The sequence below is a fragment of the Scyliorhinus torazame genome, chromosome 20 (genome assembly GCF_047496885.1).
Source record: "Scyliorhinus torazame isolate Kashiwa2021f chromosome 20, sScyTor2.1, whole genome shotgun sequence".
NCBI classification, from domain to species: Eukaryota; Metazoa; Chordata; class Chondrichthyes; order Carcharhiniformes; family Scyliorhinidae; genus Scyliorhinus; species Scyliorhinus torazame.
In genome coordinates this window covers 54307035-54379123 of record NC_092726.1, presented here as the reverse complement: position 1 = coordinate 54379123, position 72089 = coordinate 54307035, and positions in this window count along the sequence as shown.

Genomic DNA, 72089 nt, shown 5'->3' with positions numbered 1-72089 from the left:
CCTATCCATTCAAATAACTGCAAATCACATTGGTTATTTTACCATTTTATTGGAAGAGGAAATATAGAGAGAGAAGTAGCTGGAGAGAGAGAGAGGGGCTTGTGGTGGTGGGGTGGGGTAGGGGGGAGGTGCCGTGGGGAAGAAAGAGACAGGGAATTTCTCCCTTATCCCCTCTCTTTTTCTCTCAGGGCTTCTTTCCCTCAGGAGACATTTTCAAATCGACTGTCTCAGGATTGGAATTTGTGTAAAATCGCACTTTCTAAAACAAAATTTAACTGGGCCGTGCTTGACTGCACACAGCAGAACCCCTCCCACAGACCCTTTCTTTTTCTCTCACCTCTCTCTTTTTCTCTCGCTCTTCCTCCACCCTCTCTCTCCCTCTCTCTTTGTTTCTCTCGCTCTCCCTCCACCCTCTCTCTGTTTCCCCTCTCCCTCTCTCTTATCTAGAAAGAAATATAGAAAGAAGTGGCTGGAAAGAGGGAGAGATAGGAAAGAGACAGAGATAGAAAGCTAGAGGGACAGAGACAGGGATATTTCACCACAAAATCCCCTCAGAAATCCTTCCAATCCCATCGCCCGTCTAAAAGACAAACACCACTCTGGGCTTGAGGACAAACCTTTACCCTGGCTCCGGCCTATTCATTTCAGTCTCACTCCCTCTTCGCCTCCCGACTGCTTTGCACTCAGTCAACTAGTTTAATTTTAAATTTTTGTGGTCTCTAAGTTGAAGTTCAGGAAATGCAGCAGGTCATTGATGCACAGCAGGATCCCACAACCAGCAATGTGATCCTGTCAGGGACAGGCAGGAGAGCAGGGAGGGACATATTACTTCCATTGCCTGCTATATTTGTTCTTCCATCATCCCCTGCCCCCTCCCCCCCTATACTCCCACCCCTGAACACCATGGGTATTCCGAGTCTGGAGACACATGCACTGTCCCCAGAAAGAGTTAAACTCCCCTATTTAAATTGGAAACCCACTGCCCGGTCCGTTAGGAGATTTTTTAAAATCTCCCTCCCAGCATTTATTTCTATTCTTTTCCCAAATCAGGGTATCCCCAGAAAGTTGTGGTGAGATTCCCCATTTCAGTTTGTGGGGTGGTTTTCATAGATTAAAGGTTTAAAGAGACACTAAAATATTGGAGAGAGATGGACAGATATCGGCAGAACGCTGGGGAGGCAGAGAGAGAGAGAGAGACAAGAATGGAAAGAAGGTAGAGAGGGAGAGAAAGCTTCGCTTTTTCACAGCCTCTCTCTCCCTTCATCCTCTCTCTGTCTTTCTCCTCTCCCTCTCTCTAATCTCCCTCCCCCCCTCTCCCCGCCCCCCGCGTTCTTTCTGTACTTCGCTCTCTCTCTCTCTCTCTCACCCAGTACCCCAGTAGTTGGGAAGGAGAGAGAGAGAGAGGGTCAGACACAGGAATCCAACTATCACAACCACAGTAACCTGAATTCAAATGGCCCTCTGCGAATTGAATTTCACCTTCATATTTATGTCTCGGCCTAAAATACAGGCTTCATTCCAGAATTATATCCGCTTCAAGTTAAGGTACTTTTATTCCGGGCCATCGAGATTACTTTACAGTAGATGGACTTGTTTTGAAAGTGTCCCCACTAATTTTTTTATTTTTATTATTCTTTTTATAAATTTAAAATACCCAATTCATTTTTTCCAATTAAGGGCAATTTAGGGTGGCCAATTCACCAACCCTGCACATCTCTGGGTTGTGGGGGTGAAACCCACGCAAACACGGGGAGAATGGGCAAACTCCACACAAGAAGTGACCCACAAGGATCGACCTGGGACCTCGGCGCCGTGAGGCTGCAGTGCTAACCCACTGCGCCACCCTGCTGCCCTAAAGCTAACCCTATTGTTACTTTTGTGAATTCCGCTGGCAATCTGTGCACAGGGAGATCCCCAAAATGATACCACTTTCAAAATTGAGTTCAGAGTTTCTGATCTGGGATGTCTCTCTCTCTCTTTCTCTCTGTTTCTACACCATTGTTGCATTGTACACACTGACGGCAGTATTGATTACACAGTAAGATCCCACACGCAGCAGTGTGACCCTGGCTGAATCAGTCCCCTGTGAAAACGGTTCATCAACTCACTCACTCCCAAGACTTTGAAATGTGAGACCTTCGAACCCACTTTGCAGTCCGTGTGCTATTTTAATTTAAGAATTGTGATCACAATTGCTTTGCGGGCAAAAGCCACAGTCCTGTGTGTGAACAGCAAGATCCCACAGCAGCAGCACTGTGAACCTAACCAGGCGGGATGCTGTCTTTCCTCTCCCCCACCCTCTCACTCCTGCTACGAGCCCATTTCCCCTGGATCTAAACCCCTTCCTCCCCCATCATCCTGTGTGTGTGGATTGGACCAAGTCGAAAGATCTCCCTTCAATTCTCTGAAAGAGTTAAACTGCCTCTTAAAACTAAGAAAAACGTTTTAAATCAAAATCCATTGGTACACAGAAAGATCCCAGAAGGTGCAGTCAGCAGTGTTGAGTGTTGTTTAAAATAGTTAACAGGTTATACGCAGAGTGAACGGGGCTCAGACAATGAACTCACCCCTCCCCTCCCTTTCGAGACACCCAGATTTCAAAGAACCCTGTTATTTTGGATTCATAAACAAAATTTAGACAGCTTCATATTACAGATTTTTAATTTACTCTTTGTCACCCGCCAAAGGTTTAATGTGTTTGTGTCTAAGTGCAAGATCGGGGCGGCAATAAAGAGACAACCGAAGCGAGTGCGGCCTGTGGAGTGGGCCTCAGTCTATCCACTTGTTCTCTGGAGAAAATACCTTGTCCAAAGATTCCTGTTCACATTGCAGTCTTCAAAATTCAAATTCCTGGGGAAAAGGGGGAGAAAATTAACTAATACGCAGGAAAATGTTTAAACTAGAAACACAGCAAGAGGCCAAGATTCTCCTTCTCAGTTACACAAACTCGCAGCACCTTTTATAAGGTGTCATTTCTATAAATTATAAATTTAAGGCCAAAGAAGGCAAAAACAAATAATGTGTTTTATCCCCCTCCTGTGAGGTGAAGCCCGGCCACATTTATCTACATGTAGCAGGGGACGAGTGTGCTGCATGATGCCTATTGTAGCGACTGAGTAAAAGAACACAAAGTAACTGAGGGAGAAAGAAAAGGGGGTGGACTCCAAAACGACGGGCGGAGCACAACCCAAAAAGAACAAAAAGGAGAAACAAAAACTTAACAAAACGCCGTCAAAAGAAAGTGTGAGAATCCGGGTCAGTCCGGCAGCCCAACCCCCGCGGGGCCCACCGAGCCCGGAAAGCTTCGAGTGCGCCCGTGGACAGCGCATGCTCCCGCTCCAGGGACACCCGGCCGCCAACCAGGCCGCGGAAGAGGGGCAGACAGCCGGGCCGGACGGCCCCCTCAGTCGCCCGCTGCCTGGACCTAGAAATGGGAAGTTCGGCCCGGCCCAGGAGCAGGTTCACGGGGAGACCCTCCGCCTTCCCCGCCCCCCTCCGCACCGGATGTCCGTAGATCAGGAGCGTGGGGCTGAAGTGCAAAGAAAACCTCAACAACAACGTTGTCAAGAAATCAAAGCGGGAGAGCAGCCGAGGACAGACAACATGGACAAGCTCCACGGTCCCACCAGGCCGCAAAAGAGGCAGGTCTGTGGGGAGGCCGAGAAGTGATAGACTCTGTGATCGGGCGGCACTGCCGTGTGCAGCCCCCTCCACCCCAGGTCCCCAAGTTTTATGGGGAAAACACCTCCGTAGAGGCCCCCCAGCAGGGACCTCCGCTGCCAGACGCCAAGGCGTGTCGGGACGGCGGCGAGGTAAAGGAGGTGGAAGGTGTGCAGCAGCAGGCCGGACAGGAAACCCCTCCGCGCAGTGCGGAGAGGCACGGAGGGGATTTCCATGAGGCGGCTGCGGCTGTGGGGCGCCGGCGCCCGGCGGGTGCACCGGGGCCTGGGACCAATGTTGAACTCCGTCCGAGCAGGGGTTCGCTCAGACGGGATGCCAACCTCACAACCACGCCGCCTCGAGCTCCAGTGTGCCCGCGGGGCCGAGCACGGCCGTTTTGAGGCTTGGATGGCACTGGCGGGGCGCCGGACAGACACCGCCCCGCGCTCAGCGAGCTCGTGGGGTGTCAGCCAGCCCGGCCCTCCGCAACCCAGCCCTTCCCACGGCATCCACAGTCCGGCCCTCCGCCACCCAGCCCTGCCCACGGCACCCACAGCCCGCCCCTCCGCCACCCAGCCCTTCCCACGGCATCCACAGCCCTCCGCCACCCAGCCCTTCCCACGGCATCCACAGCACGGCCCTCCGCCACCAAGCCCTTCCCACGGCACCCACAGCCCTCCGCCACCCAGCCCTTCCCACGGCATCCACAGCCCTCCGCTCCGCCACCCAGCCCTTCCCACGGCACCCACAGCCCGGCCCTCCGCCACCCAGCCCTTCCCACGGCATCCACAGCCCTCTGCTCCGCCACCCAGCCCTTCCCACGGCATCCACAGCCCGGCCCTCCGCCACCCAGCCCTTCCCACGGCACCCACAGCCCGGCCCTCCGCCACCCAGCCCTTCCCACGGCATCCACAGCCCTCCGCTCCGCCAGCCACCCGATTGGAGATTGGCGAAGGTGCGGATTCCTGAGCAGCGGCTCCCTTACGACAGCCGCTACCCCTGACGGGGGAGAGCTGCGGCGCCTGGAGACCGTGTTTCAGACTTTGAGGAGGTCCTGGTACAAGACGGGCAGCGCCAACAGAGAGTTCCGAAGACCCTGCTGGTCAACAGACAGGAGCCGCACGTCGTAGTTCAGGCCGAGCCCCTGGCGGAGGAAATCGGTCGCCAGGGCCCCACCGTGGAGGAGGCTCAGCGTACAGGTAACGCTGCAGAGTCTGAGGGTGGAAAGTGGCAGTCTGGGTGCGGAGGCACACCAGCGCCTGACCGCCCTCCGCAATCGGGAGACTCCAGACCTCCGCAGCGACCCAGTGCAGTCGATTGTCCCGGAGGAACCGAAGCTGGGTTCTCTGGATGCGTGTGACAAAGCCAGGGGGAGGAGTCAGTGACCAGCCGGTACCACAGCATGGAGGCGATCAGCTGGTTTATGACGAGAACTCGGCCCCTGTGGGAGGACTCAGAGCCGTCCTGTCCAGCGTCCCAGGCCAGCGGTGACCTTGGTCTCCAGCTCCTGCCCGTTCGCCGGCCAGGCTCCCTCTGCCGGGCAAAGATGGACTCCCAAGTAGAGGCTGTTGGTCCGACTCCAGCTGAAGGACCCGAGCTCCTCCGGGAGGGGGGTCCACCTGCCACGGACCGACCAGGAGTCCGGAATATTTAGCCCAGTTGATCCGTGCGGAAGACGCGGCGGAGTAGACAGCTTGGCTCTCTCGCATCCTCTGCAGGTCACCGGGGTCAGTGAACATGAGGAACACGTCATCAGCGTCCGCCGCGAGGACCACCCCCACGTCCGGCTCGCGCAGAACCAGCCCCGTGAACCTCCTCCGCAGGAGGCACAGGAAAGGCTCCACGCATCGGGAATAATGTTGGCCGGACAGGGGGCAGCCCTGACGCACTCCTCTCCCAAAGCGAAGGGGCGCCGTCAGGGCCCCGTTAACCTTAATCAGACTCTCCGAGGCGGCGGACAGTAATCGGATCCGGGCCACAAAATACCACCCGAACCCAAAAGCTCGCAGTGTCCCGAGCAAATCCCCGTGCTCCACCCTGTCGAACGCCTTCTCCTGGTCTAAATCGAGCTTCCCGGCGCCCTCCGGGACGACCTGCGGCAGGTCCTCCCACAGAACTCTGCAAGCGTCCTCGCTGGACGGATCCGGAGAGAAGAGGTCGGAGTAAAAATTCCTGATCATGGTCCTGACCCCCTCCGGATCCGAGACGAGGGACCCGTCGTCGGCCAGCAGCGTAGAAATCTGCGCCCCTCTTCTCTCTGTACACCAGCCCCAGGCCTCATCGGGCTGAGCGAGACGTGACTCCAGATTGAGGAGTTCCTCAGCCAATTTGGCGATCGTGGAGTTCCGCCCCGCCGTAGACCCCTCCGTGTACCCCTGACAGAGGGCACGGATCTGGGCCTTGCCCACATCCCACCGTAGCCTCAAGGAGGGGAAGCCACCCCGCTTCCTTCTCCAGCCGGCCCAGAAACGGCGGAACGAGTCCAGAAACCGCTCGTCCTCCTGCAGCAGGTTGTTAAAGTGCCAGTACGCGGACCGTGTCTGAGCGCGGGACGGGGCGAGACCCGCCCACACCAGGTGGTGATCCGAGCTCGGCACCTGCTCCAGGGAGGCCGTCGGAACGCTGGGCAAGTACGTCTTGGAAATGTAAAGAATGTAAAGATGTAAAGGTCCCCCAACTTCACCACCGCCGCCGGGCTGCGCTGGACTCCACCACGGTCCTAGTCCTGGGGGTGCAATTAAAATCCGCTCCGAGGACGATGCACTCGCCCGCCGGGATGGTGTCTAGAAGAGTGGACACCTTTTGGAAGAAAGTCGCCTGCTGCGGTCCGGCCACGGGAGCGGATACATTTACAAAGTGAATCACCGCCGCCCCGAAACGGGCAGACGGCCTGGCACCGGCTCCTTGACCCCCATGACCTCCGGCTGAAAATGTGGAGCCAACAAGATAGCCACCCCGCCCGAAGGTGGGGCCAGGTGACTCATGAAGACTCCTCCTTGCCCCTCCAGGGTTCACTGAGCTTCGTCACCCGGATGGCGCGGGTTTCCTGCAGGAAGCACATCCCGTACTTTCCGTCCCGGAGGATTGAAAAGAACTGAAAACGGCGATGTGCCTTCCTGCTCCCGTTGGTGTTTAGGCTGGCTATGGTTACCTCCGTGTCAGTAGTATTGTCTGTCCGTCACCAACACCTTTAGTGCTCAGAGGGAGGGTCAACTCCCTCAGGAGTCCCACAAGGAACTGAGCAGCTTGGCGCTGCTCCTCCTAGTCTTCATCAAACTCCCGGCCTCTCTGGCATAGGACCGGGCGGAGCAGTCCCAGATTTCCCCAGCTGTCCAGGGCCAGCGCACACAGTCTCCCATCCCCCTCCCTCACCCTGGGAGGAGGCAGCAAGATCCACCCCCTCCCACAGCAGCCGCGGTCCCCTAACCCCCTCCCCCAGCAGCCGCGGTCCCCCTCCCCCAGCAGCCGCAGTCTCACTCCCCTCCCCAGCAGCCGCGGTGCCCCTCCCCCTCCCCCAGCAGCCGCGGTCCCCCTCCCCCCAGCAGCCGCTATCCCCCTCCCACTCCCCCAGCAGCCGCGGTCCCCCTCCCCCCAGCAGCCGCAGTCCCCCTCCCACTCCGCCTGCAGCCGCAGTCCCCCTCCTCCTCCCCAGCAGCCGCAGTCACCCTCCCACTCCCCCAGCAGCCGCGGTGCCCACCCCCACCCCCCCCAGCAGCCGCGGTCCCCCTCCCCCCAGCAGCCGCAGTCCCCCTCCCACTCCGCCTGCAGCCGCAGTCCCCCTCCCCCTCCCCAGCAGCCGCAGTCACCCTCCCACTCCCCCAGCAGCCGCGGTGCCCACCCCCACCCCCCCAGCAGCCGCGGTCCCCTTCCCTCCCGCAGCCGCGATCCCCCTGCCCCAGCAGCCACGAATCCCCTCCCCAGCAGCCGCCGCGACCACCCTCCCCCTCCCCCAGCAGCCGCAGTCCCCCTCCCCCAGCAGCCAGGGTCCCAAACCCCCTCCCCCAGAAGCCGCGGTCCACCTCCCCCCCCCAAGCAGCCGCGTTCCCGCTCCCTCTCCCCCAGCAGCCACAGTCCCCCTCCCCTCTCCGCCAGCAGCCGCGACGCCCCCCCCATCAGTCGCGGACGCCCTCCCCCAGCAGCCACGGTCCCCCTCCCTCCCCCCAGCAGCTGCGGTCCCCCTCCCTCTCCCCCAGCAGCCGCGGTCCCCCTCCCCCTCCCCAGCAGCCGCGGTGCCCCTCCCCCTCAACCAGCAGCCGCGGTCCCCCCCCCCGGCAGCCGCTGTTCCCCTCCCCTGCAGCCGCGGTCCCCTCCCCCAGCATCCGGGTGCCCCCTCACTCCCTCCTCCAGCAGCCGCAGTCCACCTCGTCCCCTTCCCCCTCCTCAGCAGTCGCGCCACCCCCCCTCCCCAGCAGTCGCGCCACCCCACCCCCTCCCCCAGCAGCCGCGGTCCGCCTCGTCCCCCTCCCCCAGCAGCCGCGGTCCCCACTCCCCCAGGTGCCGCATTCCCCCTCCCACACCCCCAGCATCCGTGGTCCCCCTCCCCCTCCTCCAGCAGCCGCGGTCTCCCTCCCCAGCAGTCTCGGTCCCCCTACACTCTCCCCCAGCAGCCACGATCCCCCTCCCGCCCCACAGCAGCCGCGCTCCCCCTCCCCCTCCCCCAGCAGCTGCGACCACCCTCCTCCTCCCCCAGCAGCCACGGTCACCCTCCCCCTCCCCCAGCAGCCGCCGACCCCCTCCCCCAGCAGCCGAGGCCCTCTCCCCCTCCCCCAGCAGCCGCGGTCACACTCCCCCTCCCCCAGCAGCCACGGTCCACCTCCCCCCCAGCAGCCGCGTTCCCGCTCCCTCTCCCGCAGCAACCTCGGTCGCCCTCCCCTCTCCCCCAGCAGCCGCGACCCCCCTCCCCATCCCCAGCAGCCGCTGTCCCCCTCCCCCAGCAGCCGCGGTCCCCTCCTCCTCCCCCGCAGCAGCGGTCCCAGCCCCCCTCCCCCAGCAGCCACGGTCCCCCTCCCCCCCAGCAGCTGCGTTCACCCTCCCTCTCCCCCAGCAGCCGCCGTACCCCCCCCCTCCCCAGCAGCCGCGGTACCCCTCCCCCTCCCCAGCAGCCGCGGTCCCACACCCCCGACAGCAGCTGTCCCCCTCCCCAGCAGCCGCGGTCCCCCTCCCCCTGAAGCCGCGGTCCCCCTCCACAGCAGCTGCGGTCCAACTCCCCCTCCGCCAGCCACGGTCCCCCTACCCCCCAGCAGCTGCGGTCACCCTCCCCTCCCCCAGCAGCCGCGGTACCCCTCCCCCTACCCAGTAGCAGCGGTACCCTCCCCTCCCCCAGCAGCCGCTGTCCCACACCCCTGGCCGCCGCTGTCCCCTTCCCCAGAAGCCGCGGTCCCCCTCCCCCAGCAGCCACGGTCCCCCTCACCCCCAGCAGCTGCGGTCACCCTCCCTCTCCCCCAGCAGCCGCGGTCCTCCTCCCCCTCCCCCAGCAGCCTCGGTCCCACCCCCCGGCAGCCGCTGTCCCCTTCCCCAGCATCCGCGGTCCCCCTCCCCCAGCAGCCACGGTCCCCCTCATCCCCAGCAGCTGCGGTCACCCTCCCTCTCCCCCAGCAGCCGCGGTCCTCCTCCCCCTCCCCCAGCAGTCGCGGTCCCACCACCCGGCTGCCGGTGTCCCCCTCCCCTGCAGCCGCGGTCCCCTCCCCCAGCATCCGGGGGACCCTCCCCCTTCCCCAGCAGCCGCGGTCCACCTCCCCTGCTCCAGCAGCCACGGTCCGCCTCTCCTCCCCCCAGCAGCCGCGATCCCCCTCCCCCTCCCCCAGCAGCCGCGACCACCCTCCCCCTCCCCCAGCAGCCACGGTAAACCTCCCCTCCCCCAGAAGACCCTCTCCCCTCCTCCCCAGCATCCGCGGTCCCCCTCCCCACAGCAGCTGCGGTCCCCCCCCCAGCAGCCGAGGACCACTCCCCCTCCCCCAGCAGCCGCGGTCGCCATCCCCCTCCCCCAGCAGCCACGGTCCACCTCCCCCCCAGCAGCCGCGTTCCCGCTCCCTCTCCCCCAGCAGCCTCTGTTGCCCTCCCCTCTCACCCAGCAGCCGCGACCCCCCTCCCCCTCCCCAGCAGCCGCGGTCCCCCTCACCCAGCAGCCGCGGTCCCCCTCTCCCTCCCCAGCAGCCATGGTCCCCCTCCCCCCCAGCAGCTGCCGTCACCCTCCCTCTCCCCCAGCAGGCGCGGTACCCCTCCCCTCCCCAGCAGCCGCGGTACCCCTCCCCCTCCCCCAGCAGCCGCGGTCCCACACCCCCTGCAGCCGCGGTCCCCTCCCCCAGCAGCCGGGTGCCCCATCCCCCTTCCCCAGCAGCCGCGGTCCCCCTCACTCCCTCCCCCAGCAGCCGCGGTCCCCCGCCTCGCCTTCCCCCTCCCCAGCAGTCGCGGCACCCCTCCCCCTCCCCCAGCAGCCGCGGACCCCCTCGTCCCCCTCCCCAGCAGCCGCGGTCGCCCCTAACGCAGCTGCCGCAGTCTCCCTCCCACAGCCCCAGCATCCGCGGTCCCCTCCCCCCTCCTCCAGCAGCCACGGACCCCCTCCTCCACACCCCAGCAGCCGCGGTACCCCTCCCCCACTCCCCCAGCAGCCGGTGTCCCCCTCACCCCCTCCCCCAGCAACCACAGTCCCCCTCCCACAGCAGCCGCGGTGCCCCTCCCCCTCCCCCAGCAGCCTTGACCACCCTCCCCCTCCCCCAGCAGCCACGGTAAACCCCTCCCCCAGAAGCCGCGGTCCCTCTCCCCTCCTCCCCAGCATCCGCGGTCCCCCTCCCCCAGCAGCCGCGGTCCCCCTCCCCCCCCAGCAGCCGAGGACTACTCCCCCTCCCCCAGCACCCGCGGTCGCCCTCCCCCTCCCCCAGCAGCCACGGTCCACCTCCCCCCCCCCCCCCAGCAGCCGCGTTCCCGCTCCCCCTCCCCCAACAGCCTCTGTCGCCCTCCCCTCTCCCCCAGCAGCCGCGACCCGCCTCCCCCTCCCCAGCAGCCGCGGTCCCCCTCCCCCAGCAGCCGCGGTCCCCCTCTCCCTCCCCAGCAGCTGCGGTCCCACTCCCCCTCCCCAGCAGCCATGGTTCCCCTCCCCCCCAGCAGCTGCGGTCACCCTCCCTCTCCCCAGCAGCCGCGGTACCCCTCCCCCTCCCCAGCAGCCGCGGTCCCCCTCCCCTGCAGCCGCGGTCACCTCCCCCAGCAGCCGGGGGCCCCATCCCCCTTCCCCAGCAGCCGCGGTCCCCCTCACTCCCTCCCCCAGCAGCCGCGGTCGCCCCTACCGCAGCTACCGCAGTCTCCCTCCCACAGCCCCAGCATCCGCGGTCCCCTCCCCCCTCCTCCAGCAGCCACGGACCCTCTCCTCCACTCCCCCAGCAGCCGCGGTACCCCTCCCCCACTCCCCCAGCAGCCGCTGTCCCCCTCAGCCCCACCCCCCGCAGCCGCGGTCCCCCTCCCCTTCCCGCAACAGCCGCGGTCCCCCGCCCCATCCCCCAGAAGGCGCACCCCCCCCCCCCAGCAGCTGCGGTCCCACACACCCCCGCTCCCTCAGCAGCCGCGGTCCCCCTCCCGCAGCAGCCGCTGACCCCTCCCCAGCCGCCGCGGTCCCCCTCCCCCTCCCCCAGCAACCGCAGTTCCCCTCCCCCCCCAGCAACCGCAGTCCCCCTCCCACAGCAGCCGCGGAGCCCCTCCCCCTCCCCAGCAGCCGCGATCCCCCGCCCCATCCCCCAGAAGGCGCGTTCCCCCTCCCACCCCACCCCCAGCATCTGCTGTCCCACCCCCCCCCCCGCTCCTCCAGCAGCCGCGGTCCCCCTCGCCCAGCAGCCGCTGTCCCCCTCCCCCAGCCGCCGCGGTCCCCCTCCCCTCCCCCAGCAACCGCAGTTCCCCTCCCCCCCCCAGCAACCGCAGTCCTCCTCTCCCCCTCCCACAGCAGCCGCTGTCCCCCTCCCTCAGCAGCCGCGGTCCCCTCCCCCTCCCCCAGCAACCGCGCTCCCCCTCCCCCAGCAGCCGCAATCCCCCTCCCCCAGCAGCAGCGGTCTCACTCCCCTCCCCCAGCAGCCGTGGTTCCCCTCACCCCCGCTCCCCCAGCAGCTGCGGTCCCCCTCCCCTCCCCCAGCAGCCGCGGTGTTATCATGGGCTGGCTGCTTCGCAGGCGAAGAGGTGGTAGAGGAGAGAGGGGCAGTGCCAGCCGCTGCCGCAGCGGAGCTGGTGTTGGCGGCGCCAGTCAGGGCGGGGCCGTTTTGACGGATGTGCCCCAGCCCCCTGCAGGCATTGCACCGCATGCCATCCGCTGTCCAAAACACCCTGTGGTCCTCCCCTTGAAGGGTGTCATGTGAGAGTGCCTTTAAGAGCTGGGTGGAGCTGGGTTTTTAGCTCAGCCATTTTGCAGTTTTTAGTTTCAGTTTTGAGGAAAACAGCTTAGGTGTGTCTGTGTTTCCAGTGAGCTTGATCTGCTGCAATCACTGCCATGAAAGACTATCTCTGAATCATTTGGGTGATTTAAACTCATAATAGTAATGTCTTTAATCTGATGTGTTTCTCTTGAAAGGTATTAAGTCTCTTGGTTGTTTAAAGGAATAACTGAAGGATTATTTAATGTTGTATTATTTTCGGGATTATCTTTGAAGTAAGGGGTGTTAAATGATCCAATGTTTATTTAAAAGGTTAAGTTGAGTTCATGGAATAAACATTGTTTTGTGTGTAAATACCCACGTGTCTATAATTGTTATACCACACCAGCAGACCAAGCCGTGTGCTTCAAAAGCAACAGTACATGAAAGGGGTAGGTTGGTTGAACTCCGTGATACATTTTGGGGTTCTGAAAACGCCTCTCCAAAAACAATTGAGGGCTCGTCCGGAATAAAAGTCTATCTATTGGATTGGCGTTTGTGAACTTACGACAGTGAAGGAGTGTTGCTTTCCGGTGTGGTATTTTAGTATAAGTGTGTTGTAAACAATGGCTCTTTCAGAGGCTCAGAAGTTTTTGGGGTGGACACGATAACACGTGATACCTTACTTTCAGAGAGTAAAAACAGACTGTTGGGTCTGGCAAAAGTATTGCAGTTACCACTGCCTGGCAAAATACGAAAAGATGAGTTACTTAACGGGGTACCTGCGCAATTATATTTGCCTCTGATACATTCTGACTCATTAGATATGGCAAAAATTCAGTTGCAAATTAAACGAATGGAACAGGAAAAATAGTTAAAGCGGCTTGAATACGAGAGAGAGAGAGAGGAAAAAGAGAAAGAAAGAGAGAGAGAGGAAAAACAAAGAAACAGAGAGAGAGAGACGAAAAAGAAAAGGAGAGAGAAGAAAGGAGAAAAGAAAGAATAGCCCCAGCAGAACAAAAATACAAATAAAGGGCGATACAGATCAGGGAGAAAGATAAAGAGAGGGAGTACGAACTTCAGAAAATGGCCATGAAACATGACAGTCAATTCAAATTGGCAGACGTAAAGGGAAAGGTACAGTTGGATGATAGTGATGAGGATAGGTGAGTAAAGGGGTTACAGTTAAATAAAGGTAACTACAGGGGCATGAGGGAGGAACTGACGAAAATTGACTGGGAGCAGAGCCTAGTGGGAAAGACAGTAGAACAGCAATGGCAGGAGTTTCTGGCAGTAATTGAGGACACAGTACAGAGGTTCATCCCAAAGAAAAGAAAGGTTATCAGAGGGGAGATTAGGCAGCCATGGCTGACAAAGGAAGATAGGGAATGCATCAAAGCAAAAGAGAAAGCCTATAATGTGGCAAAAAGTAGTGGGAAGTCAGAAGATTGAGAAGGCTACAAAAACAAACAGAGGATAACAAAGAGAGAGATAAGGAAAGAGAGGATCAAATTTGAAGGTAGGCGAGCCAGTAATATTAGGAATGATAGTAAAAGTTTCTTTAAATACATTAAAAACAAACGGGAGGCAAAAGTAGACATTGGGCGGTTGCAAAATGATGCTGGTAATTTTGTGATGGGAGACAAGGAAATAGCTGAGGAACTGAATACGTACTTTGCGTCAGTCTTCACAGTAGACGACATGAGTAATATCCGAACAAAGTCGGAGAGTCAGGAGACAGAGTTGAATATGGTAGCCATCACAAAGGAGAAAGTGCTAGAGAAACGAAGAGGTCTAAAAATTGATAAATCTCCGGGCCCAGATGGGATACATCCTAGAGTTCTAAAGGAGATAGCTGAAGAAATAGTGGAGGCGTTAGTTATGATCTTTCAAAAGTCACTGGAGTCAGGGAAAGTCCCAGAGGATTGGAAAATCGCTGTTGTAACCCCTCTGTTCAAGAAGGGACCAAGGAAAAAGATGGAAACTTATAGGCCAATTAGCCTAACATCGGTTGTTGGCAAGGTTCTGGAATCCATTGTTAAGGATAAGATTTCTAAATTCTTGGCAGTGCAGGGTCGGATTAGGACAAGTCAGCATGGATTTAGTAAGGGGAGGTTGTGCCTGACAAACCTATTAGAGTTCTTTGAAGACATGACAAATAGGTTAGACCAAGGAGAGCCAATGGATGTTATCTAGCTTGACTTCCAAAAGGCCTTTGATAAGGTGCCTCACGGGAGACTGCTGAGTAAAAGAAGGGCCCATGGTATTCGAGGCAAATTACTAACATGGATTGACGATTGGCTGTCAGGCAGAAGGCAGAGAGTTGGGATAAAAGGTTCTTTTTCGGAATGGCAACCGGTGACGAGTGGTGCCCCGCAGGGTTCAGTGTTGGGGCCACAGCTGTTCTCTTTATATATTAACGCTCTAGATGACGGGACTGAGGGCATTCTGGCTAAGTTTGCCGATGATACAAAGATAGGTGGAGGGGCAGGTTGTATGGAGGAGGTGGGGACGCTGCAGAAAGATTTAGACAGTTTAGGAGAGTGGTCCAAGAAATGGCTGATGAAATTCAACGTGGGCAAGTGCGAGGTCTAGAACTTTGGAAAAAAGAATAGAGGCGTGGACTATTTTCTAAACGGTGACAAAATTCATAATGATGAAGTGCAAAGGGACTTGGGAGTCCTAGTCCAGGATTCTCTAAAGGTAAACTTGCAGGTTGAGTCCATAATTAAGAAAGCTAATGCAATGTGGTCATTTATCTCAAGAGGCTTGGAATATAAAAGCAGGGATGTACTTCTGAAGCTTTATAAAGCATTAGTTAGGCCCCATTTAGAATACTGTGAGCAATTTTGGGCCCCACTCCTCAGGAAGGACATACTGGCACTGGAGCGGGTCCAGCGAAGATTCACACGGATGATCCCAGGAATGGTAGGCCTAACATACGATGAACGCCTGAGGATCCTGGGATTATATTCATTGGAGTTTAGGAGGTTGAGGGTAGATCTAATTGAAACTTACAAGATAATGAATGGCTTAGATAGGGTGGATGTAGGGAAGTTGTTCCCATTAGCAGGGGAGACTAGGACCCGGGGGCACAGCCTTAGAATAAAAGGGAGTCACTTTAGAACAGAGAGGAGGAGAAATTTCTTCAGCCAGAGAGTGGTGGGTCTGTGGAATTCATTGCCACAGAGGGTGGTGGAGGCCGGGACTTTGAGTGTCTTTAAGACAGAAGTTGATAAATTCTTGATTTCTCGAGGAATTAAGGGCTATGGAGAGAGAGCGGGTAAATGGAGTCGAAATCAGCCATGATTGAGTTGTGGAGTGGACTCGATGGGCCGAATGGCCTTACTTCCGCTCTTATGTCTTATGGTCTTATGGTCTTATGATAGTGAGAAAGAGCGTCATAGTCGAAGGCTTGGCGGAAATGTATTTAAATATGTCCAAGCATTGCCAAGGTTTGACGAGAAGTAAGTGGAAGCCTTTTTCGTTTCAATTGAGAAGGTAGCTAAACAAATGAAATGGCCACAGGACATGTGGGTGTTACTGATTCAAACAAAGCTGGTAGGTAGAGCTAGTGAAGTGTTTGCATCACGACCGGAGGAGATATCTGGAACGTATGAGGAGGTGAAGAAATACATCTTAAGTGCATATAAGCTGGTACCTGAAGTTTACAGACAAAGGTTTAGACATTTTAGGAAATAATTTGATCAACCATTCATGGAGTTTAAAAGCCTCAAACAGACTAATTTTGATAGGTTGATAAGGGCTTTTAAAATAGACCAAACGTATGAAGCTCTCAGAGAAATTATACTTTTGGAGGAGTTAAAAAATTCAACTCCTGATGTAGTGAGAACTCATGTGGAAGAACAGGGGTTTAAAACTGCGAGATTAGCAGCAGAAATAGCAGTTGAGTATGAATTAGTTCATAAATCAAAGATTGGTTTCCGACATCAGCTTCAGCCGGTGAGGCATAGAAACTGGGGACATGAGAAATACTCAAGTAGTAAAGGTAAAGGTGATCTGATGGGAGACAATAAAGAGAATGTATCTCAGATTAAAAAAGAAATCCAGGAGGGTGGAAAAGGGCTGAAAAGTTTCAAATGTTTTCACTGTAACAAACTCGGCCATGTAAAGTCACAGTGTTGGTGGTTGAAGAAAAGCACTGGAAAGGCTGATGTCGATAAACAGGATAAGACAGTGAGGGTTCTTAGAGTGGTGAAGGAAAGCCCAAGGGAAGCGAAGGAGGTGCAAACGATTGTACAGCCTGTTCAAGAAGTCATTGTTAAGAAGATTCCAGATGTCGTTAAAGAATTTACTTGTGTTGGTCAAGTCTACTCATGTGTATCAGCATGAGCAGGTAAATAAGTCACAATTTTATGACATACAGGGCTAGTCAATCTTTAATAGTAAGAGATGAGGAATTATGTAGATTGGGATGAATGTTGCCAGAAAAGGTGGTGATATGTGGAATACAGGGTGAGAGGAGTAGCGTTCCAGTATATAAGGTAAGGTTGGAAAGACCAGTGAGGAGTGGTGAAGTGGTAGTAGGAGTAATAGAGAAACTATCTTGTCCAGCAACACAGTTTATCTTGGGTAATGATATCGCTGGATCGCAGGTGGGAGTGATGCCTACTGTGGTTGATAAGACAGAGGAAAATCAGACAACTGAAGGGTTGAAGGACGAATATCCTGGGATTTTTCCGGATTGTGTAGTAACCGGGTCGCAAAGTCACAGGTTAAGACAAGAGGAGAAATCAAAGAGTGAAGATGAAGTGGAAGTGCAATTATCAGAAACAATTTTTGATCAGATGGTTGAAAAAGAACAAGAAGAGGTGGAGCATGAGGCGGTTATTTTTAGTTCAGAAAAATTGGCGGACTTACAACAGAAAAATGTAGAAATAAAACAGATATACCAAAAAGCATATACGGAAGAGGAATCTGAGAGTATACCAGAGTGTTATTACCGTAAAAGTGATGTATTGATGAGAAAATGGACGTATGCAGGCGGATGAAAAGTGGGCAGAAGTTCACCAAGTAGTATTGCCGGTAGGGTATAGAAAGGAGGTGTTGCGAGTTGCATATGAGGTACCAATGGGAGGTCATGTGGGAATAAGGAAAACTCAAGCTAAAATCCAGAAACATTTTTATTAGCCTGGACTACATAAAGATGTAGTTAAATTTTGTCAATTATGTCACGCATGTCAAGTGATAGGGAAACCTCAAGCAGTGATAAAACCAGCGCCCCTAATACCCATTCCAGTATTTGAGGAACCTTTTACAAGGGTCCTAATCGATTGTGTAGGACCGCTTCCTAAAACAAAAAGTGGGAATCAACATCTTTTGACTATAATGGATGTGTCTACTAGGTTTCCAGAGGCCATTCCAGTACGTAATATTACAGCTAAAAGGATTGTGGAGGAGTTACATTAATTCTTTGCTAGACATGGGCTACCCACAGACATTCAATCGGATCAAGGGTCGAATTTTACTTCAAATTTATTCAAAGAAGTTATGGATAGCTTCGGAATAAAACAATTTAAATCAACTGCGTACCACCCAGAATCGCAGGGTGCGTTCGAAAGGTGGCATCAGACATTAAAGACAATGTTGAGGGCTTATTGTCAGGATTATCAGAGGATTGGGATAAAGGAATTACATTCCTATTGTCTGTAATTAGGGATTCACCTAATGAGTCTACCAAATTTAGTCATTTTGAACTAATGGTTGGTCATGAGGTAAGGGGACCACTTAAATTGATTAAGGAAAAATTGTTGGGTGAGAAATCGGAAATTACACAATTGGATTACGTGTCAAATTTTAGGGAACGATTAAGTAGAGCAGGTGAATTGGCTCGACAACATTTGAAAGTTGCACAAAATGTGATGAAAAGGGTAGCGGACAAGAAATCCAAAGTTCGTAGTTTTGCCAGTGGGGATAACGTTTTAGTGTTGTTACCACTGGTAGGTGAGCGTGTAAAAGCTAGGTTTTGTGGACCGTATCAGATTGAAAGGAAATTAAGTGAGGTGAATTATGTGGTTAAAAATTCCAGTTAGAAGGAAGACTCACCGAGTGTGTCATGCGAATATGCTTAAAAGGTACTTTGAAAGGGAAGGAGAGAAAAACGAGGTTTTAATGATTCTAACTCAAAGTGACGAACCAAATCCAGATGACTGTGAATTTGACATAACTCAAATTAAATTGGAAAATGCGGATGTTCTTAAAAATTGGGATGAATTGTTAAGTTACCTTCCAGAGGAAAAACGAACTGACCTGAAAGAGTTATTGATATCACATGGGCAAGTTTGTAGAGATGAATTGGGAAGTACTAAAATGGCTATACATGATGTAGATGTGGGAAATGCTGTTCCGATCAAACAACATTCATATAGACTTAATCCTTTAAAAGTGGCACAGGGTAACAGAGAGATTGAGAGTATGCTGAAGAATGGCATAATTTAAATGGAGCACACCCATAGTGATGGTACCTAAACCAGATGGTAGCCAACGGTTGTGTGTGGACTATAGAAAGGTAAATGCAGTTACAAGAACGGACTCTTATCCTATCCCACGTTTGGAGGATTGCATTGAGAAAGTGGGACAATTCGGGTGCGGGTTCGGGTACTGGTGAATTTCCTGAAAGGTTACTGGCAAGTACCTTTATCCGAAAGGGCGAAGGAGATACCAGCTTTTGTGACTCCAGATGGTATATACCAATTAAAAGTTATGCCATTTGGCATGAAAAACGCCCCAGCAACATTTCAACGGTTAACGAATCCAGTCGTTTCAGGATTACCCAATTGTGCGGTATACGTCGATGATCTGGTGGTTTTCAGCCAGACATGGAAAGAACATTTAAAACATCTGAGGGAGTTATTCGATCGACTTCAGGATGCGGGTTTGGTGATAAACCGAGCCAAAAGTGAATTTGGAAAAGCCCAAGTCACTTTCCTTGGCCATACAATCGGACAGTGTCGACTGGTCCCACGGAATGTGAAAATGAAAGTTATTGGGGAGTTTCCGATACCCTCGACACGACGGGAAATAATGCGAATTCTTGGATTTTACCGGCACTTTTTACCAAATTTTAGCAATGGGGTTGCTGCACTGACGGACTTGCTCAAGTAGCGTAACAAATTCCAATGGACAGAGGAGTGTCAACAGGCATTTGACGGCCTGAAGGTTGTGTTACCCACTGCTCCTGTGTTAGTCATCCCAAATTATACCAAACCATTCAAAGTGGCTGTTAATGCGAGCGATGTGGGCGTAGGTGCGGTGCTTCTCCAAGACGTCGATGAAGGGCTAGAGCGGCCTGTTGGTTATTTACTGTGTACATTTCTTCGTGGATGGTGTAATGAAACCATCTTGAAGTTGATGGTTTATTTATTTTTTGTGGGGGTGGGCGGGGGGGAGGTGTCATGTGAGAGTGCCTTTAAGAAATGGATGATTAAGCAATGTACCTTTAAGAAATGCAGTGATGTCAGTGTGTGTGGAGCTGGGATTTTAGCTCAGCCATTTTGCAGTTTTTAGTTTCAGTTTTGATGAAAAGAGCTTGGGCGTGTCTGTGTTTGCAGTGAGCTGGATCTGCTGTGATCTCTGTCATGAAATACTAACTCTGGATCATTTGGTTGATTTCAACACATAATAGTCATGCCTTTAACCTGATGTGTTGCTGTTTAAAGGTGTTAAGCATGTTGGATGTTTAACGGAATAACTGAAGGATTATTTAGTGTTGTAATATTTTCGGGGTTATCTTTGAAGTAAGGGGTGTTAACTGATCCAATGTTTATTTAAAAGGTTAAGTTGAGTTCATGAAATAAACATTGTTTTGTGTTTAAAAACCCAAGTGTCCATAATTGTAACACCAGACCTGGAGAACAAGCCGTGTGCTTCAAAAAGCAACAATACATTAAAGAGGGAGGTTGGTTGAATTCATCATACATTTGGGGTTCTGAAAACGCCTCTCCCATAACATGGGAGATCACAAAACGTCCCTCCGTGACCTCCTCCCGGGTCAGGCAGGTACAAACCTGACGCCAGAAGGAGTATACATGGCGGAGGGAGGGGTCCCGCAGGCCGAGCGTCAGCGGAGCCACACCGGAAGTGACCACCCCCAGTAGGTTGAGATGGGGGAGGAAGAGCTTAGTGGGGAGCAAGGGTGGGAAGTTTGATAGAACAACACGTTCTGCGGTGGCCTCCAGCGGCTCCACCGCCACGTGTGTCCCGCCCACCGTGAGCCCCCTTTCCAGGGCCCGGTGGGCCGCCTGCTCGGCCCGCAGGCAAAACACGGATTTGCCGTACATCCGCGAGGCGGCTATGATGGCCGAGGGGCCTAGAACCCCGGCCATCTCACGGGTGCCCGCCTCAATGGTCATGGTAGGGTGGGCATAACACTTCACTCCCAGCTGCCGCGTGAGCAGGCGGGAGGGCGAGGGCGCTGCGGAGGCAGCGGAGGGACGCGAGGCTGCCGCCCCCGCATAATGTCTTGGCCGCCCTGCCCCCCCGGCAGCGTGGAGGATGCCCCCGAGGTGCTGGCCATGCCCACCACTGGTACCACCCGGCCGTATAAAACGGTAAAGGACAGGCGAGGTGGGAAGTGGCAGCCTAAATGCAGGGGCCACAAGGGGAGGCGCCGCAGGGCAATAGCAGAGCTGGGCAGCGTTCTTCAGCCCTGGAGGGGGCTAAAGTAATGTCCAACGCTGCCCCACACCAGACGCAGGTGGTACAGCGGGCGGACTACACTCCTCAGCTCTACCGGAGCCAAAACAAAGTCTGTCGCTGCAGCTCCAGGAGGTCCAACTCCCACCTCAGGCAGAGGGGTGGGAGGACAGGAGGCTGGGCCTGCAGCCCTGGATTGCTCCACTCCCACCTCAGGCAGAGGGGTGGGAGGACAGGAGGCTGGGCCTGCAGCCCTGGATGGTCCCACTCCCACCTCAGGCAGAGGGGTGGGAGGACAGGAGGCTGGGCCTGCAGCCCTGGATGGTCCCACTCCCACCTCAGGCAGAGGAGTGGGGGACAGAAGGCTGGGCCCGCAGCCCTGGATGGTCCCACTCCAACCTCGGGCAGAGGGGTGGGAGGACAGAAGGCCGGTCCTGTCGCCCTGGATGGTCCCACTCCCACCAGGCACAACATAAGCTTGGGCAGGTAGGATCGGGGAACTCCACTTCCTCACACCACCAACAGCTCTCACTTCAAGCTCTCTCACTTCAAACTGAAGCGCCACTCAGCAACACACACAGACACACACTGAACAAGAGGGGCAATGTTTTCAGTGAAGTGGGAGGATTGGTTTGAGAACTGAAGTCCCTCAGACTCAGATTTATCCTCAGTGAGCTGTGAGCAAACTCCAACCCTAGTCTCTGACACGTGTGGAATGTCTGCCTCTGCGGACAGCTCACTATTGACATGTAAATGACTAACAAGAGATACCAATCTCCTCACGATTGATAAATGACACAGTAATGCATCCAGCAAGCTGCTGTCTTAACACAACCATCCCACATGAACGACATTTTTGTATAACAGAATTGAAGCATCAGTTAAAATTCTATTGGGAAATGATTAGAAACAGTATTGGTTGAGATCTCCTCAGAGGTCTGTGTGCAGACCTACCCCCTGACTTTCTGTCATGAATATTTACAGTCTGTCCGCTGTGATTGTTTACTAAAGATGCGTCTTCACAGGAGAGACCAGAGGCATTTGTCATGTCGAGGGTTATGTTAATTCAGGTCACAGCAACAGATCCAGCAATGTCCTGTCCTTACTTCAGTCTTGAGGATAATATTTATATCCCCCTGAATTTCTGACTAGTTTGGGATGTCTATTCTCTCTGTCTCCCAAGGAGAGCTTTCTATACAATGAGTAAAGACCGGCAAGGAACCCCAGGACGTTCCTGTCTTGGGAGTCTTTGATGTGGACAATCTTATTCTGTTACTCACAAACAGATTTTGTCAGTGAGCTGCTCTATAAATTGGGGTTCAATTTGATTTTTCCCACTGGGAGATGTAAAGTTTATTCCTGAAGAAATACAGGGTCATCGGCACCAACATCGTTTTATTACACAGGGAGGTTCAATGGGGTTTTTCACTGAATTCTTCTGATGTCAATTTCTGAGATTAGAATTTAAAATGAAACAATTTGGATTCAATGAAAACGGTCAGTTTGATAACCCCAACTGCTTTCTGTTAACTCACCCCTCACGCTTCTCTCTCACCTTGTTTTTAATTTGAGGAATTCTGCAGGCAGCTTGTGCACAGGAAGAGCCTAAAAATGGGGCACTTTCAAAATTAAGTTTAGAGGCTCTGAAGATGGATTTATTTCCCTCTTTCTACTCGAAGGTGTACAAACTGACAGCAGGCAGATTGATTGCACAGTAAGATTCCACAATCAGAAATGGGATCATGATGGAAAATTCCCCACAGGGCTATGGGGAGAGTGGGATTAGTTTGGGGATTGACACAGGGCTGTGGGGAGAGTGGGATTAGATTGGGGATTGATACAGGGCAATGGGGCGAGAGCCGGGCAATGGGATTAATTTGGAGATTGAAACGGGGCTATGGGGAGAGAGTGGAGCAGTGGGATTGATACAGGGCAATGGGGCAAGAGCCGGGCAATGGGATTTGTTTGGGGATTGAAACGGGGCTATGGGGAGAGAGCGGGGCAGTGGGATCAGTTTGGGGATGGAAACGGGGCTATGGGTAGAGAGCGGTGCAGTGGGGTTAGTTTGGGGATTGATAAGGGGCTATGGTGAGAGAGTGGGGCAGTGGGATTAGTTCAGTGATTGATACAAGGCTATGGGTAGAGAGTGGTGCAGTGGGATTAGTTTGGGGATTGATACAGGGATATGGGGAGAGAGTGGGGCAGGGGGATTAGTTTGGGGATTGATGCAGGGCTATGAGGAAGGAGTGGGGAAGTGGGATTAGTTTGGGGATTGATACAGGGCTGTGGGGAGTGTGGGCAGTGGGATTAGTTTGGGGATTGATACAGGGCTATGGGGAGAGCGGGGCAGGGGGATTAGTTTGGGGATTGATACAGGGCTATGGGGAGGGTGTGGCAGTGGGATTAGTTTGGGGATTGAAACAGGGCTATGGGGAGAGAGTGGGACAATGAGATTAGTTTTGGGATAGACACAGGGATATGGGGAGATGGGATTAGTTTTGGGGTTGACACAGGCCAATGAAGAGAGTCGCACAGTCAGATAAAGTTGGGAATTGATAAGGGCGGCACGTGGCACAGAGGTTAGCAATGCAGCCTACGGCACTGAGTACCCGGGTTCGAATCCCGGCCCTGGGCCCCTGTCCCTGTGGAGTTTGTACATTCTCCCGGTGTCTGCCTGGGTTTCACCCCCACAACCCAGAGATACGCAGGCCAGGTGGATTGGCCACGCTAAATTGCCACTTAAATGGAAAAATAATGATAATTGGGCACTCTAAATGTAAACAAAATAATTGGGGGAATTGATAGAGTGACTTAGGGAAACAGCGGACAGTGGGATTAGTTTCAGGACCGATTTGAGCTATGGAGAGAGTGGGGCAGTGGAATTAGTTTGGGGATTGATACAGTGGGTAGTGAGATTTGTTTGGGGATTGATACAAGGCTGTGGGGAGAGTGGGATTCGATTGGCGATTGACACAGTGTTATGGGGAGGATGGGATCATTTTAGGATTGACTCAGGGCTGTGGGAAGAGTGTTTGGGAACTGACACAGGGCTGTGGGGGGAGTGGGGGTTAGTTTGGGAACTGACACAGGGCTGTGGGGGGAGTGGGTTAGTTTGGGGATTGATACAGGCTATGGGGAGAGCGGGACAGTGGGTTATTTTGGGAATTGATAGAGGGCCTTGGTGAGACAGCGGAGTACTTTGGGGCAATGAAGAGAGTGGGGCAGTGGGATGAATTGGTGAATTCATACAGTGCCATGGGGAGAGAGGGGGACAGTGGGATTAGTTTGGCGATTGGTACAGGGCGATGGGGAGAGAGTGGGCCGGTGGGATTAGTTTGAGGATTGATACAGGGCTATGGAGAGAGAGTGGGGCAGTGGGATTAGTTTGGGGATTGATACAGGCCTATGGGGAGAGAGTGGGGCAGTGGGGTTAATTTGGGGATTGACACCGGGCTACGGGAGAGTGGAGCAGTGGGATTAGTCTGGGGATTGATACAGGGCAATGGGGAGAGAGTGGGGAAGTGGGATTAGTTTGAGGATTGATACAGGGCTACGGGGAGAGACTGCTGCAGTGTTTTTAGTTTTGAGATTGACACAATACTATGTGGAGAGTGATATTAATTTGGGGATTGACACAGGGCTATGGGGAGAGTGGGGCAGTGGTATTAGTTTGGGGATTGATACAGTGCAAGGAGGAGAGTTGGGCAGTGGGATTAGTTTGAGGTTTCATACAGGGCTATGGGGAGAGAGTGGGGCAATGGAATTAGTTTGGGGATTGATACAGGGCTGTGGGGTGAGACTGGGGCAGAGGGACTAGTTTGGGGATTGATACAGTGCAATGCTGAGTGAGTGGGGCAGTAGGATTAGTTTGGGGATTGATACAGGGCTATAGGGAGAGAGTGGGGCAGTGGGATTAGTTTGGGTATTTATACAGGCAAATGAGGAGAGGGCGGGCAGTGGGATTAGGTTGGGGATTGATACAGGGCAAAGGGGGCAAGTGGGGCAGTGGGATTAGTTTGGGATTGATACAGTGCTATGGGGGAGAGCGGACAGTGGGATTAGTTTCGGAATTGATACAGGGCGATGGGGAAATTGTGGGGCAGTAGGATTACTTTGGGTTGATACAGGGCTATGGGGAGAGAGTTGGGCAGTGCGATTAGTTTGGGATTGATAGAGGGCTAAAGGTAGAGGGCGGGGCAGTGGGATTAGTTTGGGATTGATACAGGGTTATTGGGAGAGAGCGGGGCAGTGGGATTACTTTGGGGATTGATAAAGGGCAATGGGGATATTGTGGAGCAGTGGGATTAGTTTGGGATTGATACAGGGATGTGGGGAAATAGCGGGTCAGTGGGATTATTTTAGGGATTGTTGCACGGCTATGTGGAGAGAGTGCGGCAGTGGGATTAGTTTGGGATTGATACAGGTCTATGAGGAGAGAGTGGGTCAGTGGGATTAGTTTGGGATTGATACACGGCTATGGGGCCAGGGCGGGGCATTTTGATTAGTTTGCGATTGAGACAGGGCTATGGGGAGAGGATGGGGCATTGGTTTTAGTTTGTGATTGATACAGGGCTATGGGGAGAGAGCGGGGCAGTGGGATTAGCTTGAGATTGATACAGTGCTCTGAGGGAGATAGTAGGGCATTGTGATTAGTTTGAGGATTGATAGGGCTATGGGGAGATAATAGGGCAGTGTGATTAGTTTGGGGGTTAATTCAGGGCTATGGGAAGTGGACAGGGCAGTGGGATTAGTATGCGATTGATACAGCGCTATGAGGATAGAGCGGGACAGTGGAATTAGCTTGGATTGATACAGAGCTATGGGGAGAGGACGGGGCAGTGGGATTAGTTTGGGGTTGATACAGGGCTATGAGGGTAAAGTGGAGCAGTGGGAATTGGTTGGATTGATACAGGGCCATGGGGAGAGGACGGCGCAATGGGATTATTTTGTATTAATACAGGGTTATGTGGAGGGAGTGGGGCAGTGGGATAAGTTTGGATTGACACAAGTCTATGCGGAGAGAGTGGGGCAGTGGGATAAGTTTGGATTGACACAAGTCTATGCGGAGAGAGTGGAGCAGTGGGATTAGGTTGGCATTGATACAGGGCTATGGGGAGAGAGTGGGGCTGTGGGCCAATTTTGGGATTGTTCGAGTGCTATGTGGAGAGAGAGGGGCAGTCGGATTAGTTTGGGATTGATAGAGAGCTATGCGGAGGGAGTGGGGCAGTGGGATTAGTTCGTCAAACACAGACATATGCGCGAGCACACACTGACAGATACATACACGTGTACAGATACATGCGTACACACACATACACTCCTACATAGACACATGTGTGCATGCGCACAGACACACACACAGTTTTGCTGTGTACATTAGCCCTTTAAGGCAATTTGATAGAATGCTACACATCCTATTTTGCCAATGACACCAAACATTCGACAGCATTGTTAGCAGCATTGCTGAAACAAATTGCAGAGAGATATTAATATTTTGGCTGAAGACTGAACTGGTGAACGCATTTCAGTGTAGGGAAATGAAAGATGATGTACTTTAGACTTAAAAAGATTCGAACTGGGTTCTTTATAAATGTTGAGAAGGCAGAAACAGTGGACGTTTAAACTGTACAGATATTTCACAGCTGGATTCACACAATACAGACAGCAATGTATCGTAGATTTTGGAAGTGCCACAAATGTTGTCAAATGTAGTACGTGGGGTTCCTCAATGTTTCAATCTTACCGAGAAACTGTCATCCCACAGGGACAACATTTCTGTTCAATAGGACTGATGCACAATTTAAAATAGATCCGTTTCAAAGTTTAAAATAAGCAGTCATTTTTCTGTGCAGCTTTCGGATTCTGTCAGGGGAATTTACTTCATACAGGCAAGTGTGAACAAGTGTATGGGGAACTGATTAGACGATTTGATGGAGATATTCCTGTTATGGCAATGTGTGAGATCTATTTATGGTTGGGAAATGGATTGATGATCAAAGGATGCAGTTGTTTGTTAAGTACATTAGACTGAGTGTCTTGAAGATTCACAACTTCGATGTGCTGTGAGAAAGGATTGATTAACCAAGGCCTATTATTCAAATACTTCAGACAAGAGAAAAAGCTCCAGGAACATTGCATACACAGACAGAGACAAGCAGACAACTCTAATCGGAGCTTACACTTCATGTTTTAATGTGAAGGGCTGAAATAAACAAGAGTCCACCCTGGGAGTCTGTGCAATTTAAGTTCTGATTTTCCAAAAAATAAAAATAACTATCTGCAATGAAAAATTCCTTGGACAGGACAGAGGGATTTTGACTCTGTATTTAACCCCAGACAGTATTTGGGTTGTGAGTGTTTGATGGACAGTGTAGATGAAGCTTTACTCTGAAACACTGGAATTTCGTCTCAGGGGTGATTAAATCAAATCCTTCAGAATAATAATTGATATTGTACATCTCGTGTGTGTCTCAGTGACAGCTGTGAAACATGTACAGCACAATCTCATCCTGTTTCTGTGTGTGTGTCTCTCTCTCTGAAAGGAGCTGGTCCATTTCCTAAATTACCACTTTTCAAAAGGGATCCATTGCCTGTGAAACAGTTTGTGATACCCAAAGGTTATGAAGTGCATTAGAAATGTCTGTCCCCAAGCTGCTGTGAGGATGTTCAGAGTCAGTGTGTGTCTTGGGTCACACACAGGCCAGATACACATCTCCAAGTTAAAGGTGGAGAGGTGATCTCGCTCCATTTGAAAGATGTATTGACCCAGCCTGTCTGAGTTTGTGCCTGTGTGTGTGTGCCTGTGTGTGTGTACCTGTGTGTGTGCCTGTGTGTGTGTGCCTGCGTGTGTGCCTGTGTGTGTGTGCGTGTGCCTGTGTGTGTGTGTGCCTGTGTGTGCTTGTGTGTGTGTGTCTGTGTGTGTGTCTGTGTGTGTGTGCGTCTGTGTGTGTGTGCCTTTGTGTGTGCCTGTGAGTATGTGTGTGCCTGTGCGTGTGTGCCAAAGTGTGTGTGTGCCTGTGTGTGTGTGCGTGCGTGTGTGTGTGTGCCTGTGTGTGTCCCTGTGTGTATGCCTGTGTGTGTGTGTGTGTGTAGGTGTGTATGTGTGTGCGTGTGTGCCTGTGTGTGCTTGTGTGTGTGTGTGTGCCTGTGTGTGTCTGTGTGTGTGTGTGCCTGTGAGTGTATGCCTTTGTGTGTGCCTGTGTGTGTGTGCCAAAGTGTGTATGTGCCTGTGTGTGTGTGCGTGCGTGTGTGTGTGCCTGTGTGTGTCTCTGTGTGTATGCCTGTGTGTGTGTGTGCCTGTGTGTGTCTGTGTGTATGTGTGTGCCTGTGTGTGTGTGTCTGTGTGTATGTGTGTGCCTGTGTGTGTGTCTGTGTGTTCAGGTGTATCTCAGTTTGACTTTGTTTGGTACTGATTGAAGATAATGAGATAGAAAGTTTGGTAGAAGGTTTGGCAGCATTGTAGGTGAAAACAATAATGACAGAGACAGTGTGAACCCTGAACAGAGCGCCGTACCTAGGCCCACTCCCCTACCCCGTCTCTGTCACCCCACCTAACCTGAACATCTTTAGATACTGTGGCCAATTTTGGGATTGTTAGAGAGCTATGTGGAGAGAGTGGGGCAGTGGGATTAGTTTGGGATTGATGGAGAGCTCTGCGGAGGGATTGGAGCAGTGGGATTAGTTCGTCAAACACAAACATATGCGCGTGCACACACTGACAGATACATACACGTGTACACACACATACACTCCTGCATAGACACATGTGTGCGTGCGCACACACACACAGTTTTGCTGTGTACATTAGCCCTTTAAGGCAATTTGATAGAATGCTGCACATCCTATTTTGCCGATGACACCAAACATTAGACAGCATTGTAAGCAACAGTGCTGAACCAAACTGCAGAGAGATATTAATATTGTGGCTGAAGACTGAACTGGTGGACTCATTTCAGTGTAGGGAAATGTAAGATGATGTACTTTTGACTTAAAAAGATTAGAACTGTTCTTTATCAATGATGAGGAGGCAGAAACAGTGGAAGTTTAAATTGTGCAGGTATTTCACAGCTGGATTCACACAATACAGACAGCAATGTATCGGAGATTTTGGAAGTGCCACAAATGTTGTCAAATGCAGTACGTGGGGTTCCTCAATGTTTCAATCTTGTTGAGAAACTGTCAGCCCACGGGGACAACATTTCTGTTCAATATGACTGATGGACAAGTTAAAATAGTTCCGTTTCAAAGTTTAAAATAAGCAGTCATTTTTCTGTGCAGCTTTCGGAATCTGTCAGTGGAATCTACTTCATACGGGCAAGTGTTACATTTTGATTTATCTCGGCTAACCCACCTAACCTGCACGTCTCTCGACGGTCGGAGGAATCCGGAGCACCCGGAGGAAACCCACGCAGACACGGGGAGAACGTGCAGACTCCGCACAGACAGTGACCTAAGCCGGGAATCGAACCTGGGACCCTGTAACTGTGAGGCAGCAGTGCTAACCACTGTTCAATACCGGCTCTGGGTCACAGTCCGTGTGGAGTTTGCACATTCTCCCCGTGTTTGCGTGGGTTTCACCCCCACAGCCCAAAGATGTGGAGGGCAGATGGATTGGCCACACTAAATTGCCCCTGAATTGGAAAAACTGAATTGGGCATTCTGAATGTATTGAAAAATCTTTTTACTGCCATTTTCACAATTCTGTGCATTGCGGTTTGCTGCCAATTATCAGAGAGTGAAAAGGCTTTCTCTTACCTTTCTTTACTTACAAACTGTTGCAGTTCAGTTCGGCGTCTCTCAACCACCCCCCCCCCTCCCCAAGCACCCCCCAACTCCCCTTTCCCTAACCCTTCCCCTCTCTCCCCCGCAGACCCTCCGTGATGCCATTCCTGGCCGACCTGGTGTGTGAACCTCCTGCTCCTTGTTTACCCCCTTACCCTCCCTTTCTTTTCTCCCTCCATCGGTTCAAACTGTGTTCTGTCAGTGGATTGGGGGATTCCCCCCCTCTCCATCCCTCTCGCTGGGGGAGGGGGAGACTTGGAGTTTCAGCGGGAGCGGAGTGCAGAGGCTGCTGGTGGGTGAGTATTGAAGTTTAAAATAACTTGCCTTGCAGGAGCATCACTTGGAGTTCCAGCGGAGTGCGGGGCTGCTGGTGGGTGAGTATTTAAGTTTAAAATAACTTACCTTGCAGGAGCATCTCTTGGAGTTCCAGCGGGAGCGGAGTGCGGGGGCTGCTGGTGGGTGAGTATTTAAGTAAACACTTACCTGGTCCCGTTTCTGTTCCTCTTTGCTGTTGTTTGTTTTTATTTTTTTAAGGCGGGAACAGGAAGTTCGACCCGCGGACTTCGAAGAAGACCCTCACCAATAAATTCTGGTGGAGAGGAAACCCGAGTCACTACACGTGTAGTGTCTCCCACCCGCCCTCCTCTTCTAACCTAATAATAAAACCCATTGGTGTGAGGTAAGTGCCATATTGTATTATTATTAATTTTAAAATTTAGTTGTTAGCCAGAGCTTGGTTGTAAGTCAGAGGGATGGCAGGGAAGGAAGTGCAATGTTCCTCCTGCAGGATGTTTGAGGTGAGGGGTGCCGTTATTGACCCTGCTGATTTTACCTGCAGGAAGTGCTGCCATCTCCTGCATCTCCAAGACCGAGTTAGGGAACTGGAGCTGGAGTTGGAAGAACTTCGGATCATTCGGGAGGCAGAGGGGGTCATAGATAGCAGCTTCAGGGAATTAGTTACACCACCGATTGGGGATAGATGGGTAACTGTAAGAGGGTCTGGGAAAAAGCAGTCAGTGCACGGATCCCCTGCGGTCGTTCCCCTGAGAAACAAGTATAACGCCTTCGATACTTGTGGGGTGGGGGGGGACTTAACAGGGGTAAGCCATGAGGTACGGGCCTCTGGCACGGAATCTGTCCCTGTTGCTCAGAAGGGAAGGGGCGAGAGGGGCAGAGCATTAGTAATTGGGGACTCGATAGTCAGGGGCACAGATAGGAGATTTTGTGGGAGCGTGAGAGACTCACGTTTGGTATGTTGCCTCGCAGGTGCAAGGGTACGTGATGTCTCGGATCGTGTTTTCCGGGTCCTTAAGGGGGAGGGGAAGTAGCCCCAAGTCGTGGTCCACATTGGCACTAACGACATAGGTAGGAAAGGGGACAAGGATGTAAGGCAGGCTTTCAGGGAGCTAGGGTGGAAGCTCAGAACTAGAACAAACAGAGATGTTATCTCTGGGTTGTTGCCCGTGCCACGTGATAATGAGATCAGGAATAGGGAGAGAGAGCAATTAAACACGTGGCTACAGGGATGGTACAGGCGGGAGGGATTCAGATTTCTGGATAACTGGGGCTCTTTATGGGAAAGGTGGGACCGCTACAGACAGGATGGTCTACATCTGAACCTGAGGGGCACAAATATCCTGGGGGGGGGGGAAGATTTGTTAGTGCTCTTGGGGGGGTGGGGGGGTGGGGTTAAACTAATGCAGCAGGGGCATGGGAACCTGGATTGTAGTTTTAGGGTACGGGAGAATGAGAGTAATGAGGTCAGGAGCACAGATTTGATGTCGCAGGAGGGGGCCAGAGTTCAGGTAGGTGGTTTGAAGTGTGTCTACTTCAATGCCAGGAGTAGACGAAATAAGGTAGGGGAACTGGCAGCATGGGTTGGTACCTGGGACTTCGATGTTGTGGCCATTTCGGAGACATGGATAGAGCAGTGACAGGAATGGATGTTGCAGGTTCCGGTGTTTAGGTGTTTTAGTAAGCTCAGAGAAGGAGGCAAACGAGTGGGTAGTGTGGCGCTGCTAGTCAAGAGCAGTATTACGGTGCCGGAGAGGATGCTAGATGGGGACTCATCTTCCGAGGTAGTATGGGCTGAGGTTAGAAACAGGAAAGGAGACGTCACCCTGTTGGGAGTTTTCTATCGGCCTCCAAATAGTTCTAGGGATGTAGAGGAAAGGATGGCGAGGATGATCCTGGATAAGAGCGAAAGTAACAGGGTAGTTATTATGGGGGACTTTAACTTTCCAAATATTTACTGGAAAAGATATAGTTCGAGTACATTAGATGGGTCGTTTTTTGTAGTGTGTGCAGAAGGGTTTCCTGACACAATATGTTGACAGGCCAACAAGAGGCGAGGCCATGTTGGATTTGGTTTTGGGTAATGAACCAGGCCAGGTGTTGGATTTGGAGGTAGGAGAGCACTTTGGGGACAGTGACCACAATTCGGTGACGTTTACGTTAGTGATGGAAAGGAACCAGTATACACCGCAGGGCAAGAGTTATAGCTGGGGGAAGGGCAATTATGATGCCATTAGACGTGACTTGGGGGGGTGGGGGGGGTAGGTTGGAGAAGTAGGCGGCAAGTGTTGGGCACACTGGATAAGTGGAGGTTGTTCAAGGATCAGCTACTGTGTGTTCTTGATAAGTATGTACCGGTCAGGCATGGAGGAAGGCGTAGAGCGTGGGAACCGTGGTTTACCAAAGAAATGGAATCTCTTGTTAAGAGGAAGAAGGAGGCCGATGTGAAAATGAGGTGTGAAGTTTCAGTTGGGGCGATGGATAGTTACAAAGTAGCATTGGGACAGCACGTTAGCATTGTGGGTAGCACAATTGCTTCACAGCTCCAGTGTCCCAGGTTCGATTCCGGCTTGGGTCACTGTCTGTGCGGAGTCTGCACATCCTCCCCGTGTGTGCGTGGGTTCCCTCCGGGTGCTCCGGTTTCCTCCCACAGTCCAAAGATGTGCAGGTTACTGGTGGGGTTACTGGGTTATGGGGATAGGGTAAAGGTGTTGACCTTGGGTAGGGTGCACATTCCAAGAGCCGGTGCAGACTCTATGGGCTGAATCGCCTCCTTCTGCGCTGTAAATTTTATGATCTATGAAAAGGTAGCGAGGAAGGATCTAAAGAGAGAGCTAAGACGAGCAAGGAGGGGACATGAGAAGTATTTGGCAGGTAGGATCAAGTAAAACCCAAAAGCTTTCTATAGCTATGTCAGGAATAAGCGAATGACTAGGGTAAGAGTAGGACCAGTCAAGGACAGGGATGGGAAGTTGTGTGTGGAGTCTGAAGAGATAGGCGAGATACTAAATGAATATTTTTCGTCAGTATTCACTCAGGAAAAAGGTAATGTTGTGTAGGAGAATGCTGAGACGCAGGCTATTAGAATAGATGGCATTGATACGTAGGGAAGAGGTGATGGGATTTATCCTTGGATTCTCTGGGAGGCCAGGCAAGAGATTGCTGGACCTTTGGCTTAGATTTTGTATGTCATCATTGGCTACAGGAATAGTGCCAGAGGACTGGAGGATAGTAAATGTGGTCCCTTTGTTCAAAAAGGGGAGCAGAGACAACCCCGGCAACTATAGACGGTGAGCCTCACGTCTGTAGTGGGTAAAGTCTTGGAGGGGATCGCAAGAGACAAGATTTATAATCATCTAGATAGGAATAATATGATCAGGGATAGTCAGCATGGCTTTGTGAAGGGTAGGTCATGCCTCACAAACCTTATCGAGTTCTTTGAGAAGGTGACTGAACAGGTAGACGAGGGTAGAGCAGTTGATGTGGTGTATATGGATTTCAGTAAAGCGTTTGATAATGTTCCCCACGGTACGTTATTGCAGAAAATACGGAGGCTGGGGATTGAGGGTGATTTAGAGATGTGGATCAGAAATTGGCTAGCTGAAAGAACACAGAGGGTGGTGGTTGATGGGAAATGTTCAGAATGGAGTGCAGTTACAAGTGGCGTACCACAAGGATCTGTTCTGGGGCCGTTGCTGTTTGTCATTTTTATAAATGACCTCGAGGAGGGCGCAGAAGGGTGGGTGTGTAAATTTGCAGACGACACTAAATTCGGTGTTGTTGTCTACAGTGTGGAACGATGTAGCAGGTTACAGAGGGAAATAGATAAGCTGCAGAGCTGGTCTGAGAGGTGGCAAATGGAGTTTAATGTAGAGAAGTGTGAGGTGATTCACTTTGGAAGGAATAACAGGAATGCGGAATGTTTGGCTAATGGTAAAGTTCTTGGAAGTGTGGATGAGCAGAGGGATCTAGGTGTCCATGTACATAGATCCCTGAAAGTTGCCACCCAGGTTGATAGGGTTGTGAAGGAGGCCTATGGAGTGTTAGCCTTTATAGGTAGAGGGATTGAGTTCCGGAGTCAGGAGGTCATGTTGCAGCTGTACAAAACTCTGGTCCGGCCGCATTTGGAGTATTGTGTACAGTTCTGGTCACCGCATTATAGGAAGGACGCAGAGGCTTTGGACGGGTGCAGAGGAGATTTACCAGGATGTTGCCCTCTTTGGAGGGAAAATCTTATGAGGAAAGGCTGATGGACTTGAGGTTGTTTTCGTTGGAGAGAAGAAGGTTAAGAGGAGACTTAATAGAGGCATACAAATTGATCAGGGGGTTAGACAGGGTGGACAGTGAGAGCCATCTCCCGCGGATGGAAATGGCTGGCACGAGGGGACATAGTTTTAAACTGAGGGGTAATAGATATGGGACAGAGGTCAGAGGTAGGTTCTTTACGCAAAGAGTGCTGGGGCCGTGCAATGCCCTAACTGCAACAGTAGTGAACTCACCAACATTGAGGGTATTTAAACGTTTATTGGATAAGCATATGGATGATAACGGCAGAGTGTAGGTTAGATGGTATTTGTTTCGGTGCAACATCGTGGGCCGAAGGGCCTGTACTGCGCTGTACCGTTCTATGTTCTATGTTCTATCTCTCTCGTTCTCTGCATCTCTCCGTCTCTCTCTCTGGGAATCTGTCAAAACAAAATCCACAATCAGCAGTCGGCCATTTTATATCAGTTCACGGGGGCCATTTTATGTCAGTTCACGGCGGCCATTTTATGTCAGTTCACGGTGGCCATTTTACGTCAGTTCATGGTGGCCATTTTATGTCGGTTCACGGTGGCCGTTTTATGACGGTTCACGGGGGCCATTTTATGTCAGTTCACAATGGCCATAGTGTGTCAGTTCACAATGGCCATTTTATGTCAGTCAACGGGGTCTATTTTATGTCAGTACACGATGGCCATTTTATGTCAGCTCACGAAGTCCATTTTATGTCAGTTCACAATGGCCATTTTCTGCCAGTCCATGGTCGCAATCGTATATCAGTTCACGGTGGCCATTGTATGTCAGTTCACAATGGCCATTTTATGTCAGTTCACGGAGGCCATTTTATGTCAGTCGACGGGGGCTATTTTATGTCAGTTCACGGTGGCCATTTTATGTCAGTTCACGGTTGCCATTTTATGTCGGTTCACTGGGGCCGTTTTATGTCAGTTTACACAGGCCATTTTATGTCAGTTCACGGTGGCCATTGTATGTCAGTTACCAATGGTCATTTTACGTCTGTTCATGGTGGCCATTTTAGGTCAGTACACGGTGGCCATTTTATGTTAGTTCACGGAGGCCATTATATGTCAGTCAACGGGGGCTATTTTATGTCAGTTCACGGTGGCCATTTTATGTCAGTTCACGGTTGCCATTTTATGTCGGTTCACTGGGGCCGTTTTATGTCAGTTTACACAGGCCATTTTATGTCAGTTCACGGTGGCCATTGTATGTCAGTTACCAATGGTCATTTTACGTCCGTTCATGGTGGCCATTTTAGGTCAGTACACGGTGGCCATTTTATGTTAGTTCACGGAGGCCATTATATGTCAGTCAACGGGGGCTATTTTATATCAGTTCACGGTGGCCATTTTAAGTCAGTTCATGGTGGCCTTTTATGTCGGTTCACTGGGTCTATATTATGTCAGTTTGCAATGGCCATTTTAGGTCAGTACACGGTAGCCATTGAATGTCAGTTCACAATGGCCATTTTATGTTGGTTCACGGTGGCAATTTTAGGTCAGTTCACAGTGGCCATTTTAAGCCAGTTTACGGGGGCCATTTTATGTCATTTTACGGTGGCCATTTTATGTCAGTTCACGGCGGCCATTTTATGTCAGTTCACGGTGGCCATTGTATGTTAGTTCACGTAGGCCATTTTATGTCAGTCGATGGGGGCTATTTTATGTCTCTTCGCGGTGGCCATTTTACGTCATTTCATGGTGGCAATTGTATATCAGTTCACGGTGGCCATTGTATGTCAGTTCACAATGGACATTTTATGTCGGCTCACGGTGGCAATTTTAGGTCAGTTCACAGTGGCCATTTTAAGCCAGTTCACGGGGGCCATTTTATGTCATTTTACGGTGGCCATTTTATGTCAGTTCACGGCGGCCATTTTATGTCAGTTCACGGTGGCCATTGTATGTCATTTCACAATGGCCATTTTATGTCAGTTCACAGAGGGCATTTTATGTCAGTGCGCGGTGGCCATTTTAGGTGGCCATTTTATGTTCGTTCATGGAGGCCATTTTATGTCAGTCGACAGGGTCAATTTTATATCAGTTCACGGTGGCCATTTTATGTCAGTTGAAGATGGCCATTTTATGTCAGTTCACAATTGCCCTTTTATGTCAGTTCACGGTGGCCATTGTATGTTAGTTCACGGAGGCCATTTTATGTCAGTCGACGGGGGCTATATTATGTCAGTTCGCGGTGGCAATTTTAGGTCAGTTCACAGTGGCCATTTTAAGCCAGTTTACGGGGGCCATTTTATGTCATTTTACGGTGGCCATTTTATGTCAGTTCACGGCGGCCATTTTATGTCAGTTCACGGTGGCCATTTTATGTCGGTTCACTGGGGGCCTTTTATGTCAGTTTGCAATGGCCATTTTATGTCAGTTCACGGAGGCTATTTTATGTCAGTGCACGGTGGCCATTTTATGTCAGTTCACGGAGACCATTTTATGTCAGTCGACGTAAACTGACATTTATGGCGATTTTATGTCAGTCGATGGTGGCTATTTTATGTCAGTTCACGGTGGCCATTTTATGTCAGTTCACGATAGCCATTTTATGTCACTTCACAATGGCTATTTTATGTCAGTACACGGTGGCCATTTTATGTTAGTTCACGGAGGCCATTTTATGTCAGTCGACGGGGGCTATTTTATGTCCGTTCCCGGTGGCCATTTTAGGTCAGTTCACCGTGGCGATTTTATGTCCGTTCACGGGGGCCATTTTATGTCAGTTCACAGTGGCCATTTTATCACAGCTTATGGCGGCCATTTTATGTCAGTTCACAATTGCCCTTTTATGTCAGTTCACGGTGGCCATTGTATGTTAGTTCACGGAGGCCATTTTATGTCAGTCGACGGGGGCTATATTATGTCAGTTCACGGTGGCCATTTTATGTCAGTTCACGGTGGCCATTTTATGGCGGTTCACTGGGGGCCTTTTATGTCAGTTTGCAATGGCCATTTTATGTCAGTTCACGGAGGCTATTTTATGTCAGTGCACGGTGGCCATTTTATGTCAGTTCACGGAGACCATTTTATGTCAGTCGACGTAAACTGACATTTATTGCGATTTTATGTCAGTCGATGGTGGCTATTTTATGTCAGTTCACGGTGGCCATTTTATGTCAGTTCACGATAGCCATTTTATGTCACTTCACAATGGCTATTTTATGTCAGTACACGGTGGCCATTTTATGTTAGTTCACGGAGGCCATTTTATGTCAGTCGACGGGGGCTATTTTATGTCCGTTCCCGGTGGCCATTTTAGGTCAGTTCACCGTGGCTATTTTATGTCCGTTCACGGGGGCCATTTTATGTCAGTTCACAGTGGCCATTTTATCACAGCTTATGGCGGCCATTTTATGTCAGTTCACAATTGCCCTTTTATGTCAGTTCACGGTGGCCATTGTATGTTAGTTCACGGAGGCCATTTTATGTCAGTCGACGGGGGCTATATTATGTCAGTTCACGGTGGCCATTTTATGTCAGTTCACGGTGGCCATTTTATGTCGGTTCACTGGGGGCCTTTTATGTCAGTTTGCAATGGCCATTTTATGTCAGTTCACGGAGGCTATTTTATGTCAGTGCACGGTGGCCATTTTATGTCAGTTCACGGAGACCATTTTATGTCAGTCGACGTAAACTGACATTTATGGCGATTTTATGTCAGTCGATGGTGGCTATTTTATGTCAGTTCACGGTGGCCATTTTATGTCAGTTCATGATAGCCATTTTATGTCACTTCACAATGGCTATTTTATGTCAGTACACGGTGGCCATTTTATGTTAGTTCACGGAGGCCATTTTATGTCAGTCGACGGGGGCTATTTTATGTCCGTTCCCGGTGGCCATTTTAGGTCAGTTCACCGTGGCTATTTTATGTCCGTTCACGGGGGCCTTTTTATCACAGCTTATGGCGGCCATTTTATGTCAGTTCAGGGTGGACATTTTATGTCAGCTCACGGTGGCCGTTTTATGTTGGTTCACGGGGGCCATTTTATGTCAGTTCACAATAGCCATTTTATTTCAGTTCACGGTGGGCATTTTATGTCAGCTAACGGTGGCCATTTTATGTCAGTTCGCAATGGCCATTTTATGTCAGTTCCCGGCGGCCATTTTATGTCAATTCACAATAGCCATTTTATTTCAGTTCACGGTAGGCCATTTAATGTCGTTTCACGGTGGCCATTTTATGTCGGTTCACGGTGGCCATTTTATCACAGCTTATGGCGGCCATTTTATGTCAGTTCACAATTGCCCTTTTATGTCAGTTCACGGTGGCCATTGTATGTTAGTTCACGGAGGCCATTTTATGTCAGTCGACGGGGGCTATATTATGTCAGTTCGCGGTGGCCATTTTATGTCAGTTCACGGTGGCCATTTTATGTCGGTTCACTGGGGGCCTTTTATGTCAGTTTGCAATGGCCATTTTATGTCAGTTCACGGAGGCTATTTTATGTCAGTGCACGGTGGCCATTTTATGTCAGTTCACGGAGACCATTTTATGTCAGTCGACGTAAACTGACATTTATGGCGATTTTATGTCAGTCGATGGTGGCTATTTTATGTCAGTTCACGGTGGCCATTTTATGTCAGTTCACGATATCCATTTTATGTCACTTCACAATGGCTATTTTATGTCAGTACACGGTGGCCATTTTATGTTAGTTCACGGAGGCCATTTTATGTCAGTCGACGGGGGCTATTTTATGTCCGTTCCCGGTGGCCATTTTAGGTCAGTTCACCGTGGCTATTTTATGTCAGTTCGCAGTGGCCATTTTATCACAGCTTATGGCGGCCATTTTATGTCAGTTCAGGGTGGACATTTTATGTCAGCTCACGGTGGCCGTTTTATGTTGGTTCACGGGGGCCATTTTATGTCAGTTCACAATAGCCATTTTATTTCAGTTCACGGTGGGCATTTTATGTCAGCTAACGGTGGCCATTTTATGTCAGTTCGCAATGGCCATTTTATGTCAGTTCCCGGCGGCCATTTTATGTCAATTCACAATAGCCATTTTATTTCAGTTCACGGTAGGCCATTTAATGTCGTTTCACGGTGGCCACTTTATGTCGGTTCACGGTGGGCATTTTATGTCAGTTCAAGGGTGCCATTTTATGTCAGTTGATGCGGGCCATTTGTGTCAGTTCACGGTGGCCATTTTATGTCAGGACACCGTGGCCATTTTATGTCTGTTCGCGGGGGCCATTTTATGTCAGCTCACGTTGGCCATTTTATGTCAGTTTACAGAGGCTATTTTATGTCACTACACAGTGGCCATTTTATGTTAGTTCACAGAGGCCATGTTATGTCAGTCGACGGGGTCTATTTTATGTCAGTTCACGGTGGCCATTTTATGTCAGTTCACGGTGGCCATTGTATATCAGTTCTCGGTGGCGATTGAACGTCAGTTCACAATGGCCATTTTATGTCAGTTCACGGTGGCCATTTTATCACAGTTTATGGCGGCCATTTTATGTCAGTTCACGGTGGACATTTTATGTCAGTTCACGGTGACCGTTTTATGTTGGTTCACGGGGGCCATTTTATGTCAGTTCACAATAGCCATTTTATTTCAGTTCACGGTGTCCATTTTATGTCAGCTAACGGTGGCCATTTTATGTCAGTTCGCAATGGCCATTTTATGTCAGTTCACAGTAGCCATTTTATTTCAGTTCACGGTAGGCCATTTAATGTCGGTTCACGGTGGGCATTTTATGTCAGTTCAAGGGTGCCATTTTATGTCAGTTGCTGGGGGCCATTTATGTCAGTTCACGGTGGCCATTTTATGTCAGGACACCGTGGCCATTTTATGTCTGTTCACGGGGGCCATTTTATGTCAGTTTACGGTGGCCATTTTATGTCAGTTCCCAGAGACTATTTTATGTTAGTTCACAGAGGCCATTTATTGTCAGTCGACGGGGTCTATTTTATGTCAGTTCACGGTGGCCATTTTATGTCAGTTCACGGTGGCCATTGTATATCAGTTCTCGGTGGCCATTGAATGTCAGTTCACAATGGCCATTTTATGTCAGTTCACAGAGGCCATTTTATGTCAGTACACGGTGGCCATTTTATGTTAGTTCACGGAGGCCATTATATGTCAGTCGACGGGGGCTATTTTATGTCAGTTCGCGGTGGCCATTTTATGTCAGTTTACCGTGGCCATTTTCTGTTGGTTCACTGGGGCCATTTTATGTCAGTTTGCATTGGCCATTTTATGTCAGTTCATGGTGGCCATTGTATGTCAGTTCACAATGGCCATTTTATGTTGGTTCACGGTGGCCATTTTAGGTCAGTTCACGGTGGCCATTTTATGTCAGTTCAATGGGGCCATTTTATGTCACTGTCCGGTGGACATTTTATGTCAGTTCACGGTGTCCGTTTTATGTCGGTTCACGGTGGCCATTTTATGTCAGTTCACAGAGGCCATTTTTTGTCAGTTCTCAGGGACCATTTTATGTCTGTTCACGGTGACCAATTTATGTCAGTTCACAGGGGCCTTTTTAGGTCAGTTCACCGTGGCCATTTTATGTCAGTTCGCGGGGGCCATTTTATGTATGTTCACGGTGGCCATTTTATCACAGTTCATGGCGGCCAGGAATGGATGTTGCAGGTTCCGGGGTTTAGGTGTTTTAGTAAGCTCAGAGAAGGAGGCAAAAGAGGGGGAGGTGTGGCGCTGCTAGTCAAGAGCAGTATTACGGTGGCGGAGAGGATGCTAGATGGGGACTCATCTTCCGAGGTAGTATGGGCTGAGGTTAGAAACATGAAAGGAGAGGTCACACTGTTGGGAGTCTTCTATAGGCCTCCAAATAGTTCTAGGGATGTAGAGGAAATGAAGGCGAGGATGATCCTGGATAAGAGCGAAAGTAACAGGGTAGTTATTATGGGAGACTTTAACTTTCCAAATATTGACTGGAAAATATATAGTTCGAGAAAATTAGATGGGTCGTTTTTTGTACAGTGTTTGCAGGAGGGTTTCCTGACACAGTTTGTTGACAGGCCAACAAGAGGCGAGGCCACGTTGGATTTGGTTTTGGGTAATGAACCAGGCCAGGTGTTGGATTTGGAGGTAGGTGAGCACTTTGGGGACAGTGACCACAATTCGGTGAGGTTTACGTTCAGGATGGAAAGGGATAAGTATACACCGCAGGGCAAGAGTTATAGCTGGGGGAAGGGACATTATGATGCCATTAGACGTGACTTGGGGGGGGGGGATAAGGTGGAGAAGTAGGCTGCAAGTGTTGGACACACTGGATAAGTGGAGCTTGTTCAAGGATCAGCTACTGCGTGTTCTTGATAAGTATGTAACGGTCAGGCAGGGAGGAAGGTGCCGAGCGAGGGAACCGTGGTTTACCAAAGAAGTGGAATCTCTTGTTAAGAGGAAGGAGGCCTATGTGAAGATGAGGTGTGAAGTTTCAGTTGGGGCGATGGATAGTTACAAGGTAGCGAGGAAGGATCTAAAGAGAGAGCTAAGACGAGCAAGGAGGGGACATGAGAAGTATTTGGCAGGAAGGATCGAGGAAAATCCAAAAGCTTTCTATAGGTATGTCAGGAATAAGCGAATGACTAGGGAAAGAGTAAGACCAGTCAAGGACAGGGATGGGAAGTTGTGTGTAGAGTCTGAAGAGATAGGCGAGAAACTAAATGAATATTTTTCGTCAGTATTCACTCAGGAAAAAGATTATGTTGTGGAGGAGAATGCTGAGCTCCAGCTAAATAGATTAGATGGCATTGAGGTACGTAGGGAAGAGGTGTTGGCAATTCTGGACAGGCTGAAAATAGATATGTCCCCGGGACCTGATGGGATTTATCCTCGGATTCTCTGGGAGGCCAGGGAAGAGATTGCTGGACCATTGGCTTTGATTTTTATGTCATCATTGGCTACAGGAATAGTGCCAGAGGACTGGAGGATAGCAAATGTGGTCCCTTTGTTCAAAAAGGGGAGCAGAGACAACCCCGGCAACTATAGACCGGTGAGCCTCACACCTGTAGTGGGTAAAGTCTTGGAGGGAATTATGAGAGACAAGATTTATAATCATCTAGATAGGAATAATATGATCAGGGATAGTCAGCATGGCTTTGTGAAGGGTAGGTCATGCCTCACAAACCTTATCGAGTTCTTTGAGAAGGTGACTGAACAGGTAGACGAGGGTAGAGCAGTTGATGTTGTGTGTATGGATTTCAGCAAAGCGTTTGATAAGGTTCCCCACGGTAGGCTATTGCAGAAAATACGGAGGCTGGGGATTGAGGGTAATTTAGAGATGTGGATCAGAAATTGGCTAGCTGAAAGAAGACAGACGGTGGTGGTTGATGGGAAATGTTCAGAATGGAGTACAGTCACAAGTGGAGTACCACAAGGATCTGTTCTGGGGCCGCTGCTGTTTGTCATTTTTATCAATGACCTAGAGGAAGGCGCAGAAGGGTTGGTGAGTAAATTTGCAGACAATACTAAAGTCGGTGGTGTTGTCGACAGTGTGGAAGGAAGTAGCAGGTTACAGAGGGATATAGATAAGCTGCAGAGCTGGGCTGAGAGGTGGCAATTGGAGTTTAATGTAGAGAAGTGTGAGGTGATTCACTTTGGGAGGAATAACAGGAATGCGGAATATTTGGCTAATGGTAAAGTTCTTGAAAGTGTGGATGAGCAGAGGGATCTAGGTGTCCATGTACATAGATCCCTGAAAGTTGCCACCCAGGTTGATAGGGTGGTGAAGAAGGCCTATGGAGTGTTGGCCTTTATTGGTAGATTGATTGAGTTCCGGAGTCAGGAGGTCATGTTGCAGCTGTACAGAACTCTGGTACGGCCGCATTTGTAGTATTGCGTACAGTTCTGGTCACCGCATTATATGAAGGACGTGGAGGCTTTCGAGCGGGTGCAGAGGAGATTTACCAGGATGTTGCCTGGTATGGAGGGAAAATCTTATGAGGAAAGGCTGATGGACTTGAGGTTGTTTTCGTTGGAGAGAAGAAGGTTAAGAGGAGACTTAATAGAGGCATACAAAATGATCAGGGCGTTGGATAGGGTGGACAGTGAGAGCCTTCTTCCGCGGATGGAAATGGCTGGCACGAGGGGACATAGCTTTAAACTGAGGGGTAATAGATATAGGACAGTGGTCAGAGGTATATTCTTTACGCAAAGAGTAGTGAGGCCGTGGAATGCCCTACCTGCTACAGTAGTGAACTCGCCAACATTGAGGGCATTTAAAAGTTTATTGGATAAACATATGGATGATAATGGTATAGTGTAGGTTAGATGGCTTTTGTTTCGGTGCAACATCGTGGGCCGAAGGGCCTGTACTGCGCTGTATTGTTCTATGTTCTATGTTCTTTGTTCTATGTCAGTTCACGGTGGCCGTTTTATGTTGGTTCACGGGGGCCATTTTATGTCAGTTTACAATAGACATTTTATTTCAGTTCACGGTGGTCATTTTATGTCAGCTAACGGTGGCCATTTTATGTCAGTTCGCAATGGCCATTTTATGTCAGTTCCCGGCGGCCATTTAATGTCAATTCACAATAGCCATTTTATTTCAGTTCACGGTAGGCCATTTCATGTCATTCCACGGTGGCCATTTTATGTCGGTTCACGGTGGGCATTTTATGTCAGTTCAAGGGTGCCATTTTATGTCAGTTCACAATAGCCATTTTATTTCTGTTCACGGTGGCCATTTTATGTCGTTTCACGGTGGCCATTTTTAGTCGGTTCACGGTGGGCATTTTATGTCAGTTCAAGGGTGCCATTTTATGTCAGTCGATGGGGGACATTTTTGTCAGTTTACTGTGGCCATTTTATGTCAAGTCACGGTGGCCATTTTATGTCTGTTCCCGGGGGCCATTTTATGTCAGTTCACGGTGGCCATTTTATGTCAATTCACAGAGGCTATTTTATGTCAGTATCACAGTGGCCATTTAATGTTTGTTCAGAGAGACCATTTTATGTCAGTCGACGGGTTCTATTGTATGTCAGTTCACGGTTGCCATTTTTATGTGAGCACAGGACGGATAGACCCTGTGTCCTCAGCGCCGGAGGAAGCAGTGCTAACCCCTGTCCCACGTGCCACCCATATTGAGACATTTCGGACAGTTGTACACGTTGGTGTAACAGACATTGAAGGAAAGAGTCATATTAAAAGTCATTTGTTGGGATATGTGGAGGGACTGAGGGATCTGGGTGACCTTGTACACCAGTCAGTGAAAGTGGAGAGGGGGTGCAGCAAGCAGTTAAGAAGTCCAATGATATGTTGGCCTTCATTGAAAGAGTGATTTGAAATCAGGTGGAGATGTCTTACTGCAGTTATACTGGGCCTTGGTGAGACCACACCTGGAGTACTGTGTACATTTTCGGCCTCCCGAACAAAGAAAGGATACAGTTGCCAGAGAGGGAGTGCAGCGGAGGGTCAATCGGCTGATAGGGAGGTTACCGGACTGTCCTGCAAGAAAATAGTGCTGCCCACACAGCCAGCACTGTCAGTGCCGCACCACAGCGCTGCCAATTCTCCCCCACAGCCAGCCCTGCCAGTGCTCCCTTCCCCAAAAGCCAGCGCTGCCAGTGCTCCCTTCCCCAAAAGCCAGCACTGCCAGTGCTCCCCACACAGCCAGCACTCCCAGTTCATCCCTCACACAGCCAGCACTGACAGAGCTCCCCCACACAGCCAGCACTGCCAGTGCTCCCTCACACAGCCAGCACTGAGAGTGCTCCCACCACACAGCCAGAACTGCCAGTGCTACCACCCAAGGCCAGTACTGGCAGTGCTCCCCCACACAGCCAGCACTGTCACTGCTCGCACCACACAGCGAGCACTGTCAGTTCTCCCCTCACAGCCAGCACTGCCAGTGCTCCCACAATAAAGCCAGCACTGTCAGTGATCCCCTCACAGCCAGCACTGCCAGTACTCCCAGCACACAGCCAGCACTGCCAGTACTCCCCTCACAGCCAAAACTGCCAGTGCTCCCTCACATAACCAGCACTGACAGAGCTCCCACCACACAGCCAGCACGGCCAGTCCCCCCCACCACACAGCCAGCACTGCCAGTGTGCCCTTACACAGCCAGCACTGTCAGTGCACCCCCACACAGCCAGTACTGCCAGTGTTACCCAACAGAGCCAGCACTGACAGTGCTCTACCCACACAGTCAGCACAGACAGTGCTCCCGCCACACAGCCAACACTGCCAGTGCACCACTCCACAAAAGCCAGCACTGCCATCACTCCCGCCCAACGCCAGCACTGCCAGTGCACTTCCCATAACTAGCACTGCCAGTGCGACCCCCATAGCCAACACTTCCAGTGCTATCACCCAAGGCCAGTACTGGCAGTGTTTCCCTCCACAACCAGCACTGCCAGTACTCCCCACACAGCCAGCACTGCCAGTGCTCCCACACACAGCCAGCAGTGCCAGTGCGCCCTCACACAGCAAGCACTGACAGTGCTCCCCACAAAACCAGCACTGCCAGTGCTCCACCCACGCAGCCAGCACTGTCAGTGCTCCCCTCAAAGCCAGCACTGCCTGTGCTCCCCCACACAGTCAGCACTGCCAGTGCTCCCCTCGCAGCACTGCCAGAGTTCCCCTCACAGCCGACATTGCCAGTGCTCCACTCACAACCAACACTGCCAGTGCTCCCTCACACAGCCAGCACTGCCAGTGCTTCCCACACAGCCAGCACGGCCAGTGCTCCCCCACACAGCCAGCACTGCCAGTGCTCCCCACACCGCCAGCTCTGACAGTGCTCTCTCCACACAGACCGCAGTGTCAATGCTCCCACAATACAGCCAGCACTGCCAGTGCTCCACCAGACTGCCAGCACTGTCAGTGCTCCCCCCACACAGCCAGCACTGTCAGTGCTCCCGCACACAGCCAGCATTGCCAGTGCTCCCCTCACAGCCTGCACTGCCAGTGTTCCCTCACAAAGCCAGCAGTGCCAGTGCTCCACCACACAGCCAGCACTGCTGTGCTCCCACCACACATCCAGCACTGTCAGTGCTGCCCCACACAGCCAGCACCGCCAGTGCTCCCACCATACAGCCAGCACTGTCAGTGCTCCATTCACAGCGAGCACTGCCATTACCCCCACCACACAGCCAGCACTGCCAGTACTCCACTCACAGCCAACACTGCCAATGCTCACTCACATAGCAAGCACTGATCCCACCACACAGACAGCACGGCCAGTGCCCCCCCCCCCCCCCAGACAGCCAGCACTGCCAGTGTTCCCTTACACAGCCAGCACTGTCAGTGCTCCCTCACCCGGCCAGCACTGCCAGAGCTCCCCACACAGACAGCACTGCCAGTGCACCCGCACACAGCCAGTACTGCCAGTGTTCCCCCACAGAGCCAGCACTGACAGTGCTCTACCCACACAGTCAGCACTGCCAGTGCTCTCCCACACAGCCAACACTGCCAGTGCTCCCCCACACAGCCAGCACGGCAAGTGCTCCCCACGCAGCCAGAACTGCCAGTGCTCCCTACACAGCCAGCACTGTCAGTGCTCCCCACACTGCCAGCACTGCCAGTGCTCACCCACACAGCCAGCACTGCCAGTGCTCCCCTTACACAGCCAGCACTGCCAGTGCTCCCCCACACAGCCAACACTGCCAGTGCTCCCTCACACAGCCAGCACTACCAGTGCTCCCCCACAGAGCCAGCACGGCAAGTGCTCCCCACGCAGCCAGCACGGCAAGTGCTCCCCACGCAGCCAACACTGCCAGTACTCCCTACACAGCCAACTTTGATAGGGCGCTCCCCACACAGACAGCAGTGTCAATGCTCCCACCACACAGCCAGCACTGCCAGTGCTCCCCACACAGCCAGCACTGTCAGTGCTCCCGCACAGAGCCAGCATTGCCAGTGCTCCCCTCACAGCCTGCACTGCCAGTGCTCCCTCACACAGCCAGCACTGCCAGTGCTCCACCACACAGCCAGCACTGCCACTGCTCCCCTCACAGCCTGCGCTGCCAGTGCTCCCCTTACAGCCAACACTGCCAGTGATCCCTCACACCGCCAGCACTGCCAGTGATCCCCACACAGGCAGCACTGTCACGGCTCCCACACACAGCCAGCACTGTCAGTGCTCACCCTACACATCCAGAACTGCCAGTGCGCCCTCACACAGCCAGAACTGCCAGTGCTCCATCACACAGCCAGCACTGCCAGTGCTCCCACCACACAGCCAGCACTGCCAGTGCTACCCCCACACAGCCAGCACTGTCCGTGCTCCACCCACACAGACAGCACTGCCAGTGCTCCCCACACAGTCAGCACTGCCAGTGCCCCCCTCACAGCCTGCACTGCCAGAGTTCCCCTCACAACAAACACTGCCAGTGCTCCCCACATAGCCAGCACTGCCAGTGCTCCCTTCACAGACAGCTCTGACAGTTCTCTCCCCACACAGACAGCAGTGTCAATGCTCCACCCACACAGCCAGCACTGCCAGTGCTCCCCACACGGCCAGCACTGCCAGTGCTCACCCACACAGCCAGCACTGTCAGTGCTCCCCACACAGCCAGCATTGTCAGCGCTCCCCCCACAGCCAACACTGCCAGTGCTCCCACCACACAGCCAGCACTACCAGTGCTACCCCCACAGAGCCAGCACTGTCCGTGCTCCACCCACACAGCCAGCAATGCCAGTGCTCCCCTCGCAACCTGCACTGCCAGTGCTCCCCTCACAGACAGCACTTCCAGTGCTCCCCCACACAGTCAGCACTGCCAGTGCCCCCTCACAGCCTGCACTGCCAGAGTTCCCCTCACAATAAACACTGCCAGTGCTCCCCTCACAGCCAACATTGTCAGTGCTCCCCCCACAGCCAACACTGCCAGTGCTCCCACCACACAGCCAGCACTGCCAGTGCTACCCCCACATAGCCTGCAATGTCAGTGCTCCCCCACACAACCAGCACTGTCCGTGCTCCACCGACACAGCCAGCAATGCCAGTGCTCCCCCCACAACCTGCACTGCCAGTGCTCCCCTCACAGACAGCACTGCCAGTGCTCCCCCACACAGTCAGCACTGCCAGTGCCCCCATCACAGCCTGCACTGCCAGAGTTCCCTCACAACAAACACTGCCAGTGCTCCCCACACAGCCAGCACTGCAAGTTCTCCCTCACACAGCCAGCACTGGCAGTGCTCCCCACACAGCCAGCACGGCCAGTGCTCCCCCACACAGCCAGCACGGCCAGTGCTCCCTCACACAGCCAGCACTGCCAGTGCTCCCCACGCACCCAGCACTGCCAGTGCTCCCTACACAGCCAGCTTTGACAGGGCGCTCCCCACACAGACAGCAGTGTCAATGCTCCCACCACACAGCCAGCACTGCCAGTGCTCCACCAGACTGCAAGCACTGTCAGTGCTCCCGCACAGAGCCAGCATTGCCAGTGCTCCCCTGACAGACTGCATTGCCAGTGCTCCCTCACACAGCCAGCACTGCCAGTGCTCCACCACACAGCCAGCACTGTCACTGCTCCCCTCACAGCCTGCACTGCCAGTGCTCCCCTCACAGCCAACACTGCCAGTGCTCCCTCACACAGCCAGCACTGCCAATGATTCCTACACAGCCAGCACTGTCACGGCTCCCACACACAGCCAGAACTGCCAGTGCTCCATCACACAGCCAGCACTGACTGTGCTCCCCCACACATCCAGCACTGCCAGTGCTCACCCACACAGCCAGCACTGTCAGTGCTCCCCACACAGCCAGCATTGTCAGTGCTCCCCCCACAGTCAGCACTGCCAGTGCCCCCTCACAGTCTGCACAGCCAGAGTTCCCCTCACAACAAACACTGCCAGTGCTCCCCTCACAGCCAACACTGCCAGTACTCCCTCACACAGCCAGCACTGCCAGTGCTCCCCACACAGCCAGCACTGCCAGTGCTCCCCACACAGCCAGCACTGCCAGTGCTCCCTTCACAGCCAGCTCTGACAGTGCTCTCCCCACACAGACAGCAGTGTCAATGCTCCACCCACACAGCCAGCACTGCCAGTGCTCCCCACACAGCCAGCACTGTCAGTGCTCCCCACACAGCCAGCATTGACAGTGCTCCCCCACAGCCAGCACTGCCAGTGCTCCCAACACACAGCCAGCACTGCCAGTGCTACCCCCACACAGCCAGCACTGTCCGTGCTCAACACAAAGCCAGCACTGTCAGTGCTCCCACCACACAGCCAGCACTGTCAGTGCTCCCCGCACAACCCGCACTGTCAGTGCACCCGCCACACAGCCAGCATTGTCAGTGCTCCCCTCACACAGCCAGCACTGTCAGTGCTCCCCACAGCCAGAAATGCCAGTTTTTCCCCACACAGCCAGCACTGCCAGTGCTCCCACCACACAGCCAGCACTGTCAGTGCTCCCCCCACACAGCCAGTATTGTCAGTGCTCCCCCACACCCCACTACTGTCAGCAGCGGCTGGAGCTCCTGATTGGCTGAGAGGCTGCCAGTCGGAGACTGGTGCTGCTTTTTGGCTGAGAGGTTGTCAATCAGCTGCTGTATCTCCTGATTGGCTGAGAGGCTGCCAGTCGGCGACTGGAGCTGCTGTTTGGCTGAGAGGCTGTTACTCAGCGGCTGGAGCTGCTGATTGGCTGAGTGTCTGTGAGTCACCGGCTGGAGCTCCTGATTGTCTGAGAGGCTGTCAGTCAGCGGGTGGAGTTCATGATGGGCTGAGAGGCTGCCAGTCAGTTTTATTTTCACATTAATTTAATAATTGATGTCATCGGATATTTTACCGCGATCTTGATCTGCTCCCTGAACCTGGACTGAGTCACCACATAAATAAATGTGTTTGTGCAGCAATTTAAATCCAGCAGCATAAATCCGACTTGTTGTAAATTATATTGAGGAAGGGTGAGGTAATAAAAATCTGACAAATCGATATAGAAAAATGTAATAACAGACACGGTCCAGAGGAGGATAAAAGTTCCGGAGATGCTGAAGAGTAAAATCATTGACTTCCTTCTGCTCTCCATCTCGGGGTCGGTGCGATTGTCTCCCTGACTCTGAGCCCTTAGTGCCTTCCGGACCTGACTGCTGAGTAAAATGTGTCGGACTGTCAGAGCGTTGGTCAACAGGATTGAGAAGAACGGGATCAATGGGGTTAAAACCTGAGAAAACCAGTTATATCCAACCCACCCCGGGTCAGTGAAATAGCTGCTCTTTGTGACGCAGCCCCACTGGACATTGTCGATTAACTCCCAAACGTCCAATGTCAAGTACCCGGGGACGTTTTTCACACAGAGCAGGAGGCCGCTTGTGGACAGAATCACAGCCGCAGTTTTCCCGGTGCAATATTTAGTTTTCAGTTTCTGGCAGCGAATGGCCACAAATCGATCAAAGGAGAAAGTGAGGGTGAACCAGACAGAACAGTCCCTGGCTGCAAAGAGCAGAACAGCGTTAACACGGCACACAGGGGTAAGGGACAGGAAACTCCAGGGGAAATAATAAACATTGATCTTGTTCAGTATGGGGTTAGTGATGATATACAGCAGATCTGCCGTTGCCATAGCCACCAGGTAGCGAGTGGTGCAGGTAGAGAGGCCACACTTCCCCCGACTCAGAATCACAATTCCCAGTAAATTAACTGTCAGAGAGAGAAAGGAGATACGCGGGAAATTATGGGTAATGAATCTCCCTGTCTGAAACAGGACATAAAATCAGCATCAATGTAATGGACAGTGGGTGGGTGGGGGTGTTGGGAGAGGAGTGGGCACAGAGATTAACATTGCAGAGAGGGAATTAGGAAATGTAGCTCGAGTGTTAAAGATGGGGAATGGGGGGGGGGGGGGGAAGTGTGAATTGCAGCCCTGTCAGTTTGATGGCAGTGGTAGGAAAATGTTTATAATTCAGAGACCTTTGGGAGAGGTTACATTTCTCATTTAGTCTAATTTACAGGATTCACTCAGGCCGGACAGGTTTCCCAAAACGGATACAAACATACCAGGGATTGTCATCCCTGCTCAATTATTGGACCACACCCCGGATTGGACCGTCCCCTGGGCTGGATTTCTGATGGGGTTGAACACCACTCCTGGTTTATTTGAATACTCCAAGACGAATGGAAGAAATAAAACAAACGCAGGACCTTCCGACTTCATAATCATGGGAGGAATATAGAATGTACAGTGCAAAAGGAGGCCATTCGGCCCATCGAATCTGCACCGGCCCTTGGAAAGAGAAAACTAGTTCAGCCCACCCCCTCCCCATAACCCAGTGACCCCATTGAAATTGTTTGGAATCGAAGCACAATTTATCTTGGCCAATCCACCTACCCTGCACATCGTTGGACTGTCGGAGGAAACCGGAGCACGGGGGAGAAAGTGCAGACTCCGCACAGACAGTGACCCAAGCCGGGAATCGAACCTGGGACCCTGGAGCTGTGAATCAACTGTGCCAACCACTGTGCTACCGTGCAGCACAGCCTGTCCAGCATCGCGCCTGTCCAGTCTCCAGAAAATTCCGAGGGCGCACCCCTTCCAGGTTTAGTCATTCGTAAAGCACCCGCTCCCAGGAATCCCCCATTGCCATGACTCGAGCATCCCAACATCACTGTTCCAAGGAATCCATCCTCTCCCTCTTTGAAAACAATCCCTGCCAAGCTTTTCTCAGGAATATTCCCGCTCCGGCATTGGACATTCCCAGGGTTCACTTGGCCGGAATAGACTCTCTCCAGATTCGGACTCATTGCATTCGACAAAAAAGTTGGAAATTCCAAAACAAGAGCGTTAAGATGGAGGAGAAAGTTCCCATACTAAAGTTGTTTAAATTAAAGTTACGTCCTACGGGCTGTAACGTGCTAATTGGACGATGAGATGTTGCTCCTCCAGCTTGCGTTGGGCTTCACTGCATTCTTGCAGCAGGCCAAGGACAGACATGTGGGCCTGAGAGCAAGGTGCTGAGTTAACATGGCCACAACAGGAAGGCGGGGGCCATGCTGTGGGCTGAGTGAATGTGTTCCACAAAGCAGTCTCCCAGTCTGCGTTTAGTCTCCCCAATGTAGAGGAGACGGCATTGGCAGCAGCGAATACAGTAGAACAAATTGAAGGCACAGAAGTGAAACGCTGCTTCCCCAGAAAGGAGAGTTTGCTGCTGAGAACCGGGAGACGGGAGGAGGGAAAGGGACAGTTGTTGCACCGTGTCTGATTGCAGGGGAAGGTGCTGGGGGAAGGGAAATGGGTGTGGGGTGTGAGGGGGAAGTGGACAAGGGGGAGGGAGCGGTACCTGAGGAATGCAGAAATTGAGGGGGGTGGTTGGAGAGAGGTGAAGATGTGTTTGGCGGTGACATCATTCTGGAGTTGGCAGAAATGGAGGAGGATTTTCCTTTCAATGGGGAGGCTGATGGTGTGGAAAGTGAGGAGTGGGAGACACTATCATGTTTCCGGGAGGGAGGGGGATATGTGAGGACAGAGGTGTGAGAAGTGAATTGAACACGATTGAGAGGCCTGTTAACAAAAGGAACGTTGTGGGGACAGCCCGGTTAAGGAAAAGACAGACATGCCAGACGGGCTTTTTTCGAAGACGCCATCATCAGAACAGAGGCGATGGAGGCGGAGAAAGTGGGAGAATGAACATAGAACATAGAACATTACAGCGCAGTACAGGCCCTTCAGCCCTCGATGTTGCGCCGACCTGTGAAACCACTCTAAAGCCCATCTACACTATTCCCTTATCGTCCATATGTCTATCCAATGACCATTTGAATGCCCTTAATGTTGGCGAGTCCACTACTGTTGCAGGCAGGGCATTCCACGCCCTTACTACTCTCTGACTAAAGAACCTACCTCTGACATCTGTCTTATATCTATCTCCCCTCAATTTAAAGCTATGTCCCCTCGTGCGAGACATCACCATCCGAGGAAAAAGGCTCTCACTGCTGTCCACCCTATCCAATCCTCTGATCATCTTTCATGCCTCAATTAAGTCACCTCTTAACCTTCTTCTATCTAACGAAAACAGCCTCAAGTCCCTCAACCTTTCCGCCTAAGGTCTTTCCTCCATACAAGGCAACATTCTGGTAAATCTCCTCTGAACCCTTTCCAATGCTTCCACATCCTTCCTATAATGCGGCGACCAGAATTGCACGCAATACTCCAAATGAGGCCGCACCAGAGTTTTGAACAGCTGCAACATGACCTCATGGCTCCTAAAATCAATCCCTCTACCAATAAAAGCTAACACACCGTACGCCTTCTGAACAACCCTCTCAACCTGGGTGGCAACTTTCGGGGATCTATGTACAAGGACAGCGATATCTCTCTGCTCATCCACACTGCCAAGAATCTTACCATTAGCCCAGTACTCTGTCTTCCTGTTATTCCTTCCAAAATGAATCCCCTCACACTTTTCTGCATTAAACTCCATTTTCCACCTCTCAGCCCAGCGCTGCAGCTTATCTATGTTCCTCTGTAACTTGTAACATCCTTCCGCATTGTCCACAACTCCACCAACTTTAGTGCCGACTTTAATCAGATGCAGTCTTTACAGGAAGCAGGGTATGAGGATCTGTACACAACCCTGCTGTTGGGGAATGGATGTGAAGAGGAATTGGACATCCATTGTGAAGATTAGGCGGTTAGGGCCAGGGACATGGACCTTGTTTACGGCCCCAGAGGAATCAGGAATCATTGAATCCCCACAGTGCAGAAGGAAGTCATTCGGCCCATTAAGTCTGTACCAAACCTCTGAAAGAGTACCTCAACCAAGCTCACTCCCCTGCCTATCTCATTAACCCCTTAATCTAACCTAAACATCTTTTTTGACACTGCGGAGTAATTTAGCATGGTCAATCTACCTCACCTGGGCTGTGAGAGGTAACTGGAGCTCCCGGAGGAAACCCACGCAGACACGGAGAAAAAGTGCAGGCTCCACACAGACAGTCACCCAAGGTGGGAATTGATCCGGGGACCCTGCTGCTGTGTAGCAGCAGTGCAAACCACTGTGTCACTGTGCCACCAATGTCTTTGGAAAGGGCAGAACAGGGTAAAGCGGATGGAATCAAGGTAGGAAGAAATGATCTTGGTGGGGCTGGAACCGGCCGAAATAATGGGTGTACTGGGGCTTTCCTATTTGTGGATTTTGGGAAGGAGGTAGAAGCGGGAGGTTGATGCAGGATGTGTGGGGTTGTGGGACTATGATGACCGAGGCTGTGGACAGAAGATATCCATAGTCAATGAGGTCAGTGAAAGTCCTGGAAACAATATCATGATGTTTGGCAGTGTGCTGCTGGTCCAGGGGGAGGTACCAGGATGGGCCTGAGAGTTGACGGTCAGCCTCTGTGAGGAAGAGGTCAGTACACCAGACAATAATGGCACCACCATTGTGAGCAGCTTAGATCACCAGGCCAGGGTTGGATATTCGAGAGAGGATTGGAGCAAGTTTAGAGTGAGTCAGTATAGAGTTGGTGAGAGGCACCGATAAATTGAGACGGTCGATGTCGCACTGACAGATCTCAATGAAAAGGTCAAGAGCTGATAGGAGGCGACTTACGTTGACGGCGGGCGGGAAGCAGCCGCGCGTTGGAGGGCTCCCGTTCTGTAACGGCATTGTAGGGGGGTAACGTCCGGTCCTAGGACCAGCGACTGCAGTAAAACTCGGGAGACAGCGCACAGAGAAGAAGAATGTCAAAAAACAGTAAAAACACGGACGTGAAAAAAGTGGCTGAAAGTCCGTTGGGAAGTGGAAAGGTCACCGCGGGGTCAGCAAAGAAAATGGAGGCTGGAGCACCAGGGGAGGCCGCAGTGCTTACGGCTGAAGAAATAACTACGGTGATGGCTGCGGAATTCGAAAAGCAGTTGGAGCAGATTGAGAAATACATGGAGACGGTGAGGAAGGAGATGAGGGAGGTTTTGAGTGTGCTGGTGGAGGAGGCGGTTTCCCCGGTGAGGAAGGAGGTGGCGAGCGCAGTGGCGGAAGTGCGAGAGCAAGGGGAGGCGCTGAAGGAAGTGGAGGAGACGTTATTGCAGCATGGTGATCAACTTGCCTCGATGGGGAAGGAGATGCGGAAGGTGATGGACACTAACAAGGATCTGCGAGGAAAAATGGAAGTCCTGGAAAACAGATCCAGGTGACTGAATTTGAGGATTGTGGGGCTGCCAGTAGGAGTTGAAGGTCCGAAGCCGACTGAGTATTTTGCCGCGATGCTGGCAAAACTACTGGGGGTGGGGGAGGATCCCTCCCGATATGAACTTGATCGGGCTCATCGGTCGTGGAGGCCTGTACCAAAGGCGAGTGAGCCGCCAAGGGCAGTGACTCTGTGCTTCCGTAGGTACAGGGTGAAGGAGAAGGTCCTGAGCTGGGCCAAGCAGAAGCGGGTGGTGCAGTGGGCCTAAGCTGGCATACGTGTATACCAGGACTTTACAGTGGAGCTGGCGAGGAGGCGGGCTGCCTTCAACCGGGTGAAGAGAGCACTGCACATTAGCAAGGTGCAGTGCGGCATTGTATATCTAGCGAAGGTGAGGGTGACTTACAAGCTCAAGGACTTTTATTTTGGAAATGCGGAAGCAGCGGAGGAGTTTGCGAAAGCAGAAGGACTGTGGCAGAACTGAGAAATTGAGGAATGGCCATGTGCCGATGTAACCTCATGACTGTATTTTCTTCTTTTTTTGTATCACTGCGCGCGGGTGTAGAGGCTAAAGGAGCCAATGTTGTATATATTTGGATAAGGGAAGTGACGGGAATTTCACTCGAAATGAGGGCTCTTTGGGGTGTAAATGTAAATCGCTTATTGTCACAAGTAGGCTTCAAATGAAGTTACTGTGAAAAGCCCCTAGTCGCCACATTCCGGCGCCTGTTCGGGGAGGCTGTTACGGGAATTGAACCGTGCTGCTGGCCTGCCTTGATCTGCTTTCAAAGCCAGCGATTTAGCCCTGTGCTAAACAGCCCCTAGCTGGATATGCGGGGTTTGTGTGCTAAAAGGGGATCTTTGGGCTTTCCTAGGGCCGGGCAAGTGGGAAAGGGACCCGGGCGGGGGCCTCCACGCTGGCCGGTTTAAGCCGGCCAGTGAACGGGAGTGAGGTGGGGGGAGGGGCTGCGGCCATCGGAGCCTGGCAGAACAGGGTCCGAGTGGTCTAGCCGGGGTGGAAAGTTGGGGGGAAGGAACCGAGGTTGGGAGGAGGAGTTTTACAAGAGGCAGTGGATGGGGGCTGCTGGAGACTTGGGGTGGGGGGGTACAACTCTGGGGTATCATGTACGGTTACTCTCTCAGAGGCTGGATGACGTTGGTTGGGGGTGGGGGGGGGAGGGAGCTGTGTAGATTAAGGGTGACTATGGGTAATCCCTGATTCCTTTTTGTCATTTGTTTATGTAAACATGCGGGCTGATGTTTGGAGGTTGGTGGGCGGATGGGATCGTTGTTATTATGGGGATTGACATATCTTGCTGATTATTGTTTATTGTTGATGGGTGTAAATGTGGGAGAACATGTGAAAAAGGAGAACAAAACATTTTTTTTAAAAGAGTGATCGGAGGCCAGAGGGCGGGGTCCAGGTAGAGGGAGATTACTGGAGGCGGATGGATTACAAACACAAATATTTATAAAGTAGACAGTGAGAAACAGCAGAGACAATATTATCTATTCACTGATCACCATCAGAATAATTACCAAAGAATTGAAAAGCAGAAGTCGGGCTCTGTTATTCTTGAATTTAGAACAGAATATAATCAAATCTTCCAGTCACAATGTCAACAATTGGAAAAATGGAATTTGAAGCATGAATTAAAGAAATCCAGTAACACAGAGTATACTAAATAGACGGCACATATTCCAAAGCCAACATTATTCCTGACACAATTCATCCAATTATTTCAATAACTACCAGAAATAATTGATCTGAGTAGTATGATGGATGTTAAACAATTAGATTTTCTAAAGGCCGTCAGTAAGATCCGACATAACAGACTGATGAGTAATCTCAGAGCCAGTGGAGTTAGGGGACACAGCAGCAGAATGGACACATGCTGGCGACACACACAGAAAACAGGGAGAGGAGTTAAAGGGATTTAGGCTGATTGGTGGAAGGTGGGAAGTGGTGTTCCACAAGGATCAGCACTGGGATCACTCTCCTTCACCATTCCCATCAACAGTATGGGATCGGGAAGCAGAATGATAATTACACAATTTACAGACAGGATCAAATTGGGAGTGATAGTGAATACAGAGGAAGAATACAACGAATTACAGGCACACGTCATCATTAATGATGAATTTGCAAAGCGGGTATTTCGATGGGAGATTAATGTTCCGACAGATCAGTGTCCGCTGCTGCATTTTGATCCGAACAATAAGTCCCCCAATCACTCCTTGGAAAACAAGTATGTGAATGGACTGGAGGGGTTTCTGGGTTCAGGTGAACAGATTCTCAAATCGTGTGAAGCAGAAACACAGTTTATAAACACCCATAAAAATTGATCAAACATGTGATTTATTTCAGGATGAATAGAAATGAGAAAATATCACAAAATCTATTGGAATAGTGCACCGCTGTGGGTTTTATGAATCATTAGAGTGTGGGTGATATCTGTTCCTGTTGGAGCAGATCAATAGAAAACAGAGATAGAGACATTTCACTTCAGACAATATTTATCAAGCATCTTCAAAACACAGCCAAACGCTTCCTATTTTCAACCTATTCCAAAGTTAAAACACACAGAGAGAACTCCACAGAATGGAGCGACCACTCCCCAATAAAATACATCATTTCAAAATAGAACCAACTAATTTCAGTCCAGTTACTGACCCACACGCAATACAACTCCACACGGACAGATAGTCCCAGTAATAGATAGATAATTGGATCAGATATTCCACTCTGGTCAGAGACCCAGATTCAGTACAATTCTACACTGACAGATACTTCCAGTAATCCTTGTTCACCACTGTCAGATATTCCACTCTGGTTAGTGATCCACACTCAGTACAATTGTACACTGGCAGTTACTTCCAGTAATCCTTGTTCACCGCTGTCAGATATTCCACTCTTGTGTGGGACCCACACTCAGTACAACTCTAAACTGACAGACACTTCCAGTAATACCAATTCACCGCTGTCAGATATTCCACTCTGGTGTGGGACCCACACTCAGTACAATTCTACACTGACAGGTACTTACAGTTATCCTTGTTCACCGCTGTCAGATATTCCAATCTGATTAGTGATCCACCCTCAGTGTGATTTCATTCTTCCTCCCACTACACCTTCCGTCAGAGAGATTGTCTTCACTGAGATCCAATGTAACATGATACAAGATTGCACTCAATATAACAACTTTATTGATCAGAGATCCGTGAATTACAAACAGGTTTATTGTTAGTTGATGAAATGGATTCAAACCATAGACATTGTGAACGAGATTTGAATTCAGTGAATTATATCGTTGACCAGGTGTCTGTGTAACAGTGAGCACGAGATCAGCGTTAAACATTTTCAGTCACAGTTTACAATCAGAGAGCCGCTCACACACAGATTTACACAACTTCAATGGTAATAGTCACTTACCAGGAACACCAACAATAGCAAGGATTGGGTAGAATATTTTCTCAGCAATATATATTGGGCCAAGCATTTTCACTGTGAAGTGATCTGTCCCTTCCTGCGATTGGCAATCTCTATGTCTGAAACTCTGAGGTTATATACCTCCACAAGCTTTTAATTAATACCCTGTGGAACCACCTCAGGGATATTGAGGTTGTGACATCGTTTAACTTATTTTTCAAAGATGTGAACAAACAGATTCCGATATTTGGTTCAGTGAAATAAAATATTATTTTTGTGGGTGAGTGACCTCTTTCCAAACACTGGACTGTGTTGATCACATTGTTCAACTAACATTAACAGAAAGGATGCTGTCCACTCAGACACCATCAGTCCCATCTCTACATCTCAGACTGTTTCAGTGATATCCCTCACTCCACTGTGACCATTCAGAGATCCAGTTCCAATTGTCAGTGTGTTTCTCTGGGTGGGTCCACTGCATTCTGGGGTGTAGCTGCCTCTGTAACTGTGACCATTCAGTGATTCAGTTCAAATTGTCAGTGTGTTTCTCTGGGTGGTTCCACTGCACTCTGGGGTGTAGCTGCCTCTGTAACTGTGACCATTCAGTGATTCAGTTCCAGTTGTCAGTGTGTTTCTCTGGGTGGTTCCACTGCACTCTGGGGTGTAGCTGCCTCTGTAACTGTGACCATTCAGTGATTCAGTTCCAATTGTCAGTGTGTATCTCTAGGTGGTTCCACTGCACTCTGGGGTGTAGCTGCCTCTGTAACTGTGACCATTCAGTGATTCAGTTACAATTGTCAGTGTGTTTCTCAAGATGGTTCCACTGCACTCTGGGGTGCAGCTGCCTCTGTAAGTGTGACCATTCCGTTATTTACTTTCAGTAGTTTATGTTTGAGCATAAGTACCAGATTTCAATGGCTCCACAATCTGGAACTATTTCAAGCGCAAGTATGTGATCCCATATCTAAATCTGATTCAGCCCCTCAAACTAAGAAAACATTTAGAATCAGTGGAACCTCAGAAAACTCAGAGGCTGCAGCAACAAACTCATCACCTCAGAGAGCAGCATTAAAACATATTCAGCTGTGAAAACTAATACCCCGTCTCTAACTGATACCGGCCGTCCATCTGATACACACATTTCAACTGGGGCAGAGGCGGGGTGAGATGTGGAGGAAGAGAGAACTGGTCTGGGAGATGTGCTGATAGAAACCAGGCTGAGAGAGAAATAGAGTGGGAGGAGATATATTGGGAGGAAAGAGGGATGGAGAAATAAAGGATAAAACGGGAGAAGGAGATAGATTGTCTGAGGGAAAGGGAAGCAGAGAGTGGAGACCGAGCGGGTGTGGGTGAGGGAGGCAGATTGGGTGAGAAGGATGGTGTATAAAATACTAACATAATCTTAGACATAAGTACAGGAGAGAGCGACTGAGTGACTGAGGGAGTGGGAGAGGGAAAGATTGTGATAGAAAGTGTGAGGGGGGAAAGAGAGTGAGAAAAAGTGTGAGAGAGGGAAAGAGTGTGAAAGAAAGTGTGCGAGAGGGAAAGAGAGTGAGAGAAAGTGTGAGAAAGGGAAAGAGGTGAGAGAAAGAGTGACAGATGGAAAGAGAGCGAGAGAAAGTGTGAGAGAGGGAAAGAAAGTGAGAGAAAGTTTGAGAGAGCGGAAGAGTGTGAGATAAAGTGTTAGATAGGGAACGATGGTGAGAGAAAGTGTGAGAGAGGGAAAGAGAGTGAGAGAAAATGTGAGAGGGAAAGAGTGTGAGAGAAAGTGTAAGAGAGGGAAAGATTGTGAGAGAAAGCGTGAGAGAGGGAAAGAGTGCGAGAGAAAGTGTGAGAGAGGGAAAGAGAGTGAGAGAAAGTGTGAGAGTGGGAAACAGTGTGAGATAAAGTGTGAGAGAGGGAAAGCGAGTGAGAGAAAGTGTGAGAGACGGAAAGAGTGTGGAAGAATCTGTGAGAGTGGGAAACAGTGTGAGAGAAAGTGTGAGAGAGGGAAAGAGTTTGAGAGAAAGTGTCAGTGAGGAAGTTGTGTGAGAGGGAGGGAGGCATGGAGGGAGATAGATATAGGGATGGAGAGAGAGACAGAGTGTGAAAGTGTCTGACGGAGATGTGAGAGAGGGAGGGAGGGAGATATGGAGCAGAGAGAGAGAGGTAGGGGGAGAGTGTGAGAGAGGGAGGGAATGTGAGAGAGGGAGGGAGTGTGAGAGAGGGAGAGAGTGTGAGAGCGGGAGGCAGCGTGAGAGAGGGAGGGAGTCTGAGAGAGGGAGGGAGTGTGAGAGAGGGAGAGAGTGTGAGAGAGGGAGTGAGCGTGCGGGATTGTGAGCGAGTGAGAGTGTGAGAGAGGGAGAGTGCGTGAGACAGGGAGAGAGTATGAGAGAGGGAGAGAGTGGGTCAGAGGGGGGGTGAGTGAGGTATGGAATGTGCCAGAGGGAGAGAGTGTGAAAGGAGAGAGTGTGAGAGAGGCTGAGTGTGCAAGAGAGGGAGAGAGTAAAAGAGTAAAAGAGAGAGAGGTAGTGCGAAAGGGGGAGATTGAGAGACAGTGGGAGAGAGGGTTAGAGTGCGAGAGAGGGAGGGAGTATGAGAGAGGGATAGAATGTGAGAGAGTGTATTAGTGGGAAGAAATTTGAGCGAGGGATACTGTGAAGGATGGAGTGTGAGAGAGGGAGGGAGTGTGAGAGAGTGATAGTGTGAGAAAGGGAGGATGCGAGAGGGAAAGAGAGGGGGAGAGAGTGCGAGAGAGAGGGGGAGGGTGTGAGAGGGAGAGAGGGGGAGAGAGTGTGAGCGAGGGAGAGAGTGTGAGAGAGGGATAGTGTGAGAGAGTGAGGGTGAGAGAGGGAGAGAGTGCAAGGGAGAGATAGCGTGCGAGGGAGTGTTCTTGGAGATATGGGGAACTGGGTATCATGTGGGAAACACAATCCGGATTAATACATTTGCTGAATAAACAAACTTGTTCCTAAATTATAAACTCAGATCCTGGATAAAGTAAATGTCCTTCATGCAGTATTGCACCATTTAAGTTGTGAATAACTGACAGAGTGTGACAGGTCAGTTATTGTGCAGAGCTGGAATAGAACTTGTCTTTCCCCAGTGAGAGGCCAGAAAGCAAACACGTGGCACAGCCGCTTTAAAAAATAATTGTAAAGCAACCTGAAAAAAGATAGACCTCGCTCTAATTATTAAATGTGCGTCTGCTTTTATTGGGAGCAACACAGATGTTTTCAATATTAAAAGCACAGGCAGCGCCCAGGGTCAGACAGATTGGAACTTACAATGACGTTGATGCTGTGAAGTAAGCAGTGAGTTAAAGCGGACGCTGAGTTCACACATGGACACAGTGAATAGAAAGGATTACAGTGATAATACTCGCGGTGCTGGGGAACTTGGAGGGAACCTGCAGGTGTTGGTCCCATCATCTCACAGCCAGACCACATCCAAAGCCTTGAAAGTGCGTGAAGTCCCGTAGGAGGACGTTCACTCCTGGGGCTGCTTTAGCACACTGGGATAAATCGCTGGCTTTTAAAGCAAACCAAGGCAGGCCAGCAACACAGTTCAATTCCCGTACCAGCCTCCCTGAACAAGCGCCGGAATGTGGCGACTAGAGGCTTTTCACAGTAAATCATTTGAAGGCTACTTGTGACAATAATCGATTTTCATTTCATTTCATTCCGTTTGACCTCAACGGCTCTATAGATGAGCAGATCATTCAATCCGACTGCACCGCCCTTTCCCTGGAGACATACATTTGATTTCTGTCATTCCTACCATTCCCTGTGAAACCACTGTTTTATCTGCCGGCACCAGTGTCCCAGGCCTTGCAGACCAGATCAGAACCACTCGCTGTGTAAATCCATTAGAAGCAGTTATCTCTTCGGGATGATTGGATTGGCTGGGGCTGGGATATTGGGATTAAAAGACGATGATGTCGGATTCGTTCCACTCATTTAAGATGATATAAGTTTTGGATAATCTGGATAAAAATGAACTGTTTCCAGGAACAATATAAATATCTGTTGGAAAGATGTAACTGAAATATATGATCATGTAGCTACATTCATCAGCGAGTAATGTAGAGCCGGAACTGATAACAAATGGCAACTTGGGGAGACTATACGGTCACTCACACCTCCTCCACCATTCAATTTAATCACTGCTCAGCTTCTGCCTCAATGTCATTTCCCGCTTGTTCCTCGCATCCTATCATTACCTCATTTTCTGTAAGAATAATCGAGGCAGACACCCAAAGCCACATTTCAAACCGAGTTGGACATTTACGGTCATAAGATCATAAGACACAGGAGCTGAACTTGGTCACTCGGCCGAGCGAGCCTGCTCCGCCATTCAAACATGGCTGATATTTTTCTCATCGTCATTCTCCTATCTTCTCACCTTCTCCCCATAACCCCCGATCCCCTTATTAACCAAGAACCTATCTGTCTCTGTCTTAAAGACACTCAGTGATTTGGTCTCCACAGCCTTCTGCAGCAAAGAGTTCCACAGATTCACTGCCTCCTGGCTGAATACATTTATCCACATCTCTGTTTAAAAGCATCGTCCCGTTAGTCTGATATGGTGTCCTCTGGTTCTAGTTTTTCCTACAAGTGGAAACATCCTCTCCACATCCACTCTGTCCAGGACTCGCAGTATCCTGGAAGTTTCAATAAGACCGCCCCCCCCCCCCATCCTTCTTAATTCTAACGAGTACAGACCCAGAGACCTCAACCGCTCCTCATACGACAAGCTCTTCATTCTAGGGATAGTTCCAGTGAACCTCCTCTGGACCTTTTCCAAGGGAAGCATATCCTTCTTCAGATACGGGGCCCAAAACTGCTCACAATACTCCAAATGGGATCTGACCAGAGACTTATACAGCCGCAGAAATACATCTCTGCTCTTGTACTCTCGCCCTCTCGACATGATTGCTAACATTGCAATTGCCTTCCTAACTGCCGACTGAACCTGCACGTTAACCGTAAGAGAATCGTGAACAAGGCCTCCCAAGTCCTTTTGTGCTTCTGATTTCCGAAGCATTTCCCCATTTAGAGAATAGTCAATTCCTCCATTCCTCCTTCCAATGTGCATAACCTCACACTTTTCCACATTGTATTCCATCTGCCACTTCTTTACACAATCTCCCAGCCTCGTAGTCCTTCTGCAGCCTCCCCACCCCGCCCCCCCCCCCCCCCCCACCCCACGCTTCCTCAATACTACCTTTCCATCTACAGATCTTTGAATCATCGGCAAATTTAGCAACAGTGCCTTCGGTTCCTTCTTCCGGATCATTAATGTATATTTTGGAAAGTTGTGGTCCCAGCACAGACTCCTGAGGCACACCACTAGTCACCGGCTGCCATCCTGACAAAGGCCCCTTTACCGCCAGCCACTCTCTGCCTACTGCCAGTCAGCCAATTATTTTTCCATCCCAGGATCTTACCCTGAACACCATGGGCTCTTAACCAATTTAACAGTCTGTAATGCGGCACTATGTCAAAGGCCCTCTGGAAATCTAAATAAATCACGTCCACTGGTTTTCCTTTATCTAACTTCCTTGTTACTTCCTCAAAGAACTCTAACAGATTTGTCAGACATGACCTCCCCTTGACGAAGCCGTGCTGGCTCAGTCCTATTTTACCATGCACTTCCAAGTACTCCGCGATCTCATCTTTAATAATGGATCTAAAATCTTACCAATGACCGAAGTCAGGCTAACCGGCCGATAATTTCCCGTCTTCTGCCTCCCTCCCTTCTTAAACAGCGGTGCTACATTAGCCACTTTCCAGTCCTCTGGGACCCTTTCTGCCTTCAGTGATTCTTGAAAGATTCCCGCCACTGCCTCCACAATCTCCTCAGCTATCTCTTTTAGAATCCTGGGGTGTAGTCCATCCGTCCCGGTCATTCATCCACCTTCAGACCTTTCAGTTTCCGCAGAACCTTCTCCTTAGTGATGGCCACGGCACTCCCCTCTGCCCCCTGGTTCTCCTGGAGCTCTGGCATCCCACTGGTGTCTTCCACCGTGAAGACTGATGCAAAGTAACTATACAGTTGGCCTCCATTTCTTTGTTACCTATTATTACTTCTCCAGTCACATTTCCCAGTGGTCCAATGTCTGTTTCTTGTCTCTCTCTTACCTTTTATATATTGAAAAGAACATCTTCTTATCGCCTTTTACATTACTAACGAGCTTGCACTCATATTTCATCTCCTCCTCCTTGATAGTTATTTTCTGTTGTCTTCTGCTCGCTACTAAAGGCTTCCCGATTTTCTGGCATCCCACTATACTGCGCCACATTGTATGTTTTTTATTTTGCTGTTCTGCTGTCCTTGACTTCCCTCGTGGGTCATGGACTCCTTGTCCTCCCCTTGGTATGTTTCCTCCGCCTTGTGATGAAATTCTGTTGTTCCTTCCGAATAACCGCCCAAATTCCCTGCCATTGCTGATCCACTGTCTTCCCTGCTAGGCTCCTTTTCCAATCAACTCTGGGCAGCTCCTCCCTCATGTCTTTGCAGTTGCCCCTATTTAATTGTAACACAGTTAATATGAAAATGGGTGGGAACCAAAGCGGTAGCTCAGCAGGTGTAATAACTGAAGGGGAAATGGAGAACACAAATACCTGAACAACATCACCCTCAGGCAGAGCAAAAAAGGTGACAAGTGTGAGAAGGGAGGTGCTCAATGCAGGATTGAGGGTGATGGACCTAAATGTGCGCAGTATACGGAACATGGTAAATTTGCATGTTGCGCACATTGAAATTGGCTGGTACGATGTTGTTGGAATCAGAGACGTGGCTGCAAGCTGATCAGGGCTGGGATCAAAATATGCAAGGACATGTGTTCTATCGAAAGGACAGGCAGATGGCATAGGGGGCGTGGTTCCATTGTTAGTAAGGAATGAAGTTAAATCGATAACAAGGAGCGATATCGGATCAGGAGGCATAGAATCCCTGTGGGCAGAGTTGAGGAATCGAATCGATAAAAAGACGCTGATCGGAGTTATTTGCAGGACCCCGAGCAGTAATCAAGATGTGGAGCAGAAAATAAATCACAGATAGAAAAGGCATGTAAAAAAGGCAATATTACAATAATCATGGGGGACTTCAATACGCAGGTGGACAGGGAAAGTCAGGTTGGTCGTGGATCCCAAGAAAAAGAACTTGTGGAAAGTCTGAGGGATGTGCTTTGTTATTTGTTCTAACTATTTGTATCAGGTATTGCTGAGTCAGGTGTCCAAAATCGCAATCAAGAGTCTATGTTACAAGTGTCTGTCTTGAACAACGAACACGAGATAATGGGACTGAGAGTCTGGAGGAGATAATCCCACACCTTCTGGGCCAGACAGCGGAAGACAAGGCATCATGTGTTCAACAATTAATTTAATAATAATAATCTTTATTAATAATAATACTCTTTATTGTCAGGAGTAGTCTTACATTAACACTGCAATCAAGTTACTGTGATAAGTCCCTAGTCGCCACATTCCGGCGCCTGTTCGGGTGAACAGAGGGAGATTTCAGAATGTCCAACTCACCTCACAACACCTCTTTCGGGACTTGTGGAAGGAAATCAGAGCAGCCGGAGGAAACCCACGCAGGCACGGGGGAGGGGGGGGGGGACGTGCAGACTCCGTACAGACAGTGACACAAGCCGGGAATCGAACCTGGGTCCCCGGAGCTGTGACTCCACTGTGCTAACCACTGTGCTATCATGCAGGCCTTCAAATCTGCAATCCTCATGAATTGGGAGAGTGTTGGTATCACGGAGAGCTATGGATCTGCTGTGTAATACTGATAAATAAATAAGCAAGGCCATAGCAGGGTTTGATTCTCCGACAATCCGCCATCTCCAATCTGAACCATTACATTAGACCCTGAGAAATCTTAATTCTTTATCCGTCAGCCTGGCCTCAATAAAACTCGAGATGGATTTGCAGGCATAGCATTAGTTATTTTTATTTGACTTGCAAGTCTGATTCGTTTCTCACAGACACAGGACACAGAACCAGTCACCTGTACCCCTGGAAAACGAATGAAGAAGGAGACAAAGGGATTTCTGCAATTCATTCAAATGGCATCAAGTTTCACATACGCGATTCCCATAGGTCATCCTATACCCCTCCTGACCTGGCCATACATCCTGATTGGCTCACTTCTCATCCCTTCCCCTGGGCTCCTATTACCCAGCATCCTTTTCTCCTCCTTAGCTGGACACCCCTCCCCTTTGCTTTGCCATGTGTCTGTGAACTAATAAAATCAGACCGACCTATCTACATTACAGTAACTAATATCTCAAAAGTAACTATTTTATATCAGATTCGTCAACCCCGGCATTGATTAGTCCATTAAATCTGGGAAACAGACTCTAATTGATGAATAATGAATGGAAACAATGGTTGATCACTCTCTTATTGTGGAACAGTCAGTATTTTCCCGAGGAGAAGCACTAGAGGATACAGAAGGAAACCAAAAGGACCAGTCTCCCCAACAACACCAGCGATATTTCTAGTAATTAATGGAATTAAAACCTGAAAGATAATTGTTGGTACTCATATACATTTCTAAATGCACATTATTGTGAAAAGTATAAAGATTTTTAGATATATTCATTAATCATTGGACTGAAAATAATCATGTTCCCGGCATGATGATTCTATAGAAAGATAATCACAGTTTAGTTAATTGTGAGCAGAAATGTGCATGTTCAGTTTATTGTGTTATTAAAGGAAGGTCAGGAATTACTGACTCTCTTTGAAAGAACAATCTTATTATGATTATTGTCTGAACAATATATTATTACGCCTCTGATTACTGGAATAATCAGTCCTTCAATAATCACTTTCAAAGTTGCAATTAAATGTTTGTTCGTTATTTACTGTGTTCAATGGACTGAAAACGAATGTGATGCTTTCTATCAATGTGTGCAAACATGATGGTGTGATATATGTCATCCTGCCTTCCATCATTGGATTTCAGAGATCATAGAATTTACAGTGCAGAAGGAGGCCGTTCGGCCCACCGAATCTGCACCGGCTCTTGGAAAGAGCACCCTACCCAAGCCCACACCTCCATCCTATCCCCATAACCCAGCAACCCCATCCAACCTGAGGGCAATTTCGCGTGGCCAATCCACCTAACCTGCACACCTTTGGACTGTGGGAGGCAATCAGAGCACCCGGAGGAAACCCACGCAGACACAGGGAGAACGTGCAGACTATGCACAGACAGTGACCCAAGCGGGAATCGAAGCTGGGACCCTGGCGCTGTGACGTCGTAGTGGTAACCACTGTGCTACCGTGCTGCCCGATTTGCTCAGTTTTCTTTGGTAGAAACAGGCAGAGAGCATTCTCACACTATTCAGCCATGGCACAACTATGATTAATGAAATTAAATCCTGAGATATAAATGCTGGTATCCTAGACATGGAAAATATTTCCCAATACATATTATTGTGGGAAGTTAAAAAATTTATTCATACCGTTAGTGATCAATGGATTAATCAGTATCTTGCCATGATTTGCTGTGTTTAATGGACTGAAAACTAATTTGTTATTTTATCTCAATGTTGCACAAATAATAATTAGTTGTGTAATGCTTGTTGGACTTTAACATAACGAGCTGTTCACTGATTTAATTCAACCTCGCAATGAATGAATGAGATAATTGTTTATTGGACCAAACAATCAATTCAAGTTCACTCTGATTATTGGGAAGAATTATGTTAACAGGTGATTAATCTTCCACAGAAAATAATTAAATAATTCAAGTAAAAAACACCAGATCCGTCAGACTTTCACCAGTTTAAAGACATTTAATGTTGGGACTCTGGGAATCATTGATTAAAATATCTGAGCCATTTTAACAGCTAGTTATTCCATATTCGCTTTGATTATTTGGTGTTATGATTAAAAGTTAGTTTCTCTAACTCTTGGACTGATGAAGAATTTGCTCTTCACGTTTATACGGAATCCAAGCAGTATAAAAAGTGTTGGCCCTCAGGACAATCACAACGAAAGGACATTTGAAAAGGGACCTGTTGCAGTGACTGATGTTGTCTCCAAATCCCGCAGCCCAATCATCCCTCTCTGGGGTTGGGTGATATCTGGGCTTGGGTGATATCTGACGTTGGGTGATCTCTGGAGTTGGGTGATATTTAGGGTTGGGTGATCTCTGGGGTTGAGTGATCTCTTTCATTGGGTGATATCTGGGGATGGCTGATATCTGGGGTTGGGTCATCTCTGGTGTTGGGTGATATCTGGGGTTGGGTGATATCCGGTGTTGGTTGATCTCTGTGGTTGGGTGAAATCTGGGGTTGTGTGATATCCGGTGTTGGGTGCTCTCTGGGGTTGGGTGATATCTGGGGTTGGATGATATCCGGGGTTAGATGATCTCTGGGGTTGGGTGATCTCTGGGGTTGGGTGATATCTGGGATGGGTGATCTCTGGGGTTGGGTGATATCTGGGGTTGGGAGATATCCCGTGTTGGGTGATCTCTGGGGATGGGTGACATGTGAGTTAGGGTGATATCTGGGGTTGGGTAATATCTGGGGTTGGGTGATATCTGGGTTTGGGTGATCTATGGGTTTGCGTGATATCCGGGATTGGGTGATCTCTGGGATTGGGTGATATCTGGGGCTGGGTGATATCTGGGGTTGGGTGATATCTGGGGTTGGGTGATATCTGGGGTTGGGTGATATCTATGATTCGGTGATATCCGGGGTTGGGTGATCTCTGGGGTTGGGTGATATCTGTGGTTGGGTGATTTTCGGGGTTCGGTGATATCTGGGGTTAGGTGAAATCTGGGGTTGGGTGATCTCTGGGATTGGGTAATCTCTGGGTTTGGGTGATATCTAGGGTTGCGTGATATCTGGGGTTGGGTGATATCTGCGTTTGGGTGATATCGGGGATTGGGTGATCTCTGGCATTGGGTGATATCTGGGGTTGGGTGATATCTGGGGTTGGGTGATATCTGGGGTTGGGTGATATCCGGTGTTGGGTGATCTCTGGGGTTGGGCGATATCTGGGTTTGGTGATATCCAGGGTTGGGTGATCTCTGGGGTTGGGTGATCTCTGGGGTTGGGTGATATCTGGGATGGGTGATCTCTGGGGTTGGGTGATATCTGGGTTTGGGAGATATCCCGTGTTGGGTGATCTCTTGGGATGGGTGATATGTGAGTTAGGGTGATATCTGGGGTTGGGTAATATCTGGGGTTGGGTGATATCTGGGTTTGGGTGATCTACGGGTTTGCGTGATATCCGGGATTGGGTGATCTCTGGGATTGGGTGATATCTGGGCTGGGTGATATCTGGGGTTGGGTGATATCTGGGGTTGAGTGATATCTGGGGTTGGGTGATCTCTGGGGTTGGGTGATATCTGTGGTTGGGTGATTTTCGGGGTTCGGTGATATCTGGGGTTGGGTGAAATCTGGGATTGGGTAATCTCTGGGTTTGGGTGATATCTAGGGTTGCGTAATATCTGGGGTTGGGTGATATCTGCGTTTGGGTGATATCGGGGATTGGGTGATCTCTGGCATTGGGTGATATCTGGGGTTGGGTGATCACTGGGGTTGGGCGATATCTGGGTTTGGTGATATCCAGGGTTGGGTGATCTCTGGGGTTGGGTGATCTCTGGGGTTGGGTGATCTCTGGGTTTGAGTGATATCGGGGGTTGGGTGATATCCGGGGTTGGGTGATATCTGGCGTTGTGTGATATCTGGGGTGGATGATAGCTGGGGTTGGGTGATATCGGGGATTGGGTGATCTCTGGCATTGGGTGATATCTGGGGTTGGGTGATATCTGGTGTTGGGTCATCTCTGGTGTTGGGTGATATCTGGGGTTGGGTGATACCCGGTGTTGGTTGATCTCTGGGGTTGGGTGATATCTGGGGTTGGGTGATATCCGGTGATGGGTGATCTCTGGGGTTGGGTGGTATCTGGGGTTGTATGATATCCGGGGTTGGATGATCTCTGGGGTTGGGTGATCTCTGGGGTTGGGTGATATCTGGGATTGGTGATCTCTGGGGTTGGGTGATATCTGGGGTTGAGTGATATCCCGTGTTCGTTGATCTCTGGGGATGGGTGATATGTGGGTTAGGGTGATATCTGGGGTTGGGTAATATCTGGGGTTGGGTGATATCTGGGTTTGGGTGATCTATGGGTTTGCGTGATATCCGGGATTGGGTGATCCCTGGGGTTGGATGAAATCTGGGGCTCGGTGATATCTCGGGTTAGGTGATATCTGGGGTTGAGTGATATCTGGGGTTCGGTGATATCCGGGGTTGGGTGATCTCTGTGGTTGGGTGATATCTGTAGTTGGGTGATCTTCGGGGTTGGGTAATATCTGGGGTTGGATGATATCCGGGGTTGGATGATCTCTGGGGTTGGGTGATCTCTGGGGTTGGGTGATATCTGGGATGGGTGATCTCTGGGGTTGGGTGATATCTGGGGTTAGGTGAGATCCCGTGTTCGGTGATCTCTGGGGATGGGTCATATGTGGGTTAGGGTGATATCTGGGGTTGGGTAATATCTGGGTTTGGGTGATATCTGGGTTTAGGTGATGTATGAGTTTGCGTGATATCCGGGATAGGGTGATCTCTGGGATTGGGTGATATCTGGGGCTCGGTGATATCTGGGGTTGGTTGATATCTGGGTTTGGGTGATATCCAGGCTTGGGTGATCTCTGGGGTTGCGTGATATCTGGGGTTGGGTGATATCTGCGTTTGGGTGATATCGGGGATTGGGTGATCTCTGGCATTGGGAGGTATCTGGGGTTGGGTGATATCTGGGGTTGAGTGATATCTGGGCTTGGGGATATATGGGTTTGGTGATCTCTGGGGTTGGGTGATATCTGGTGTTGGGTGATATCCGGTGTTGGGTGATCTCTGGGTTTGGGTGATATCTGGGTTTGGGTGATATCCAGGCTTGTGTGATCTCTGGGGTTGGGTGATCTCTGGGGTTGGGTGATATCTGGGGTTGGGTGATATCTGGGGTCTGTGATATCTGGGATTGGGTGATATCTGGGGTTGTGTGATCTCTGTGGTTGAGTGATCTCTGGGGTTGGGTGATATCGGGGTTTGCGTGATCTCTGGGGTTGGGTGATATCGGGAGGGGTGATATCTGGGGTTGGGTGATATCAGGGGGGAGTGATATCCGGGGGTGCAGATATCCGTTATGCGGTGATGTTTGGAGGGGGGCATGAATTCCAGGCTGGGTTCATATCCGATGGGGGGGGGGGAGGGTGTAGATGATATATTAAGAATAATAATCTCTTCTTGTCACAAGTATATTTCACTGAAGTCACTGTGAAAAGCCCCGAGTCTCCATAGTCCGGCGGCTGTTTGTGTAGGCCGGCACGTGAATTGACCCCGCGCTGCTCGCATTTTTCTGCATTGTAAGCAATCTAATTAGCCCACTAAGCTAAAGCAGCCCATGTTGGGCTGGTTCGGGGGTGTGGGTGTGTCATCGGGCCGGTGATCCCTTGCTGGGGGAATCCGTGGGTTGTGGGTGTTAATTAGGGTGATAATATCGAGTGTCATTATATCTGGGGGACTGACATATGAGGGGGCGGTGATATTTAAGGGGGTGATATCTGGTTGGGAAGGGTGACATTTGGCAGGTGGCGGTGATCTCTGGG